The 72,089-nt window shown below is 37.9% G+C and overlaps 3 long non-coding RNA genes across 6 annotated transcripts; 1 reads left to right on the top strand and 2 right to left on the bottom strand.

Moving 5' to 3' along the window:
* Nucleotides 1-13,828: 13,828 nt before the first annotated feature.
* Nucleotides 13,829-24,709, bottom strand: LOC139127774 (uncharacterized). The gene is made up of 6 exons (XR_011551121.1): nucleotides 24,559-24,709; nucleotides 21,131-21,215; nucleotides 19,369-19,442; nucleotides 18,787-18,888; nucleotides 14,699-14,756; nucleotides 13,829-14,247 (listed from the first exon to the last, which is right to left on the bottom strand). It is a non-coding gene; the product is annotated as an uncharacterized lncRNA (long non-coding RNA).
* Nucleotides 24,710-35,068: 10,359 nt separating this feature from the next.
* On the top strand, nucleotides 35,069-57,816 carry LOC139127760 (uncharacterized). 4 transcript variants are annotated; one of them, XR_011551109.1, is made up of 7 exons: nucleotides 35,069-35,228; nucleotides 38,401-38,483; nucleotides 39,948-40,022; nucleotides 51,601-51,709; nucleotides 56,080-56,152; nucleotides 56,610-56,663; nucleotides 57,412-57,816. It is a non-coding gene; the product is annotated as an uncharacterized lncRNA (long non-coding RNA). The 4 variants fall into 4 exon arrangements; XR_011551108.1 differs by having other exon boundaries at nucleotides 51,529-51,709; XR_011551110.1 differs by having other exon boundaries at nucleotides 35,073-35,228; nucleotides 38,404-38,483; nucleotides 51,529-51,709.
* On the bottom strand, nucleotides 41,003-45,758 carry LOC139127761 (uncharacterized). The gene is made up of 3 exons (XR_011551112.1): nucleotides 45,371-45,758; nucleotides 44,615-44,701; nucleotides 41,003-42,723 (listed from the first exon to the last, which is right to left on the bottom strand). It is a non-coding gene; the product is annotated as an uncharacterized lncRNA (long non-coding RNA).
* Nucleotides 57,817-72,089: the final 14,273 nt, after the last annotated feature.

Here is a 72,089-nt window from a genome sequence, read left to right as displayed (position 1 = left end):
TGCAAGTATTCGACTAAGATATTTGTGATCAAGATTGGGAGACAGCTAATAAAGATATGAAAAAAAACTTTTGTAACTAAATCGCGGCGGTATGCATTCGCCCGTTCTCAAGTCGATTGAATGTTCTTTATTGGGGGTTTTTATATTGCATTGTGTAAATCGTAGGTGATCCGGTGTACACACACAGCAAATGTTGAATCATTAGCACATTCTGCGCGTCACTTTGTGATTGACAGCAGTTTGAATGGTCAATGGTTATGTTGTCGACGCCACTGACCATGTATCGAAACGAACTTTTCATCAATAATTCGCTTGAAACTGTTAAAAAGACAGTATTTAGCTCACAACGCTATGACTAAAGTATTCACAAAGGTAATGTAGATGATTCCTGTGTGTGTAGGCTAGATGAGGAGACTATTTGTTGTGAGGCGTGCGTGAATACCAGGAAGGTGTACAAAGCCATGACTTTTGATGAAAGAAAGCAATAGATAATGGCAAAATAATGAAGAATTGAAGTTCAATTGACGGAACTACGCGTAAAAACGTCATTGCAATATTGTTAATGTACGGCTTCTAATATAAGTCTTTTTGATGTCATATCCGCCATAGCTGCAACGCAAAGCCAGTCCAGATAGCTGGTACGTCGCGTCATGGCGAAGCGACGTTGATGGACGTCCGTTTTGTGGAGTGACCGTGCTTCACATAAGTCATTTCATCTGTCATAGAATGGTCGAAATGAATTATTTTAATCCAATTATTTCACTGGTGATTATAACGAATTTTAAAGGTCTTTGTTTACGAATGCTGCAAAGACGTACAATGGACAATGCAATGCGCATTGTTTTGTTTTGTTCGTAATTTTTTTGGTAAATGGCTACTATGAGTCAATTGCTTACGTTTCTAGTTTTTATTTATTATTTGATTTGTTACCTTAAATATCAGTATGCAACCTGTGTGTTTTGTTAATTTCTCATCACAATGAAAGCATACTCCTTGATTACTGTGCCTTTTTTGTTACAATAATATTGTCAAACGTTTTCGGTATATGCCTCATTCCATGCCGACATGATTTAGTTCTTATTGGTGAACAGCAATTTCAACATTGTTTCAATTTTTGAAGTACGAATCCACAGCATTGCATGCAGCTTCTAAAGGAGGTTACTAAATCGTACAATGCTATGACATTTTATGGTGTCCTTGTCATACAATCCCACTGCAATACCTCAAAATGTAGAAGAACAAATTATGCTAAGATGGCCGTGGTCAGTCCGCAAAATAGGTGACCCACCACTCATATGGCGTTCGACTTTATTCAAATAATTTTGCACGAAGACCGGTAACAGTGTATCATTATTTCAAAGTTGTATTTGTTCTGGTTGTTTGTGTAGCGATCTATTCCAAAACAATAACGTTCGCCTCGAAAAAATATAAAGGCAGAGAGACAGATATACAGAGAGAGAGAGAGAGAGAGACAGAGACAGAGACAGAGAGAGAGAGAGAGAGAGAGAGAGAAGAGAGAGAGAGAGAGATGTGTCTTTGAAAAACCTTTTATTCAAATTTGGAATATTTGAAAGCGGATTATTTAATGACTATGTCGTGCTCTTTAGACAGACATACTAAACAAAATGTGGTTTTGAAAAATTTACAAAAAGAGCTATTGTGTAGCAAAGTTTGAGAAAATTGAAATTAGTAGAAACTATCAATAATTAATAAATTACCCTCTCCTATTCCTAAAATGTTGGGCATATATGTCGCAATTTTGGTTAAAAAGTAAATATCGTGACTTTTTAGCTCAATTTTAATGTAAGTAAAATCTTCAAAGTAGTTTAAATTTATAATCTGTTTGTTCTTTTACAGTGTAAAAGTGAAAAATGCAATCATGATATAAATATGAAAATGATGACCTGTTTTATTGATTTTTAGTGATTTTGTGAAAAATCATGAATTTTTAATGTCATTTTGTAAAAAACAAGCGCGGTGACCCCATCTTTTCCCCCCAGTTTTGGACTACTCTCATGTGTAGGTATTCAAAAAACCCCATTTGAAAAAAATTACATTACTTTTCCTTTTTCCGATCGTACATCCTTAATTTCCCATCACAATGCAAGTATACTCCTTGATAACTGTGCTTTTTTGATTTCAATAATATTGTCAGACTTTTTCGGTATATGCCTCATACCATGCCGACATGATTTAGTTCTTATTGGTGAATAGCAATTTTAACATTGTTTACATTTTTGTAGTACAAATTCACAGCATTGCATGGAGCTTCTGGAGCAGGTCATGCAGACGTCGCTGAATTGCTGATTAAACATGGTGCAGATGTCAATGCTAAGAATCGGGTAAGTAAATGTGACTCGGTACTCGATATGGATATCGGAATCGTAATACTTCAACAACTTCATTTATCTCTCTTCCACTTTAACGTTACAGTCGACGTCACTAAATCTTATAATGCTATGCCTTTTCATGGTGTCTTAGTTATACAATCCCATTGCAATACTTCAAAATGTAGAAGAACAAATTATGCTAAGATGGCCGCGGTCAGTCTGCAAAGAGGGTGACCCACCACTCATATGGCGTTCGACTTTATTCAAATGATTTTGCACGAAGACGGTAACAGTGTATCATTTTTGCAAAGTTGTATTTGTTCTGGTTGTTTTTTAGCGATATATTCCACAACAATAGCGTTCGCCTCGAAAAAATATAACGGCAGAGAGACAGATATACAGACAGAGAGAGATAGAGAGATGTATGTGTTTGAAAAATCTATTATCCAAATTTGGAATCTTTGAAAGTGGATTATTTAATGCCTATGACGTGCTCTTTAGACAGACCTACTAAACAAAATGTGGTTTTGAAAAATTCACAAAAAGAGCTATTATTTAGCAAAGTTTGAGAAAATTGTTTTTGGTTACTTTTTTTCGGAGATTTGATCCGGCTCGCGGTTTTTTTTTTGAGCAAGCCCGCCAAGAAGACGAAGTCAACCTCTGGAATTATTTTAATGTAGCTCAAAACTACGTGTCACATAGTTAATTTATTTGAATCAATAACTTTAGGTAAAAAACTTTATAATTAGTTGTGGAGTTCGTAGGAGTATTCGATATCTACCACTAGGCATAATTCAGTTGAGGTATTGGGTATGTGCGGTGCGGGCGCTATGTGTCATTGTATTTACTTGGCACAAGCTTACGTGTAGGCCGTAGTACGGGCGCTTTTCATCTCGCTGTAACAGGTGTCGAATCTAGTACACATATACATGTATTTGAAATGAATATACTAAACCAGACATCCATGATAGCGTGATGCTAGCGACTGCTGACTCGGTCTACAGTAAGCGAGCATCAAGAACATAGTACGTCATATATGGAAATCGAGCCTGAACAGAATGCACATCCACTTAGAGGTATGAGAGTGGTCAATTGCAACCGGAAATGCATGATGACCGAAACAAATCGTGCTCCACCATGTTCCAATAACCGACAAGAACTGTTGACCTAGCATTCAAAGCTTAGAAAATCTCCATACAACAGCTAGCAAAGTTATCATAAATAAAATTTGGCCAACAATAGGCGATATTTGGCGACAAATAAGTTACTGTAAATTTACTAGTGTCAAATCCTGATTTATAGGAGCCGTACCTGACAAGGACAATCATCAAAGGTTGCAATTTTCGATGTACTAGTCATTTGTGTCGGTTGTCATGTCGACTGTACTGAACCATGTGCGTAATATCTATATCGAAAATTTACCGTGTGTTAAAAGTAAAGAATGTCTTTAGCCGAAAAGATCCGAAATCTTCGCAATCTACAAGCTTACATTTACACAATTCATTATTCATGAGGTTGGCGACTGACGTCCACTGATTAATCCATCCTACTATGCTGTAATTGAGACATAACCCGGACTGGTGCTCTCGTCACAGCTCCACTTTCCACTGGAGCGGAATTCGTTCTGATCTCATACCATGTGTGCCCTCAACGACGTAATTGGTCTCTTCTGATCAGCGCTTAAAATGCATGCTAAGATTATTTTTGTGTTCAGATTGAATTTGACAGGTGGATAGTTAAGTGATTCTGTAATGTAAACTGAGCTCAAACTTGGCTTTGTAAGTATGGCATGTGTCTTTTATTTTCTTGACGCTACTGTACATAATAATATTGCAGTAGACATCTCAAATTAGAAAAACTCAGGATATTGCTAATTTGTGCTAGAGTAATTAAACAAGAAAGTGTCTTTAAGCTTTAGTTATGAGACAGAAAAATATTTAAACGAAAAAGATAAAAATCGTAGCATTGTATCTCTTTGTACTCACATTAATATGCTTCCATTTTTTCGTGGCTGACAGAGATCAGTATTTACAATGACAAAAGATCAACAATACAATATTATCTATGGTCTGGTAGCACGCAGTAATTTACTAAATGTTACATGAGCATAGCCTTATGAACATTTTTGATTCTGTTACTGCTTCAATTCTTCATTCCATCCTTGCATCTGATAAAAGAAGAATACTCGTCTTTGAAAGTTTATGCTCCAGTAACTTTTAGTTGATCATAGCCTGCTACAAATACCTAGGTTATATTTACAATTAGTAATATCACATGACATGTTCTCGAAATGATGGTGTTCTTGCAATAAAGCGACCTGCGTTGCACTTTGTATGCTCTTGGTCAGAAGTGCGCCATTAGCGACACTCGTGCGAGAAAGGTTGGATACGAGGTCATGCTGAAACCAACATATTACAGTGCGTGTATGTGTACCGTCCGGAGTCCAATGTGACACTTCGATACTCGTTCTGCTCAAAGCGTAGGGCTAATAACTATTGAGGTACGTAGTTTGAGCAAATATAAATGGCTTTTTACTCAGCAAAATAACTGAGGCATCCAACTAAGGATGTTCATTCATTAGATTGCCGTATCTGATTTGAACCCACAACTCACAGCACCTATTCATCTAACGGAAATAGCAGTAGTCAAAAGTAATTGGCTAATTCCCAACCTAAAAGTGAGTTAAACGAACTAACTTGTAGCAATTCATTCTCAGCGCGACAATTCAAAACACTGTGAAGTTCATGAAGCATTTGAACTACATACAGAGTCGTGCATTACACGCAAACTTATGACAGCAATCTTACTAAGCAATGTATATATCGCTGAACAGGGTTTCAGGTTGTTGGCTGCAGCTTGAAATTCCACAGACATGGCCCTGGATCCATCGGCGGAATTCCCCGGTGGTGGCAGTCCCCGGGTTGGTGGGTACTCATGCGCGTTACCAAAATCACGGAAAAGGGTTTTTTTTCTTCAGTCATCTCGGAGATTCTAGGTCAGTGAAATCGAGAAAAAGGGTATTTTTCAGAGTAACCTCCGAGATTAGGGGTAGTCCTTTCATAATCTCCCAAGGACACTAAATCTGGTCTAGTCTCACTCACAAAGAAAATGAAAAACAGTACCGTACGTTTCTATGTTCATATGACGTATACATGCCCATCACATCTAAAATCTAAAATCACCTAAAATCAGGTGAGGACAAACATTTGTGATGTATGTACATGTATACAAAGTCAACCTCCAGGGCCAACCCTAGAAGTCAACATACTACCTCCTAGATTTCAAAAATAAGGGTATATTTTTTACAGCTAATTTCTCCCAGATTTGCCACAAATAGGGGGTGTTTTTCTCAGAAATATTCTAGGAAAGGGGTACTTTTCAAACTTGGGTAACAAGCATGGTTACCCACCAACCCGGGGACTGCCACCGCCGGGTGGAATTCGAACCTTATGCAAGTGTAAAAAACAGCCCGCCTTACGGTCCACCAATAGATCGATGGGAACAATTGAAATTTCCTTTATTGATTCACGGACTCGGAGAAATGCCTTCTCCTTCGCACTGGAGATTACTCGTTTGGCTTCTCAGAGGTACTTAGAATATATAGGGTATTGACTGCACGAGACATCCAGAGTTCTTTGGTACTACATTGTATTTATTTCAAAGAAGACAAGCTTACAGTAGCCATCACCCAAGTTTCTCCCATGTCTCGGCACAGAGCGACGACTGACATTGTTTTCGTCTCGCTCCTTATAGTAGTCATTCGTCTATCCATCGTATTGTCAGGACATGTTTAATGACTGAAAGGCGTCTGGCTTCGTTACTACAATACATTGGAATTTCCGAAAATAGATGCTCCCATTGAATAAACGTATTGCGTTTATTTGCATGATGCAAAGTAGTGACGTCATTCCATTTGAACTGTCAATTACACAAAACCCATGTATCTCGTAATGTGTCCCTAGTTATGAAATGTATCAATGACCAGCACATAGAAATTGTTTGATTTGTCATTCACAATTGTAACCAGCTCATTGACCTTTACGCAGACTAAAGAAGAAGAAAATAATATTCAAGGTGGAGGTCTCTGTATCACTACCTACACTGCACTTTGAGCAACTGTATGAATTCATTAAACGCGAAGTTACAGGATCGTGGGCGCACAATATGGGTATTACTGATGACGCAGCAGTTTGCATCGCTTTTACCTTATGATAAAATTAAATAATCATGATGGGCTCTTTTGTTACAAATGAAAAGAGGGGTCAAATGATCGTACAGGGAACACAATGTGAAACATATGCGCTCTCCTACAAAAACGGAACATTTTTTCAGTTTATTTTCGACTCAAGTTTAGTCGCTATATATTCACCGACATTATATGCAAGATCCAATGATAATGAACGCTTGAAACATGACAAAATTATGGGATTCTTGGACCAAACACGGCACGTCCGATCAGTAGCGTGTTTTTTTTTTACATTTGCATAGATTTACGATAATCCGGCTTTTATGGGGGAGTAGTCCCTTTTCACCCCAAGGACCCCGGTGTCTATATCAACTGTATACTTTGTCCCATTATGGATGTTATCCAAATATATCGTTATTAGGGAATATCCATAAACCATGTCATTCTGTATCGTGGTTCGACCGCCCAGAAATATAGTTCCCGTTTTCACGTTTCCTGACTATTAAGATTACGAGAATTCCAACAGTGTAGTGATGGAGTGTTTTTAAACACAAGTTAGAAAAATAAATGAGAATGTGTGAACACACGGGTTCAACACTGGTGTTGTTATACTCTTCGCATACAAGGGTCGGAATTGATGATTTTTTCTCGGTTAAGTTAAATACTGCAGGCTGCACCTGATCACCATAATGCTTTGAAAATGACACAATCTTCGGACCCTGTGCGTTGAAAGATTGTTACACAAGAATCTTTCAGTGCACAGGGTCCGAATTGTTTTGCCTGAACTAGTTATAAGGCGTCAATGGTCTCTTAGGGTAATAGAGACGCCTGTAAGACATGACATCAGAAACCATAGATCGCGATCGACCGCTGTATATCTAGTTCATTTCGTTTTGTGTGAACTAATATTCCGTAAAATCGTGTCATACGTAGAGGTCGACCCAACGATAATTCTAATCTGTCGAACGTGGCAATAGCGCTGATCGCAAATGACGTCACTTTTTCTATCATTAATATTCATAAATAAATATTTGTCAACTTTTTCCGCATAAACGACGACAATAAAACCTGCTACTGTTACCATGCCTACAATTTGTCCGCATCATTCAGGCGAGTTGTCTGAAGTCGAGCGCGTGCAGCTATTCTTTTTAGTAAGGCCAAAAAATAATAGGTTGTGTCTAGTCATTGACATGTGCAAAATTATGCGGCGAATAGATTTTTTTTCAGTTTTTTTATATTTTGGTGGAATTTGATACATTATCTTTTTTTCCGTGGGGAGAAAAGAAAACACACAATAAGACTTGACGCGCAACACTTCGAAGTGATGCGCGATGCGGGTGGTAAACAGAAACAAATCATTCTTTTTTGCCTAACAAACCTAAACGCGATCTACGCTATCAGAGGTTATTTGTGTACTGGAGATTTTTGATGACCGAATGATTCAAGGAATCTTCTATGAAAACTTAGCGGCAAATGGAAAAGACAAACAAACAACAAAAAACGGCAAACAAAAACAACAACTCTACATTTTCCCATCTATTACTTCGAGGAGGATTATTTTTTTTTTATGGTTATCCCGTTGTCACGATCACCTCAGCACTGCTGTCAGACAACCCTACACACAATATAATTTTGATATTGAATCGCTGATTAAACTACAGCATTAAATATCCTATGGAAAACGCATGTAAGGATATCACTTGCTGAGAATATGATACAACTAATCCTTTAATATCGTATTCTCAGCAAGTGATATCCTTATCTTACTCTACGATTATCTCAGCCAAGTTATATACTGAGCCGTTGATTGAAAACTGGCGTTGACATACACGACCAACACAATAACTGTCACCGACACCAGACAAACACTGCATAGACAATGCAATGGTTTTCGTCTTTATCATTTACATCAAACTGGTGAACAGAATTATTCTATAAAGCGTGCGTAAATTATGTCTTCTGGCGCCCTCTATTCCTGAAACTGAATTAGTGACACATGATGGCGTTGCAGTAAATAATAAATATAGATGCAGGGCTCCATGGGAGTGATAATGTTGCCAATATCCCTGTCAATCTACCTCAAGTATTAGCCAAGCCAATACAACGCTGAAATCCAGGACTACTTCATTGTCCTAACACGTTGAATTTTTACATGTAGAAGCAAACGTTGACTTCTACTTTTCTATTTGTATTGGACGTAATTAATTGATAAAGGAATGACAACCTTTGATACAAGATATGAAATTGCAATCATTTTTTTATCGTCATGTGCATTATTTTTGGTAGTACTATATCTTCTGAAACATGCGTTTTACAAAATAGTTAATTTGACATATTTGCATATGAATGCTAAATAGCTTGTATTGTTCTAAATGACTCATATACGCTTCGTTTCAAATACTCGGACTCTGAAATGTCACATTCTTTTGCTCGTTTCTGCTTATATTTTGAAACTTTTGCGTGAGTTGAACTTTTGCACACGTAAGATTATTTGATAGATTGAAGTTGTGCACGGGTCTTATTGACTTTGAAAAATCGATAATTTTGGTGATTTGTTTCTCTTTTGCTAAAATACATTCAGGTCAAAACAATGCGGACTGGCAATGAGAGATGCGGAAAATTGCCCGACAGTAATATTGACCTGCCTTTGGCATGTATCAGTCAAATTCAGTTACCAGAGTAAAACTTGAACTTTTGAAGGTATTTTTGACCGTTCGACGTTACATTTTTAGGACAGATGTTATATTTTGTTGATCTTAACGTGGTTTGGACTTTCCGCCAATTTGTTGTGTCATAACTTCTATTCTTAACACTACCACGGGTAGGCCTTCGGCCTTCGATCGATGTAATTATCCTAAGCGAATATATTATCCCTCTTTCGAACCGAACCGAACTGAACTGAACTTACTATTCAAGCAACACTGCATACACCTGTGAATGAAGGCACCGGTACACTCATCATAGCTCACAGTACCGGTGAGGTGGATTCCTCACACTACGAATGCAGCCCGGCATAAACCCTGAGTGAATAATCTAGCTGGGAGCTTCGGTCTGACAATCACTTTAGGAACTTTAAGAAAGCTGTTTGCGCATCGCGCCCAAGAGTTAATCGACTGACGCAAAATTGACAGATGACGTTTATTACAGTACTAATATGATAACAATAAAGACTAAGGAGACTAGGAAATTCGAACGACTTTGATTTCCATTGTGATAAACTTTACCTCAACACTTGTAATGTTAACAAAGTGACTATACGGCAATACTTGGCAGATGACAGGAAGGGACTGACACTCTTACAGTGTCCCGGTCCATAAAAAGATGTTATGTCATCTTGAATTGATTCATACCGGGTCTATACATTGATCACAGTGACAGCTCATATTATCGAAGTAGTTTCATTTTATAATACATGCGGTCAGGTGGCAACTGTGAAGACTTTTTGAAACAAGGCATTCGAAATGTTATTCGGAAATGGCTAAGTGTGTACACCTTTTAACAAACGGTACAAAGCGTGTGTAGTTGTCTATAATGGATAAGTTGACTTTTGTTTTATAAATGCATCGAAAAGGAGGTACAAATTTACAAGACTATAGGGTAATACGATCGCTTTTTCGAGCAATGTCAGACTGACAGGCGCCATTGAGTAAGATATTGTATCGTGACTATTTGTACAAATGCGCCATTTCTGCCTGGCGAAGATAGGTTTGAATATAGAATGCACTTATCTCATATTCAGTTTCAATGGATCATTGGCAAAAATAATGCTTTACCAACTCCACAACATGAAGAACACTTTGCAGTGGTGGTCACTTTTCTTAAGACTCAAAGTATACCCCGTTCAGTAGTGTAACCGTCATAATACTACATGTTGATGAAATACTTTTTCGGACACTTGCAATCGATTTTATCAAATTGTTGTATAGAAGATATACTTTCCCGAAATTCGGAAGTGTTACATCTAAAGACTATGCTACTCACTGCAAGCACACTGACTGATAGTTGTCATGAAGTGCTTAACCAAGGAAACGACCACAGCACAAACTGTTTACAAAATGTATGCTTAACAATATTTTCGGAAATTGTAAGGTTGCACCATTGTCAAGAGAGGAAAGTGAAAATCTGTATATTGAATGTACATCTATACGCAACCAGCATATGATAATCCAATGACATCAAAATTTTTTGAAACCTGATTATAACAATAAAAACTTGATATACAGTATATGAATATCATTCAGCCAAATTTCACACCACTTATCATGTTATTCCAGGCTTTATTTTATCTTTTCCTCGTAACGAATGTATAAATAATAGAAACCCATGGCGAGACAATACAAACAGTTTGTAGCGGAGCATTTGCGCTAGCTTTATATTAATTCTGCAGCCGTACGCACTTGCTAGACAGTCGTGCGAGGACGGCCGCATAGTTACGCAATAATTTATTCATTGGAAATAGTAACAGGCCATGTTGCGTCTGGTTGTAAACTTTCTGTTAACGGATAAGATTTGCAAAATTCCAATATTCCTAAGGAGCACCAATTGCAATGTGATGCTTTTGATATAAAATAGCTTTGACTGTAATTATAATAGAATAATGATGTATTTCCCCTTTCGTCTGTGTTTTAGCCTATTTTTATTGTACAGGCGTCATGTATATTAAATTTGCAAATAAATTTCAAGAATATGCGTCGAGAAAATGAATCAAGGTTGAGTTTTTGACGGGAAATCATTGGGACACTAAACGCTATAAAATTGTATGTTGCTAAAAGTACATATATTTATATTTGGGCTTTGTCATGTTGTAAAGTATTCCATGTTGTTTTATATTGGGGTTTTATCATGTTGTAATGTATTCCATGTTGTAATTTACTCCACGGTGCGTCTGGTTGTAAATGTCCTCGTCATGAAGAAAATTTGCGAAATGCAAGTTTCTCTGATGAGCACCAATGTGATGCTTTTGACAGAAAATAGCGTTGATTGTGTTTTTAATGGAATTTTGTAATTTCCCATTTCGTGCGTGTTTACGATTGTGTTTTTAACCTATTTTTGTATTTTACGGCATCTTGTAAAGAAATGTCAAAAATATATCAGATTTCAAAAATATGTCAAATTAAACATGGTATATTTTTCAAAGTACTCATTTAATGGAGTAAAATCACTTGTCACGTTTTTCCAGTTCATATTCTATGGTAGGGAAACCATGCAAGGGACTAAACAAGTCACACCTAGGAGAAGACTTCCAAATAACATTCTTGTTTTCGGCTAAGTCTCCTGAAATTGTTCATGTTCTTAATACGCTAAAATTTACGTCAAATTGTGATGCTACATACAAAATAATCTTTCATCGATTAATTTTTGAACTTTTAAGGTTACCTCACAACGATCTATTAAAGGGAAACAGTGCATTCCATTATCAGGAAAAAAATGTTTACTCCGAACCAAGCGCATCAACATAAAGAAACCCCAGGACGATGTTCATGTTTAAGTACATGACAATACACATATTACTTTTTATCCCTTTTCAAATGCATCGTAATGCTTATTACACGTTTTACATTTCCGAACAGGATGGATGGACACCATTATATCTTACGGTGTATATTGACCATGAAGTCACTTCAAGATTACTATTGCAATCTAAAGCAGATATTGATGCACAGACCAATGTAAGTAATCTCCACTGCAATGTCACATTGTAGCTAGCAAGTCACTCATAATTATATATATATATATATATATATATATATATATATATATATATATATATATATATATTTATGACATGGTGATGTGATATCGAATAGTTAAACGTTTTGTGAATAAATTAATCCTTTCATTAATTATGACGGCAAGCAGTATTATAAAAAATGTTTGCGTCATCTAGTGAAAACAAATATTAATGCACATACAAATTGAATGTAAAACATTGAAAAGTCTGCATATTAATTTTTGTCAAAGCTGAAATGAAGGTAAATGGAAGTATTATGCCCGATTCGTGTCAGTAACACACTGGAGTGCTTTCGAGAAAGTGAATTAAAAGTTGCATTACTGTCACGAAAGCATGGTGCACACTAAACGCTACACAATTGTATACACACATTAATGTGTGATATCATGTCATAAAGATATCAGCACGACTAAACATCAATATCTATATTTAACAGGTTCCGGATTAATTTCGGAATTTCTATTGCGTTTCGGAAAAGTACATTTCTCAGACTGTTTGAATGTACATACATTTTCTCCTCAATGTGGACATATCAAATCATGACATAAACTTTCTATAATCACTTTCAATTTTAAGAGTAGGGTAGGTTAAAAGCTGCTGTTTGGCAAATAAATTTTCCAATTTTATTTTATTTGCAAATGTATGTCACAATGTTTTTACATGTCCCAATAATTCAGGCAATATTTATAGGATCTGCAATATATTTGAAAACCTTCTCCTTGTTGACCAATATATTAGTCAATATTTTGAAACTATACTATATATTTGAAAATATTTTTTTAAGTTCAACAATATATTTGACAATATATTTTGACATAGCAAATAAACTGCCAAATTAACATCTTCCCATTCATCTGATTTCCTGTCTTCACCATTTGCATTTTTGCTTACAAATTTACACTTTGTTGCTTCAACTCCTTATTTCATTTATTACTAATTATTCTACCATTTGGTGTTTTTCACAAAAATATTAGCTGCTTTGCAACACTGCACATCATGCAGCCAAAGAAAGGTTACCGAAAGAAATTCAAGACCTGTAGCATAAACGTCCCTTTCACTTTCATAATATCCATACCATGTAAAAGTCTGCAAGCATGAGTGTGTTTTCAGTACATTTTACAAACTCTTTGGAACAAAGATTTGTGGGTAGAGAAGCTGGGAGGTCAAGGCCTATTAATCCACTGTTGGTTCTCTGTCAAGAATTTGCCAAACATTTGCCAAGGTGCGGACACAAAACAAAGAATTTCTGAATACTTTGGCCTTACTTTTATAAAATGTAGTGAAAATCATTAAATTCAAAAAGTCTTGTGTTTGTCTTGAATAGTTTACAAGTTGAAAGTACCGGTACACTGGAGACAGCTGAGAACTTAGATTTTCCCAATGACATTGAAGAGCTCACAAGGAGACAAATCACACGTAGAGTTTATACTATCAGAGTCTCTCTAAATTTGACGACTTTCCTGTGCTTTTGTCAGCAGCTTTCCAGAGTATATGTGGTCAAAATTCCATTTTGTATGAGTATGCAAAAATGGACCTTTCCAGAGGCATAGAAACCAATACACAAAAAAAAACACATGATGCTTAAACTTCATTAAATTTTATTTATTTAAACTTTATTCCTTCCTTACATGTAGTGCTTTCCAATGTATACAGTTCCCAACTTCTCTACTCCTTGCTATGATGAAGCAGCTACCTTTAACATCCTCCCCTCATTAATTTTACATCAACCCCCACAGGTGATATGTTGTTCCATTATTTTTGTTTATTATTTATACTGAGTCCGGTTGGATCGTCCCCATACAGTTGTATTCCAATAGGGTATAGTGATATTTTTGTTTCTAACTTCTACTCAGTCTAGTTTGATGAATTGCAGCTCCTTGCAAGATATGAACTATTACTGTTTCCCCTGAGATCTTCAAGATGTGGCTGACAGAGTTCATCGTAAAACATGACAATCCAGTCCCCCTCCTTAAAAGTTCATCAGTCATGACTTCTTTAACCTAAAAGAGAAGCAAAAAGGACCTTGCATTATTGGTACCGTTAAACTGAATTTACTTATAAACTGGATCACAATTCATGGAATGTCTATGGCAAGCTGCAGTCATCACAAAATAACACACATGTTAATAATGAAGTCCTGAGGTAGAGATCAAATCGTTATTTCAGACCTGTAAGATGCATCAGCTTAGTCCGCAAAGCTTCAGTTATAGAAGATAAAGTTCGTAGTAGGTCAGCGTAATAAAATACAACTGTTAGTCATATTCATATTTGTTGATCATGTTCCCTACAACCACCTCAATAAAATCAGAAACCACGAAATGAACTAAAACAAAGTCATGTCAGTACTCATTTATGTACCTTTTGTATTCTTTATACAATGCGCATTCCATACCAGGCGATAGGAATTGTCAGCCCTGTGCAATTGTATGCATTTACTGTAAAGACAATTACCTTGCTTAGGTCTCTCTTTCAATCTTAACTTGAGTTGTGAAGCTTCTTTGGCTCAAATCTGTGAAATGAAGAAAAATAGCGTCAATGACACTGTAGCTCCCATCCTGGACTATTTAGTGTTTGTTCTCTGGTCAGATATTTGAACATGTGTGAAAGGGATAAAGTGCATGAAGTGAAAATACTAAAATGTAATGTACTGGAGACAGTGAAATATGTTTAATGTATTTATTCAGAATATAAAATGGAAAAAATACAGAATTAGAAATATCGAATACTGTGATACAACCATTAAATCAACAAGTCATTGACAATGACATAGTCCCCACTTGTAATAGGAGTATTAGTTTTGATGGGGCAGGGAAATGTGGTCATTAAGAAGTATCACTGGAGTGTATATGTTGAGATCTATGGGCACATAGGTCTATGTTGTTGTTCCCAATTTGAAACACATGAGGCATGTCTAAGTTATGGTTCTAAATCGGGGAAAAAGATCAGACCTCTAGCAGTATTGGCCAGCCAAGAAATACATATGCGCATAATAAATGAGGTACAAGATGTGACATCTTAAGGTCTAATATCCTATCAAAATTGGAGGGTATAGAACTAGTGGTTACTGAGACAGGGCTTGACAATTTTTTTCCTGTTCACTTGTCCGTGGGACAAGTGGATTTTCAATTTCATTTGTCCTAACAAAAATTTTACTTGTCCTCCATTTGTAATAATCAGGACCAAAATGCGACGAATTCCGTAGCGGCTTTCAGGGCTTTCTTATTTTGGTAATTTTCGCCGATGTTGATGCCGATTTCTCTCAAAAGTTCACATTGAAATAGCCCTGCGTATGGTCTGTGTGTTCCTGGCGTTATACAGCCTCCACCACAAGAGGCCGTATAACGCCCGGAACACAGACCTGTACGCAGAGCTAACATTGAAGTTACATATCATACATCGGCTTCCCGTGTTTGGCAAGCATAAATGCCATCGTAAAAAGATATGTCAGTTTCTGTCTCTGGTCGTCGTCATTCGGTTTACGCATTGCGAGTGCATGCGATCGGGGTGTTGGCAAGTGAAAACTAATCGGGCTCAGCGGGACCCGAAAATTTCCACAATAATTGTCCAAGTCACGATCTCATCTGTGATGCGCCAAACAGTCCAAATGCGGTTGACTAAACTTGTGAGACCTTATCGATTCAACGCGAAACATGTAGCATCCGTCAAGAAAAGCATTTCGCTTCCCCAGTGGCTTGGCAATGGTGGGGTACTTGAGACACGACGTACAGAACATTGTGGAACCGTCATATTTCAACCAAGGCCACTGTGCTTTACATTTCGGGAGTAACATCTACGGCGACTTTCCTCATCATAACGCTTATGTTTAGATCTTTTGTCAGAAACATTGTTCTAATTATCACATCGAGTCGTCGATTCTCAGATGATCCCACTCACGCTGGCCCTCGTGGTGCCGTCGTAAATCATCACAACGTCGTTTTTCAGAGTTACACAGAGCCCATCGTCGTAAACCACGCGCCTCTTTGCGGCAACAGCTTTGCTTGATTTTTGCGTAGGTCTGCAGAGCGGAAATTACGCTCTGGCTCGCAAAAATGCACAATGCCTTGTTTGCGTTTAAGTGGAAATATTACTGTAAAATACTCATATTTACAGTGATCACTCCACAAACTATCTGCCAACAATGTTTGTCTACCTCGCAAGGCCGCTTAAAATGATTTTGAATTACAGCATGGTCGATCGCCTTTAAGTAATATGATTGGGTTTTTACCTAATTTGTTGGGGCGGAGCAGTCAGCATACAACAAAGAAATGCTGTTTACGCCAAATTTTGAGCGACTTATTAAATAGGAAGATGAAACAATTTCATGACGATCATCGAAAAATTGCAACATTGTGTGAGTCGGCAAGGGAATCTCAGAAAAACATCACAGTTGTATCTAAAAAAAGTCAGTGATTGACATTTATTTTGTGTGAACGACAACGCAAATCGGGCAATATGTGCACAAACCCCAACTTATGTTCGCGTTGATTGCGCCAGAAGTTGTATAAACAACTTGTCCGGCGGGAGACCACATTTTATTTTTGACTTGCCTGAACGTAAATTTCACTTGTCCCGGGCGTCGGGTGATAGGAATTGTCAAGCCCTGTGAGATATGCATATATATGTATAATCAAGGTCAAAGGTCAACGAGGAAAAAAAAATTATATTGCTAATTAATCCCTATATGCCAAAAAATAGCTCTATTTGCTTGCCCAGAATTAGATGTGTGCATTATTGATGAGGTAAAGCATGTGTTGTCATAAGGTCTCCCATCCTACTAAATACAAAGGACATAGCACTTGTGGTTACTTATTTATTGACATAAACATATATTTTAGGTAAAAGGTCATCGAGGTCACATGACATTTGTTCAAAAAATTTCTATCCTATAGTTATCCCTATATACCAAAAATCAGACATCCAGCTCTATTGGCTTGCTCAGAATGAGATATGTGGATAATTAATGAGGTACAGTATGTGGTGTCATAAGGTGTCCAATCATACCAAATATGAAGGGTGTAGCACTTGTGGTTACTGAGTTATGGACAAATATGTATATTTGAAGTCAAAGGTCACGGAGGTCACGTGAAATTTTGTCAAAAAAATTTTATTGCTAAGTTATCCCTATATACCAAAAATCAGACCTCTAGCTCTATTGGCTCGCTCAAAATTAGATATGTGCATAATTAATGAGGTACAGTATGTGGCGTCATAAGGTGTCCAATCATACCATATATGAAGGTGGTAGCACTTGTGGTTACTGAGTTATGGACAAATATGCACATTTGAGGTCAAAGGTCATTGAGGTCACATGACATTTTGTCAAAATATATCTGCGTGAACGGATGGACTCATGGCTGGACGAACAGATGGACATGACCCAATCTATAAGCCCACTGGACTTCATCCGTGGGGACTAAAAATTGTGTCACTGCATCCTTTTTGCAATATGAATATGATGAGAAACTAAATTTTTATTTTTCGTGGCCTTATACATGGGAGTCTATGGAGATCTGCCTTAGACATGGGAGTCTATGGACGTGTAAACTAAAAATATTCAAATTTTACCACGATTTGCCCAAATCTGGGAAAGGTCACTCCTATGCACTTCCACACCAAGTTTCAAATCAATCGGACTTGTGGTTTCAGAGAAGATTTTTTGACCAAAAATGGGAGAAAATTACAAAAAAATTCATGAAAAATAGCAAGTCAAACATACTGACCCAAGATGCGCACAATCATTTCAGGTCAGCCCAAAGTACTTACATGCTAATTTTTCATGTAATCTGCTCAGTGGTTATTGAGTTTTTCAATTTTGAATGTTTTTACATTTTTTCACTTAATTTGCATATTTTTGGCGATGACAACTTCATTTGAACAAAATCTCATCTAAAGCCCATCATCCATGTACACACCAAATATCAAGATAAAATGTGCAGCGCTTTTGGAGTTTTTGATGTTGACGGACAGACATACAGACAGTTCCCTAGCCTATAAGAATAGCTTCCATTGCCATATATACATATGGCTATGGGAGCTAAAAATTACATTAATATTACTCATAAATACCATACAGCTCATTGTGTATGGAAAATGTCAGGATTTAGCAATGTAGCATCTGCAGAACACAAACAATGCCTAAAAGATATCATGAAGTCTTGAGTTTAACTTCAAAAATTTCATAAAAGACCTGGAACTGTCCACTGTTATATTCCCATTTCACAACAAACAGTGTGTGTGTGCGCTATAGCGTATGAGCAGGAAATAAATTGACTATGTCACTGTAGTCATGACTTTTGGAAACATTTCGGCTTTCTGTCATTCATTTAGAATAAACAAATGTGAATGATCTAAGAGGGTGACAGGCTTTGAAGTGCATATGCATCCAAAACACATTCTGCGTAATTTTGATAATTCAACAAAAGAATTGTGATGTGACTTTGATACCTATTTAATTTGACACCAAATCTTGACAATCAGGTGAACACTTACATCGAACCACTATCACAAATCCCCTGATAACAGATTAAACTATGTCTTACCCTTGTCTTTGCAGTTCCTCTGATGCCACTTGTATGTGGTGTACTCTGTGACTCCTCTGTAGTCATTTGGCTATAGGGTATACTCCGTGACTCTTTGTTGCTCTTAGGTGTATGGAAAATGGAAGATGCATAAAGATTTTTCAGAATGAAATGTTTTGCACTTCATGTCAAAATATAGAGTACCAAATTTTAAGGGAAGCATACAAATTGATGATGAATAAAGTCATTTTTGTTCTGCATTTTTGTTCTAATGATAGCAACATATCGTAAGTGCATGTGACACTGGATTACACATTCAAGTGGAAAACATGCTTTAAATAAACATTTACCTTGTTCCAAAGTGATTCTGTATAGTGCAAGTGAAACACCAACAATTATCTCCATGATCACAGGCACTGTTGTGAAGATTAATGTACATTTGCAGGATTCTAAACTCGGCTTGTACGTGCAACTTTGAAATACAGTAAATTTTCCATCAGGTTCAAACTCATATTGGATGGTATCCAGTCACCTGGCGAAGATGCCACAGCCAAAATAAATGTCAAAAGCTATGTGTTTTCACATGTTCCTAGATTTACTTACAGTCAGATTTTCCATGTTGTGTACACTACATCTGCAGAATTCTTGAAAGGTGTTTAGAGCCCCAAAGTTAGTGTCTGAAAAGGGAATACATTTTTGTCAAAAATCAAACAACATTCGTGAAAGATTACTATTCACATGTGACACAACACTATGCAACATGTTTTATGGTATGGTATACCACTGTAGCATAATTTTATTAATTACCAGAACTGAAGGCAACACATCTTTGTATAATTCATTGCTTTCATTCATTCATTCATCAGAACTCTGATTCTTTAATCATTTAATCACTTTAATTATATAATTTTCTGTATAAATATTATCATGTAGGTCTGTTGCTGCTAAATATACCAAGAGAATGGATCTGAATAACTTGCCATGCTTGAACGTATTTTGTAACCTTGGTCAATGCCAGGCTAGCATAAGGATGACCAATTAAGGTTAAAATCTGCAAATTCTGGGATTGCACTACACCTGTCATTTCATCTGCATTTGCTTGAGCGTTTGGATGACATAAACATTTGCATATTTCAAAGCAATTACATTCACAAAGAGATGCTAAAACCCAGGGTTCTCCAATGAATTTTTGACGGAGTAGCAAACAATTTGTACTAAATTTGCTTAATCGTTTACACATATTTGCACAAAATTACATCAGGAGATGTTGCATCTAGGCAGAGTCACTTGTTGTAGAGGGAATGTGATCTAGGGTCAAGGTTAACTTTTTGCTTGGTACTTTACATTTACTTGGGGGCTGTGCATAATTAAAGTATGCGTACAGTAAACCAAATTTCGGTTTTTAGGCGGGTGGGGGAAGGGAGTTTGACTGTATTGTAATTACTGTGCGCAAAAATTACACGACATGATTTTATATCTCTACATCTCGCTACATGTTCTTATAATCGCAATATACCACGCTATTCTGTTCCTCCTGTACCAGGCTAGTGCATTGTGGCACCAGTGCTACATCAGCATTTCTCAGACAAACATGTGGTTCAGTGCACATGTATAACTTTAAAATCATACACTGTTTCAATTTATTTCATTCTGATGGTTGCGTCATTGTTGAGTTGGCAGAAAATGAGTCAAAAAAGGAAAGATTTGCAGGTGATTCATCATATTACAAAGATTCGGTGCAAAACTACATTGTTACACATTTGTTGCAATGTCATATTGACATGATTACCAGTTGTAGGTATGCTGATACTGGATGTGTCTTGGTTGGATTTTCACAATTCCAAACTTTCATTTGAGGTCAAAGGTCACCGAGGTCACGTGACATTTTGTCAAAATGTCCGAGATATCTGCGTGAACAGATGGACTCACGGCTGGACATGACCCAATCTACCGGTATAAGCCCCCTGGACTTACTCTGTCACTGCATCCTTTTTGCAATATGAATACGATGAGAAACTAAATTTTTATTTTTCTTGGCCTTATACATTGGAGTCTATGGAGAACTGACTTATAGATGGGAGTCTATGGAGAACTGCCTTATACATGGGAGTCTATGGAGGTGTAAACTAAAAAAAGTCCTCTAACACAGCCGAATTTGATCACATGGTGAAACAAATCGACGTGCATCTGTACGGGGTAGGGCACTATCCTTGTGCAAAGTTTGAAAGAAATTGACCACGGCAAGTCTGAGATATCTGCGTGCACAGACGGATACATGGACGCATGCACAGACATGACCAAACCTATAAGTCCCCTCGGACGGTGTCCGTGGGGACTAAAAACAAGTAAACGTTTCCACACTTACATGTACATGGGATTTTCCTTCTGCATCAGACCGCCGATGCTTCTCTGCAAGCTCCTCATATTTTCTTATTTCTTCAAACATCCTCCTGCGAATTAAATTGAGAAATACCACAATATTACAGCTTAGGATATCAAAAATTTAGGAACATGGTACTTAAGCTGATATTTATACTAACAATATAGCTGCATGTTTCATGATGGTTATCTGGTTATTTGGGGTGCACCTACAAAAACCTCTATGCTCTGTGTTAAAAGCAGTAAAATTTGTACTTTGCATGCAAAATAAAAAAACATAAGAGGTTGAGGAGAATTACAGTATTCCTAGCATGCCAGACATATGCACAATATATACAGTGCCATCATCTTGTTAAACGTCGTACCAAATATAACTGTTCATCTTCGAAATAAACTAGAATTCAAATCCAATACTTTGATGATGTAGTAACTTAAAAATTGATTGCATGGAAATTGAACAGAAAATCATCAGGAACATTTGCTCAACACATAAACAAATGCTGTCGATCACTACGTAACTGGTCAACTGGACTCAATGTCAACTGGACCCTGCATCTGAGTCAACAGGAGTGGATCCTAACACATTTTGCCGAAGCACCCTGGCCCTAATCAATTTCACTCAAAAGATGAATTTTTTCATGTTATGATCTACTACTTGCAGTGACATTCTGGAACGTGATGAACACAAATCAAAAACTAACCCCTTAGAACTTGACTGTCATCGTACAGATGAATAGGTATAAATACATGTGAACATCAGAATTCAGTGAAACTTGTGTTGGTAAATCTTACAATAAGAATAGAAGAATTATGATTGAAACTCTTTTTTTCTGATCCCCTCTAAACTTTAAAAAAATGTGTAATCCCCCTATACAGTTTATATGATCATGAATTGTCAAGTCAAATACTAGCAAGATATACGTGCCGAAGCAAATAAACATGAAATGTGAAGTTCTGCTTGCATATGTTCAACGTTCCCTTTTATTGTCACTCACATTATTATTGTGTAGTCCAGTGTGCACTTAAACCAACATGTATTTCAAGACACTCTGTGTCATTTTTATGTATTGCTGAAATTTCTGTGTGAAAGCCCTATATCTACAAGTGAAACAGAAATTTTCTTGCATCACCAACTACCTGTTTGCTTTTTGGCACATTATATTGGCAAACTGCTGTTATAGAAATTTGGCAGCTATTTGTAGAGCTACATGTACACAGGCAAGTTCTTAGACTGATTCTTTTTTAGATTCATCGATGGACATTTATATTTACATGTATCAAACTAAGCTAACTTGAGTGAATCAAATCTGGAAAGGTCACACATTGTAGCCCACTGAAGAGAACCCAAATAAAGCTTTGCCGAACTGTGAAAAACTGCTGACAGTGACCTACAAGGGTATTGTTTTTTACAAAAAGTTAGATATACATGTATATACTACCAAGATGCTCCTTATAATAGTTTTATAAAGTTGACAATACTGGAAGGTTAAAATATTCAATCAAATAATTTTTTTCTATTTTTTAAATTTTGAATGGAATACTAGGAAATTTGGTGAAAACCAAAAACATCAATTTATTCACAAGTGATTTCATTTCAATTAGTTTCTCTACTTTCCAAATTTTACTGAAAAAGTGGTGTGTCATTGTACATTTATAGAAAAATCAAGCACAGTGGCTCCATCTTTTGTATTTCACATATTATTATAATTCCCCAGAATTCATAAAATATATGCAAAAGTATAATAACTACAATTTTTCTGATCATACACTCTGATGCGAACAATATTACAACAACAAAATATACCGCAATTATACAGTGTCGCTCAAATTTGATCAGATTTGGTACATACCAAAGATCAACAATAAGTGTTATTATACGTTGATGTTATGACAATTTCTGAACAGTACAACCAGAAAAACAACAAGAAATATTAAACCAGAAAATGAAGAATGACAAAAGTAAATAAGGTCTGAAACTTTAGGTACTGAAGGTCAACTTTAGCAACATGCATAGCAGAGAATCTTTCTACCATGGATGTACAAAAATAGACATCCATGGTTTCAGCAGATCTGTTAATATGTCTCAGTTCATAAACAATGACAGGAAATGACCAATTAGCTGTTTCAACTGCTACCACTCCCAAACATAATGTAGGTATCCTGCATACAAATAGGTTAAAGGTCAAAATCCTCTTATCAGATGTGTGGGCTGATTCAGTTCACTGCCACCACTCCTGCACACTTGCAGTATTTCCCTTTTTCTTACCTCATTTGCACATTTTTGACACTGATGTGTACATTTGAACAAATTCACATCTCAACCCTTACATCTACCTGTACACCAAATACAGAGATGGTAGCTTTGGCGGTATGGGAGCCTTTGTGTGTGACGGACATACATCCGCACATACATACCCACAAATATACAGACATACAGATGCCACTCAGACTCATCATATAAGCTCTTTTTGGTATTTATATATAAAACCAAATATGAGCTAAAAAATGACATTTTCATTGTTTGGCTTTTTTTGTATTAGGCCTATTATGTATGTTCATCCTCTATTTTTGAAATTACTAGTGACGTCGCGGTGACCTCTCAACTTATAAAAACAAACTGAGTACATGTAATTCGTCCTGTGATATCGATGACCATCGTTTATCATATGGACATTGCCAGTCTCACATTGAACTGAAATCAAACTTTAACTTGGGGAAAAAATCAGTCCTGGGATCTGTGATTGTTCATGGGGAGCGGATGCCGGCCACAATATCTCAGTTTGTGTTTAGAAGGTGAGAGGTCATCCTCCGTTACTGTAGTGACGTTCTGCAGAGAGCCTCGACACTGTTTTACGTTGGTTAGCAAAATGGCGGCCTCCGGGTAGTCATGTCGATTAAAGCTAGAAAAAGGTGGTATTTCAGTGAATTTTAAGCGGATTTCTGGTCGCGGTGAGTCCCTAATAACCAAGCTGTCGATGAGTGTTGGTAGTTGGTATTTTGATGGAAACCTTTCGAAATATCGCCATTCTACGCAGTTTCCCATAGCTGTGGTGGCGGGGTTAAAATCGTAAATCAAAACCAGCCCGTAAAAGGTAGGAATCCCCTCTGAAAACACCACTGCTATGGACCCACAGCTAGGCGTAAACAATGGTTGTCGGTCTCGAGATGCGAATAATAGTTACGCCCGATAAATAATGCCACTCAGGTCCAACCCCGTGATAATATACCAAATACGGAACACAAACTATGAGCGGGTTCAGAAAATTACAGTACATACTACTAGGTTCGCGTAACGTAAACAATAGCGAATCGTTTCTGGAAGCGTTACTGCTGAGAGGTGGACCGCGGGCACACTACAAATCAAGTGCATAGCGAAAGGATGAAACAAGATTTGAATGAATAAAGAATACATACCTTTTGATGTGTGCCAAGAGCGGAATGCAACAGAACAAAATCGCAATACGCGAAGCGACGCGACATCGACAGTTCAAAAATGGCGGCTTGGCTTGACTCGACTCGACTGGGCTTTGTTCGTGACGTAGGGGTAGGGTCACGTGACACTTGGCTTGCTAACTCCTTAGGTAGCCCGCCGGCCGTCCGTCAAGATCCAGGTAACTTCGCAGAGAAGAAGCGATTATATGCCCGACTTTCATCTAAAAGATGAACTCATACAGGAAACCGGCATTTGAAATTATTAAATTTACAAAAGTAACAGCATCTTCAAGAAATAAAGGCATTCTATTTCGACCGTTGTAGGAATCGCTCCCAATCTGATTCAAATCAGATGTAGAGTACGGCGACGTATTTTCTAGCTGTCGCCTCTAGGCAAGAGAATACCGCGCAAGTACAGGCGTCGCCGTGTTCTACATTTTAATCAGATTGGAATCCGCTCCTCACTAAGTCTTGTCCATGGTATAATGAGTTTCATGCCACAATTGAAAGCCTAGCCACTTAGTGTTGCTATGGCGGTATTTGCATTTCGGGCACATAAAATCACAGTAAAACAATTTTAAGAAGGACGAGGTATCGCTACCGTCAACGCAATAGATTACAAAATTAATATGCTAAGGTCAAGCATTCAACACTCAATACTTCCATACTACACATAATTGAATGCAGATGACACTCAACAAATTGAGGATGAAGAGAGCACACCAACTAACTCAATGTATGGAAATAACAAAGAATTGACTATGGCACAATTGATTTCTATCCCCCAAAACAAACAACAAAAAAACAATCCAAACTCCACAATGTTGTAAAATTCATAAACCGCGACCAAACGATTCAACCACAGACAAAGAAAAATACTGTATGCGATTCAACATTCGCCGGACAAACAATCAGAGAATGTTCAAACCCCACGAACAGAATCTCGGAATACATAATTTTCTTCATAAAACAACCTGTTACTCGAACAAACTAAAGTCCCCCTACACGCAACCTTGCGAGCGCTTGGTGTTCTCTCAGTCTATGTACGCTAATTCACTGCATCATGAAGCGATCTGCCTGGAACACAAGAATGCTAGACTCGGAAACTCCGAAAACAAACCAAAAAAGTTAACCAACCAAATCAAATGCCAAATAGCTGTGCTATCGCTCACTCTCAGTAATGACAGGTTCGAATTGAACGACAATTTAAAAAAAAAAGAAACATGTGGTAGTAGCATACGAGCTTGAAAACGTCACCAGATATCATCGAAATTACTTTTCATTGAATTGAAAAGAAAATCATCTCAAATAATGACACAGAAATCTACTTTTGGAAAGAATCAAAAACCGACATATTTGCAATATCACGGTTACTCTACCCCACCGTGACAATATATATCATAATAAAAACCGATCTACCGACTTTCATCTCCAATGAACCTACATTAAATTGTCTTTTGAAAACTCACAAGAAATAAAATAGCTTGAAATTGAATATCTTATATAATGGCAAAAATTCCCAAAACACAAATTGTCTTTGCACAAGACCAACACACATTACACTGACAGATTCATTCGGGAATACGCATGCATAAAGTCCGGCCATATCTCAACAAGGTACAATGGAGAAATGAAAACAGAAACAAACAAATCTGTACAAGACGATCCAAATTAATGTTGACATCGTATCTCTTTTTTATGAGAAGAACGACAATGCTGACCCTTAAAAAGAAAAAAAAGATATCACAAGCAGTTGTTCAACTCCCACCCCCACCCCCACCCCAAAACCCCACAGATTTCGAAAGGTAATCGTCAAAGGATCAAACAATTAACATTTTCTACACTCAAGATCCGTTACATCTCGCCTGGCTTTCCCTTCAAAAGCACTCAAATTCACTACACTAAAATTCAGCTATGCAGACCTTGAACGTAACAACACAAAATTAACAGATACAGCGTAACAGAACAGGCCGCTTTCAATTTTAACATACCATTTGTATTTTCCTAAGGAGATGCAAGGCGGTGAGATAGAACACGTTACACCTTTGTAAACCGAAGTTTAAAATACTTTCAGCAACGTGAGGAATATTGCACTGTTAACTGTCTCATTCCCACCAATATAAGACTTTGGGAATACTGCTACACGAAACATGATCTGCTTCCGGGGCTAACTCCCATAGCAAGGCGTAGATGTCTCCCCCGGCGAACGAGTAACTTTTTCACCACAAAAAAAACAACAAAACTTGAGCATGGGTATATTTGATAACACAGCTCTCTATGGTTCAGTAACAAATATAATGTACCCAAGCTCTATAAAAACCTTCAAATGCTTCTACCCTCACAGAATAACTGTATTTAAAATTCGTGCATTTTTTAAAATTAAAACTCTGACAATTGAATGGGTCATTTATATACTTTGCAAGATATTGTCAACTTGCGTGGCCCATTTTTCGTGAAGTTGGATATGAATAATGGAAATACGGTTGACAAGTAACTGAACAAATATTTCTGAAATTCTGCTGAGATTAAATAACACAGCTAATATTTAAAAAGAATAAAAAGTATTAAGCTTGAATAGAGATACATATATTAATGCAGGCATGAATATAGATACATAAGAACATCCTGCCTCCGAATGAAAGATAACGCGAAAGATTATCATTGCGTAAGGAGCGGTCAAATTGCTGGTACTGGGCACAGCTCGAGATGGGGGGTTCTGTATTAGAATGCGTAGGTACCTACCCAGGATTTCAAATTTGTTCATGGCATGGATATCACTAAACTTTGGCTTTGGCTTTACCAAAATCAAAACAAATGCACATGACAAGCTCACAGCAAACCGGCATTGTTAAGCCCTACATAAAACGCAAGTCATCTGCATGACGATTTGCATATTCAACAGTGATAGTGACAATACAGGCTGACGACATCTTGTCTCATCTGCCAGTTACGATTTACGTAATTCATTTATATGAACGATGCATTTTCCTTCCTCAAACCTTGGAGCAAGAAATGTTTTACGTTTCTAGCTCCATGCTCAAATCATGGACCTAGCTAAAAATAGTTACGTGTATGCTCAAATTACAGGTACGGTTTATAGGAAAATGAGAGCTTGTGTTGGATCATTTGTGTCAGGAGCCAAGTCATTGGTTGATCTTTTTGGTCTTTACACGACATTATTACAAGACATGGTTTAGAGACAATTTTCTACGCAGATGACTCCAAGCTTTATGTTACCTGTTCTCATGCTTCTGCCCCCATTTCACAAATCGAAAATTGAATCGAGGAGATACGGCAGTGGATGAGTAACAACATGTTGGCAGTGAATGACAATAAGACAGAGGTTATAAGGTTTTCCTCAAAGTTTAGCAATGGGGGTGGGGCGACCACGAACTTGTAATGTACAGGTTGGCGAAATCAGCATTAACTCCTCTCCTGTAGTTCGTAGCCTTGGTGTAATTCTAGATATACCAACATCTATGTCAGCTCATGTTAGAAATATTTGTACGCAAACGTCTCTATATTAGTATCTCAACCGAAAAATAAGTTCATGCATTCATTACATCCTGGCTCGGAGGACACCGTGACATTTCACATTTCTCTGATATCCGATATTTACGGCTACTAGACTATACAATATCGAAGTTACATTGGCCTAGAAAGATCTAGAAGGAGCTGAAATCTCCAATATATAACGGATATTTATGCGCGATTTGACAGAATAAGTATCGTCTAGTATAGGAAATAGAGTCAGTCCTTGGAAGTCGGGTTTGACAAAACCCGTAAGGTGCACCTGCGATTTGACAGAATCTAGTATCGTCTACAGTATCAAAGCTAGAATCAGTCCTTGGAAATCGGGGTTGACAAGACCTACAAGGTGGTGAAATTTCCGATATATATCGGATATTTACCCGCGATTAGCATGAATCTAGTATCGTCTAGTATTGAAGCTAGAGTCAGTCCTTGGAAGTTGGGTTTGACCAGACACAGTCCCTCTAGAGGGACTAGTTACCTGCGATTTGACAAAATCTAGTATCGTCTAGTATCGAAGCTGGAGTCAGTCCTTGGAAGTCGGGTTTGACAAGACCCTTAAAAACTCCAGTATATATCGGATATTTACCCGCGGCTTGACAGAATCTAGTATCGTCTATTATCGAAGCTAGAGTCAGTCCTTGGAAGTCGGGGTTGACAAGAACCCTAAGGTGGTGAAATCTCCGATATATATCGGATATTTACCCGCGGTTTGACAGAATCTATTATCGTCCAGTATCAAAGCTAGAGTCAGTCCTTGAAAGTCGGGTTTGACCAGACCTGTAAGGTGATGAAATCTCCGATATATATCGGATATTACCTGCGATTTGACAAAATCTAGTATCGTCTATAGTATCGAAGCTAGAGTCAGTCATTGGAAGTCGGGTTTGACAAAATGTTTATGTCGCGATAAATAATCTCACAAACATTACACAAATTACCACGAAACCCCTCGACAAGGGCCGTGGCATCGTCATTGTCAACACAAAAGATTACATACACAAGAATGCGAAAAATAATTACGCAACATTCATAAATATGCAGATCGCTAAACGCATTGACAACGCGATCCAAACATTTATGTACTGGCTTCGCTACTTGAAGAACGGTAACATTGAATTCACTAAACATTCACGAACACAAACTGAGGAAAGAATGTACACAGGGACTGATGAGAAACCACACTCGGGTTTCGAAACGCAAGCGTCAAAGGGCCACTTTATCAACTTTTGTAACACCATAGGTCCAGCTGCGTCTCGCCATAAGCTTCCCCTCACAAACAAAACATTACCGTATACACACTAATCCAAACTTCCCTACATATCCTAAGCGAAACAAACATTATATTATCACAAACAATCAGATAAGAATCTAGAAACACATATCAGAAATGAATCAAACACTAAATCGGCACAAATCATTTTGTATAGTAAGGTGGGGAACCTCTTTCACATTTTTTACATTCACAGATCCGGCGTGCCGAGGCACAGGGCAAGTCATTTTAGTATCGTCTGGTATCGATATTAGAGACCCCAAATCCCCGAAAAACATCGGGTAAATATCGGCGATTTCACAGATCCGACGTGCCAAGAAACACAAGGCAAGTCATTCTAGTATCGTCTGGTCACAGTCCCTCCACGAGGGACTGTGGTCTGGTATCGATATTAGAGTCCCCAAATCGTCGAAAAATATCGGATAAATATCGGAGATGTCACAGATCCGGCGTGCCTAGGCACAGGGCAAGTCATTCTAGTATCGTCTAGTATCGATATTAGAGTCCCCAAATCGTCGAAAAATATCGGATAAATATCGGAGATTTCACAGATCCGGCGTGCCTAGGCACAGGGCAAGTCATTCTAGTATCGTCTAATATCGATGTAAGTGTCCCTAAATCGCCGAAAAATATTGGATAAATATCGGAGATTTCACAGATCCGGCGTGCCTAGGCACAGGGCTAGTATCGTCTAGTATCGATATTAGAGTTCCCAAATCGCCGAAAAATATCGGCGATTTTATTCACGCGGCTTCCATGGGACAACCGCAGTTCATTCTAGTATCCTCTAGTATCGATATTAATTCCGAAATCGTCGATATGTCAAACTTCGATACTAGATTGTAAATATGAGATATTTAAAAAGTGTGCAAGGTCGCGCCTTCATGTTTGCTCGATTATTGTAACAGTTAACTTTTTGGCTCACCAAATTATCAACTCAAGAAATTACAACTTGTTCAAAATTCTGCTGCACGTTTGGTCTCATTGACAACCAAAGCAGATCATATTCAACCTGTACTGTAGTTTGCACTGGTTTCCTGTTCATAAGCGTGTTGAGTTTAAACTTTTACAAAGTTTTACATTACATTGCTCCTCTATATTTGAAAGAACTTTTAAATATCCGCGTTCCTGGTCGCACCCTTCGGTCGACTGCTGAAGGTGCACTAAATTTGCATCAGCCAATCGGTAAAACCACTTTTTATGGCTATAGATCATTTGCTATTTCAGCTCCACGGTTGTGGAATAAGCTTCCTCCCGAGTTCCGCTGTTTTAACGACCATGTTGTTTTTAATTCTCATGTGAAAAAATTTAATTTGTAACTTACTTTTTACTTTACCTTGGTATGTTCTCCGCCTTGACACGTTGTTTTTACACGGAAGGCGTTTTTTTAAAGAAATAAATATTAATAGAATAACGAGCAACGCGCTGACCATTAACGTTTATATATGGGCAAGGGCGACAGGCTTTCCTCGAGCCTGCGCCCATAAATAAAATGTTAATAGTCAGAGCGGAGTCTGTTATTTCCATTATATTATCAACGAACCCAAGAAAACCGTCAAAATTTGCGATTATTTCCGGAGCGAATTACAACTGGGCCCTAGAACTGAACAATACGCGACGCACTGTCACGCGCGTTGTAAAAAAAGACAAATCCGGAGATCATTTCAGAAAAAAGTATCTCAACTTGGCCCACAAGTGTTCCATTTTATTTTGTAGTTGATTATAATTTACGTTTGAGCTGTAAAGTTACGATACTTTGAGTCGTTAATCTTATTATTCATATTCACGGGCATGTAAATAAACCATTACTGTGTATTTGTGGTCAGTCACGTGGTTCAGCTCGACCAATCAAAATGCGACGGGCAGTGCATGATAGTATTATTGTATGAAAACTGACACTAGTTTGTAACGCTGCATGCTGACAACACAGAGACCATACAGGCAATGCAGAGATCAACTACTGGTACATTTACTCCCATGCGACGAATTATCTTTCCAAACCGAAAAATGTATTTGCATTACAAATAAATGCGGCACACATAGCTTGTATCCAAGGGAAACTTGATCAATGCACGGTTACTCTATATGAAGTAACAAACAATTTGACTATAACGGTATGAGTTGAAATCAAAGAGATGGGTCCATACCAGAACAATGCATTGAGGTAATAGACATACCAGGGAGATATGGAGAGCATGCCCCATGTCGATATTGTCTATATTGAACGGTTATCACACACCTGTCAATAAATGTCGACCAAATAAATATGGCAAAGAGCACTAGTTTTGACAAGAAAGGGAGAGAGATCTTTTCGCAAGCGGGAGTCAAAGTCAAACAGGGGTTGCATTTCCATTTGCGATGTTGGCCTTGAGAGCTTGCGAAAGTTGGAATTTATTTTCGCAAAAATGTTTGCAAAAGGAATCTTCAAAACCGCATTTTTATCTTTTATTTTTGTGCACGTATTTGCGTTGAAGGTCTTTTGAATGCCACATGCCTGGCACAAGGTTACTATTTATTTCCAAGCTGCCACACGATGCCAGCATTTTCGAAGTTCAGCGAGTGGTTCGGTCGCGACGTGTGACTCACACTTATAATCGCAGCCACTGACTTGAATTAAGCATGACCGAAAAGTCCGACTTTTCGCATATTGGATTTGTACCTTAAGAAATTACACCTTTCATGCTCATAGTGTTCATGAAGTAGCCAAGCTTTGAGTCAGTCTCCACACATTAAACATAATGATCGCATGCATTGTGTTGTTGTAAATCGCTGACTGCATCACGGTTACTCTGTGGGGTAGACAAACCGTGACGTCGGGGATATGCTAATTGGGTAGAGTCCAGCTCATGAGTCCAGCTCCTGGCCATGAATGAATCACGTGGTGACGCTTGTGACGTAATTGTCCTAATAGCTGGGGCTGTTTTCACTGTCAAATAAGCAGTTTTATAGTATTGTTTGTCTTCTCTCTTTTACCGTAATAGTAGGACGTAAGACTTGCTCAAAGTCTGTATAGGCATATAAACAGAATGACCTGAAAGAGTAAACTTTTAAGAGTCGACTGTCGCGCTTGTAGCAAGCTGTTGCTTGGATCATGGAGCTACCAAAAGATTTGGTGGCTTCATGCTTGGATTGTGGGATAAATGTGTTGGCCAGCCAGTAATGCTGTAACTGCTGCCGAGAAAAAACCAAGCTGGGACCAGTCAAAGGTTTCAGGTGAATCGTTGCGTCAGTCTGAGGTTGCGTATACCGTACACACAGTGACCGAGGAGAGATCCTTGAGACTTGCTCAAAATTTCGAATTCTCCATTGGGCATGGAAACTTCACAGACAAGAATTTAACCTGACTTCTAAAATTTTCATTAGAGAATTAGCCAACCTTAGTACAGGCAATAGAGAGTTCTACTACCGGGGATCAAGTACAGAACAGGATCTTTTGCCATAGAAAAGCAGTCTTTCTGACTTGCTGATGTAAAATAATTACACCTTGAACATTGTCCCATATATGGAACAAACACTACTCTTGTCTTCACTGTCTGCGATCAGCCTGAGCTCGCAAATGCCACGGTTAAAAAAACTTTCAGGGTAAACAGCACGGACATCAAGATGTATTTGAAAGACGCCCAAACTATATTTAGAGTACGATATGAAGACGCAGACTAGGATAGGAAAGGCGGCGAAAAGTTAGCTTTATTACTCATTCTGTTGACCACGCTAGGCAAGCAATAATCACAGCGATACAGAATATCGGCACAAACAAATAAAGTGACTACACTAATGCTTCACAAAGTCCTGCTTCTGATTTCGAAATCAACTCGAAGTTTGAGGGCCATAGATATGCTTCTGTTGTCTCCAACGCCCATCTACATCATAATTACCGCTAAACCTTCATAACGCCGGGAACACAAAGACCTGTACGCAATGTGGTGAAGGCCGTATAACGCCGGGAACACACAAACCTGTACGAAGGGCTACATGCTCTGTTGCTGCTCTAGAGATATTAACGCCAGTATCTGACTAGTTGGCCCTGCTAGAGAAATAAATTTGGCTGAGCTTTGGTTGGTTATCTTTCTGCCGTCTCGAAACATCGGTTAAACAAGCAGCATTTCGGTGAAATTCCAAAGTCATTTTTTTCCATAACTCAATACAAACCTTTGTAAAATTAGACCCCCCCTTTAATCATTGATTGTAAAATTTGACCCACTAAATATGATTTTTGAAAAATTCAACCCCCTCCCTGATTTCAACCGACCCCCTCCATGTACAAAAGGAATGCTCCCTTAGTGTACATAGACTGAGACAACACCAACCCTAACAAGGTTGCGCGCAGGGGGACTTTAGTTTGTTAGATTTTCATGTGTCAAGTCCACTCATTTTTTATGTATGTATAAAGTTAGTTTTTTTTTATGAAGAAATCTATATATTCCGAGATTCTGTTTGTGGGGTTTCAACAATCTCTGATTATTGGTCTGCCGGCAAACGTTTCATCACAGACAGTATTTTTCTTTGTCTGTTGTTGAATATTTTGGTGGCGGTTTATGAATTGTACACCATGTGGATTTTGTTTTGTTGGGGTCTAGAAATCCATTATTTCATAGTCAATGTTTTTATTTTCATACATTGAGTTAGTTGATGTATCCTACTCACTTTATCCTCAATTTGTTGAGTGTCACTGGTCTGCGCGAATTCAATTTTGTGTACCTGGTATGGAATTATCGAGTGTTGAATGATTGACCTTGGCATATTAGTTTTGTAATCTCTTGCGTTGACGGTGGCGATACCTCGTCTCCCGTCAAATTGTCATTGTGATTTGTCCATTCCAGATAAATGTGCCCGAAATGCAAATACCGCCATAGCAACACTGGCTAGTTTTTTGTGGCATGAAACACGTTATACCATGTAAAAGAATTAGTGGGTGCGATTCCTACAACGGACGAAATAGCTTGCCCCTGTTTCTTGCAAAGCTGTTAACTTTTTGAATTTCCTATGCCGCTCTCCTGTAGTAGTCGTATACAAGTATTTTCCTCGTGTGGATGAAAATTAGGCATATGACATTACTGGTGCCAATTTGAAAACAGATCCTCAACTAACACTTTCTCATGGAATTTGACAAATAAAGGCTGAATTGAATGCGTCTTTGAGGTCTCAAGATTGTTAAGTTTTCTAATTTGTAGTCTGCAGGAAAGAACATCATTGTTTGCATTCTAACGTGTATGTATGTACGGAAAAAATTGCTGTGGAGGTCTTCTGAATGTGAAAACCAAACCAAACAAAATAAAACAACAAACACAAACTGCTGGGCTAGTACAGTTTGGAGAAAAAAGTAGCTGCCGCGGTAAAAGTAAAAAACCCAAACAACCCCCCAAACATTTTAATGACTTTTTTTCTTCATTCCTACTCCAACGATATCCTACAAGCTTATAACCCCTGTCGTGCGATCATCGTATCGGGGGGGGGGGGGGGGTGAGCGCCCCAAGAGGCTGTTGCGCGACAGTTTAGCATGTACACGTAGCTCGTAGCTTGCCTCTGTCGCCCAAGACCTGAAGAAAAGAGGGACGTGCAACTCCGGGCGTGCAACCGCGGTTGACATAGGTAATCGTTTCTTCTCTGTAAAACACGGTCCCTCATAGTGGCGAACGGCAACGTCATGAGTTCGCTGATCACTGAGGCGGGGACCAGCCAACGTCATGAGTCAACTGGGCAAGTGTCACGTGACCGGACCCTTTAAGTCACGATCAAAGCGCTGGTCAAGCAGAGCCGCCATTTTTTCATTGTCGATGTGGCGTCGCTGTGATTTTGTTCTGTTGCATTCCGCTCTTGGCAATATACAGAAGACTGGCTCATCAATAAGGTATGTATTGTTTATCCGTTCAAGTGTGTGTTCATCCTTTCTATGCAATTGATGCGTAGTTTATGTGGGGCAATCGAGTATTTTATGACCGCTCAGAGGTAACGCTTCTGGAAACAGCTATTGTTTACGTTTCGCGAACGTACGACGTTACTGTAATTTTCTGAACTCTCTCGTAGTTTTGTGTTCCGTATTTAAAAAGTAGACTCTTTTTAGTCGGGACATTATCCAGGGGTAGGACTAAATTGTCATTATTTGTGGAAGTCGGACGCAAATTTGGATCAATTGAACAAATGTACGCATCTCGTGATCGACGACCACATAGGCATTGTTAGGGACACGTCGACGAGAGGCCCTCCTAGTATTCCCTACAAGTACAAAGAGGCTGACACAAGTTTTCTGAGATTGAATGCTCGAAATCGAAGGCTTTAAGGGGGACCCAGGTAGTGATAAATTGTACAAATTCATCTTAAGTATGCAACCGTTGTGCACATTTATGTCTGTGAACAAGGTAATGACATGAAAATCTTGAAGTTTATGAACATAATGTCAATGATAAACACTTCTGTCCTTTGTCACATAATTTATTCATTGTTCACTGTCCTGTATAGTCAAATCCCCATTCACCTCACTCGCGTGCGTGAGGTGAAAGAGATGTCACTCCGCGGTCAAGAATAAAGATATTTTCCTACTTGTTTTGTGCTCTAAAAAGGCTCAGCTAGCAGCGCAAATTAGGGGCCACGGTTTTTCCAAAGCAGGAAGTAAAGTTCGCAATAGTGCCGTACTTGAACAACTTGCTTTTTCACCGTCCCGTGAGCACCTGTCTCTGATCAGAAACAATGGCTTGTATCCATGATAATGGAAACACAAAGGTCAGCGTGGGGACAATCCTCCATTTTGTTTCACTGGACTTATCAACCCATACAATATTCTCACAGAAATAATTTGGAAACTATCAATGCACCTTTCACCGGACTCATTATTGTACAGTTAGTTATCTTTGAGCCATTTTAACAATATTTGATCCGATTTACATTACAATATTCTACGGGAAAGAATTTGGAAACTTTCGAGTGGCTGCCAAATTGTGATTATGCTAATTATCCAAGTATTTTTTTCAGAATTGGACTTTGTACCAACACTTTCAACAGGTGCCATCAAGATTTTGGCAAAAAATTTCAGTTTTCAAAATCGTCCGGTCACCCTACCATTGTTTTAATATGCCTTGCAAATGTTGCCGGTGTTTCATTCCAACGTGTTGAACTTAAAACGTAATTTTCCGAACCCTGTCATGATTTAAATTGCATTTGAAATGTCTAGTATTGTTTTGGGATATCGAGCCTACATTTGGAACTGAGATAACGCATCTCATGATCGGTTTCTAGCTGCAAAATTGTAGCCCTATGGTGAAGCAGTCGGTGAGTTTTGGTTTTTTCGACCTCGCTCACCAGTAGAGCGACAATGCTGAAGGCCCTGTAGCGTTCAAAATAAGCGCGTCGCACATGACGCGGCATTTTGATGTGAAATCCCACATATTTACGGCATTTGGTCGTACCAATTTGTCACTATTGAAGACTAAACACTTTACACTAACCTTGTCGTTTATGGGGTTTTGTATTTGTTCAAACACATTGATGGTGTTCCAAAAATATTTCAGGGGCCGCCATTACCAGCTTCTGCAAGTTCTGGTGATGGCGGCTCACAGAAACACGCTTAATGAATTTACATTGAATGGCCTTTCCCGATTTTAATGCACTCAATGTAGTTTAGAGTGTTAAATATGAATGTCCACTGACGCATTTAACATTTCAATCTAAGAACATGCCTATATAGCTCTACAAACTGCTGTCAACATTTCTATAACAGCACTTTGCCAATATAAGATGCCACGAAGCAAACATATAGTTGGTGACGCAATAAAATTTTCATTTCATATGTCAAGATCTAGGGCTTGCACACAGAAATTGCAACAATACCTCAAAATGACACAGAGAATCTTGAAATAAATGTTTGTTAAAGTGCACAGTGGACTTCAGGATAATAATGTGAGTGACAAAAAAACGTTTGTTGAGCATTTGCAAGCAGAACTTCACATTGTCTTCAGTGCGTACATCTCTGACAAATATTTGGCTATGATAATTAGGGGACTTTAAAATTCTTGTTCATGTAGAGGTGGATTGCAAATTTTTTAACAGTTAAGAGGGGGATCAGAAAAAAAAATCAGTCATGATTCTTCCAGCTGCCCCACCCCTTTCACTGTTATTTGTGAACGCATCCTAACTATCATGCTTGTTGTGGTACAAAATGCATTCTATCCTTTTTGTAGGATTTATTTGTACCTACACAAATTTCACAGAATTTTCATGTTTGCATACATATATTTAGACCTGTTTACATGTACCTGTACAGTGAAAGTCAAGGGGTTGGTTTTCTATGTGCATTCATCACGTTCCAGAATGTCACTGCAAGTAGTAGAGCATATTATCAAAAAATTACCCTTTTGAGTGAAATTGATTAGGGCCAGGGTGCTTTGTCAAAACATGATAGGGTCCAGTTTACTTAGGTGCAGAGTCCAGTTGACAAAGAGACAAGTTGACCAGTGTACCTAGTGATCGACTGCCATGATTAGCGTGTTGAGCAAATGTTACTGATGATTTCCTCGGTGTTGATTTTCATTGTAATTTTCTGATTTCCCCAGATATTTATATTCATCTATAATGTTCAATTTTTTCTTTTCTTTTGTTACTACATCATCAAAGTATTTGATGTGGATTCCAGTTTATTTGGAGGATGAACAGTTATAGTTGGTAAATGGTATGAAATTGACAGTTCTCGAGATGATGGCACTGTTTACATTGCGCCAATGTCTGACATGCTAGGAATACAGCAATTCTCCTTATCATGTAATGTTTTTTTATTTTGAATGCAAGTTTATGTTTTCTCAGTAGGGCAGTAACCAACGTACAAATCGTCATATTTTCTATTAGCACAAAGCATCGAGGTTTTTGTAGGTGCACCCCAAATAATCAGATTACCGTCATGAAACATGCAGCCATACTGTTAGAAGCTAATATTAATATCAGCTAAGAAGCTAATATTAATCAGCTAAGGTACCATGTTCCTAAATTTTTGATATCATATGCTGTAATATTGTGGTATTTCTCAATTTAATTAGCAGGATGATGTTTGAAGAAATAAAGAAAATCATGAGATCTTGCAGAGAAGCCTAGGGGATGTAAGGCAGAAGAAAAAGACCATGTAAGTGTGGCAAGGTTTACTTTTTTTTCAGAAATTTGTGACTATCAGAGCGATATTTTACATGGTGCTTGCAAATAAAGGTGTGCTGAAACTCAAGATTCTCAATTGACATAAAGCTGAACATAAAATTTGTTTAGTATTTTTTGTACGAAGATATCAATGTGGTAGGGTATGTAAGTGTGAAAAGATAATGGTGAGTGGGATTTGTTCACAGCTTGGACGCTATTGATCGCACCAAGATATTATGATTATTACCCGCAACCCTATCAAGTGCGCTGGCAAAATGTTCTAACTTGTCAACTTTTATACAAAAATTCATACCATATGAGCAAGAGTGATTTAAGGCCAATGAGTTGCCAAAATTTGTCGAATCTCAAGGTACCTCCAATTTCCTCAGATATTCATTGCAATCTGCGAATTGAATGATATAGTCATTAACTATGCCTCAAGTTCTCTACAACATTTGCTTGTAGCAAAATAGGCATGAAATTGAAAGGGTTTTTGTTTTAATTTCCGACCATTTTCAAAAACATGGCATGTACTGTAAAAAACAGAATTTTTTCTCAAAGTGGAGTGAATCCCTTTCCTGTCCTTTCAGTGGGTTGTAGCATATTGGAACTTTGTAAAGATTAAAATGTGTACATGCACCATTTATGCTGTTTATGATGCAGTTGTATGGAAGTGGCCATATTTGGGTGCAGCACCCGTATTTTATGTGCGTACAGGCACCTTCCCATGCAGTCATATTCAGTGGATAATTATACTATAGTAAACATCTCTGAGTAAGAACATTTCTATGAACTAATTCTAAATATAAAATCACGAAAAATAATGCCAAAAGTTGCAGCTCATGTGCCTTTAACACATACATGTCACTTGCAGCTTTTTTGATTACAATATCACAAGGTATTTATCCTTTCAATTTGTATGAATACAGACTGATTTCACACATCCCACCCTTGACCTTTTACTGGTGGCTTTTAATTCCACTGACCCAGTCAATGAGAATATTCAATTGTTGATGTCATTCAAACGGTCAAGCAATTGCAGAGGAAATGACAGGTGTAGTGCAATCCCGGAGATTGCAGATTTCAACCTTAATTGGTGATCTTTAAACTAGCCTGGCATTGACCCACGCTACAATATGTGTTCAAGCATGGCAAGTTATTCAGATCCATTTTCTTGGAATATCAAACAGCAACAGGCTGACATGATAATTTTTTATGCAGAAAATTAAATAATAGTTGTGATTAAATGATGAAAGAATCAGAGTTCTGATAAAATGAATGAATGAAAGCTATGAAATATACAAAGATGTGTTGCCTTCGATTCTGGTAATTAACAAAATTATGCTACAGTGCTATACCATACCATAAAACATATTAAATAATGTTGTGACACATGTGAATAGTCTATCACAAATTTTGGTGTTTGATTTTTGACAAAAATGTATTCCTTTTTCAGACTCTAACTGTGGGGCTCTCAATACCCTTCAAGAATTCTTTAGGTGTAGTGTATACAACATGGAAAAAACTGACAGTAAGTAAATCTAGGAACAAGTGAAAACACATAGCTTTTGACATTTGTATCGGCTGTGGCATCTTCGTAAGGTAATGGGTTGCCATCCGATGTGAGTTTGAATCTGATGGAAAATTTACTGTTTTTCAAAGTTGCACCTACAGGCCAAGTTTAGAATTAACAGCCCGAAAAGTATTTTCCAATTCCGAAAAGTAGCTTTTCTTCTTCTTTTCCTTGATAAATATTTATATTTTTCAAAACAGTATTCTTTTTAATTTTTTTATAGTTAATTCCTTAGATTCGTGCACCATTTCTATCAGCTTCCGTCAGAATTCACAATTTATGGGGAAATAATTGGGGTATAAGTTCAGAAATGTTAATTTCATATATTTCCAAAAAAATGAAGCAAATTAAAAAAAATATATAAAAATTTGGCTTGTGCTTGGAAAAAGTTTGAAAAAATACCAACATTCTAACTGGGACTAAAATAACTGCAACTGTACTGATGAAGGGGGTGTGAGGTGTTAGTTGTAGGACATGTCTTGCAACTGAGGTGGGTGTGTCAGTTGCAGGACATGTCTTGCAACTGATACACCCACCGCAGTATCAAGACATGTCTTGCAACTGAGGTGGGTGTGTCAGTTGCAAGACATGTCTTGCAACTGAGGTGGGTGTGTCAGTTGCAGGACATGTCTTGCAACTGAGGTGGGTGTGTCAGTTGCAGGACATGTCTTGCAACTGAGGTGGGTGTGTCAGTTGCAGGACATGTCTTGCAACTGAGGTGGGTGTGTCAGTTGCAGGACATGTCTTGCAACTGAGGTGGGTGTGTCAGTTGCAGGACATGTCTTGCAACTGAGGTGGGTATGTCAGTTGCAGGCCACGTCTTGCAACTGAGGTGAGTGTGTCAGTTGCAGGCTATGTCTTGTACCTGAGGTGGGTGTGTCAGTTGCAAACGATGTCTTGTAACTGAGGTTTTAATCACAAAACCAGCTGAAGATATATAAGTTTAAACAGGACTTTTATTCACTGTTGAAATGATTGTATTGTTAACAAGATAACTAATTACAACCAAACTTTGTCATGTCAAATCACATCTTGAAACATAAAAAGAACACCTACTTAGGGCCTTTCAAGGAAATCAGTTTGAAAAAAATATAAGGAAATAATAAAGTTTCCATAAGTTATAATGTCATCTGAAAAATTACATCACATAAGGGTACCAAACTGAGTTCCATTATATTTCATACGGCACTCTTAAACTGTGTAAAAAGATCAAGTTTTGATGTAAAGGACTGTAAAAACATATTTCACAAATACTGAGTCACATTTCATTACAATACAAGAACATCATCAATACTTCAACTCATAACCTTTTGTTAATGCTGTTTATTCAAGTATTTACATTCCTCTGCATGTCCACTGCAATGAAATCATCAGTCTAGAATAAACCTGAACTCATGTGTCCTTGCCATTAGACACATACTGACACATATGCATTCATGCCTACATTTAGGTTTCTTAAGCCTTCACAAAGAAGCTTGAATCTAACTCTGAAATTTGATGGTGAAGAAATCAAAATGTGATTTTAAACTGCCTCCTAATAAAGCCATGTGAGATAAGAAGCTATATCCATCAACATAGTTGAAAATAACCTAAATTAAAATTTCACTCAAGATTAATAATTGAACAGCTTTAACAGTTCAATCACTGATTACTTTTAAGTGAATGTATGTAAAATTAAAGACATATTTTCTCCTTAACAATTAAAGAAAAATACCGCAATAATACGGTGTCGCTCAAATTTGATCAGAATTGGTATATACCAGTATGGGTTACCAATGATCAACAATAAATGTTGTTTCTATCTATTCAGTGGAGGAAAATTCTACGTTGATGTTATGACAATGATTTCTGCACAGTACAACCAGAAAAACAACAAGAAATATTTAAACCAGAAAAACAAGAATGACAAAAGTAATTAAGGTCTGAAACTTTAGGTACTGGAGGTCAACTCTAGCAACATGCACAGCAGAAACAAGCCCTCTTAGTTTGAGTATAGATGGTTCTCCCCTTCTACTGTCTATGGTTTCAGCAGGTCTGTTAATATGTAAAAGTTCATAAACAATGACAGGCAATGACTCAAGATCAGTGGAGTTGGCCTTTTTCTTACTGGCATGCTATCACTCCTGCACATTTGCAGGATTTCACTTTTTCTTACCTCATTTGTACATTTTTGACACTGATGTGTTCATTTGAACAATCCACATCTCAACCCTGCATCTACCTGTACACCAAATACTGAGATGGACCACCCAGATGAGTCCTTGAAACTTTCAGGAACCATCAAGATGTGACCCTAAATCTCTCAAGGACTATCCTAATGTGACCTTGAAACTGTTTGATCTATAAAGCTCATTTCCACATTTAACACTGACATACAGAAAGAAAGAAGAAAATTATTCAAAACAGCTTAAACACTGTTATACCAATTCAGTGGACAGATGAATGAACAGTAAAATTATGGACAGCAGAATTCATCTAATTAGTAAAATCACCCTTCGCTATACACCTCAGATAACAGGTTAACAAGATGGTCTTCATTCATCAGATTCAATGTCCATCACTGCACCTACAATGTCGCAGACAATGTGTAGCCTCTCAAGATTCCTGTTCATGTAGATACAGTGTCTTCCAACATTTACTGCTGCTAAAATTCCAGTTCCTGTCAAGTTAAAATGAGGATTTGCGTTACTGTCCAAATTCCAGGTATTATTTTACACAAGTTCAGATGATTGTCACTTGTTTAATGATGTAAAAATATTTTGAGCTATAAAAAATAACACAAAACAAATCTGTTGCCTTGGCTGAAGAAACCTGATGCCATGAATATTACTTAAGCCTTTGCACACTCTAAAGCACCACAAAACCACTGAAATTTAAAGAGGTTAACAGTGGCCAACCTAAAACCTCTGACCTGAGGTTTTTCTACACAGTGTAGGCAAAATTGGATGGAAGTTGTCAATGGTCGACCATTTTTAGACATCTTTCAATAAATCAAACAACATCAACAACTGCTCGTTTGCAACAATATTGGTGAAAAAAGATCAAAAAATAGTGACAATGTCCCTTAAATATAGGCCTACAGGCACTCAGGGTGAATATGTTACATCAATTTGATTAGTTTCTTTTCCTTTTCTTTTTTAAGACAATCAATCTGCAAGGCAGTTTATGTATTGACAAATATGTTATCTTTACAACCACACAGCAAAATGTTCTTTAATTTTTATGAACAATATTTGACAAAGACTGAATACATAACATGCAACCAATGTTCACATTTTGCCCATACACCAGATACATGGAGAGACTTCAACATACAATGATTAACTCAGAAATCTTACAGGGAAAAGTAAATATTGTTTTCTTCCAGTACAAATGGTGCATCCACATTTGGAGCAACTTACAAACTTAACCAATTACACAAGGATGATGACACAAGAGATATAAAGTTAAGAAATTTAACTGTGGTGAACTTGACTATTCCTTTCAAATCCTTTCCTAACTTGACATCTGATATACACTGCATGGTTAATTGAGTGCAAAAAGACATCAGGGATGGACCATTTGATAAGGGGGTGGGGATGGGATGTCTGGAAAATTGATGAGGTACATTATCTTTTTTATCCGATCCATTGTACATAATTTTTTCCCACCTTTTCTTTTTGTCAAACATTTTCTGGCTGATTTTCTTTATTGACATTGTTTGGAATTTTTTTCAAAATCTGCCAGGACCCCCTCCCAGGTGATAAAATGGTCCGCCTCTGTGTATTGACCATCTTTGCATGAGATATACTGTACAATGACCAGATGGTAGGAAGTGTGTCAATTTTTTACAACCTTGGTACTCTTAAACATTGAAAACATTTTGGAATATATATAGTATAATTTGTTGGAAACCAAACCTGATAATTTTTTTATCGCATTTCAACACCAATTTCACTGTACCATGTCAAATATCAAATATCAAATGCTTACTTAATCACAGCCATCCACATTGGAAACATATCAGTGAAAAACAGTGCAGTCTCAAAACATTGAGCAGCTTTCATTTGAAACTCAGCCTTCATTTAGGCATGTTCAACATTATTATGAAAAATGGTTACACAATTTCAGCTGGCTCCACTACAATGTAAATAAGAACTCAATGACTTGCAAAGTATGCATGAAGCATAATAATAAACAGAATACGATGACCTGAGCCAACATGAATTTCAGAACGAGTACACTTGCTCGCCATGTCGACTGTGTAGGACAATAAAACTGCAGTAGTCGCAGAAACTTTGAGTGTGAGTTTGAACTTCCAAACAACAACACGGGTATGGCATGTAATAAAGTGTATAATTGTCTGCGAATGACCCCCTTTTTTTCAACAGTGACCGCTTTTTGAGCTTCCATTGGCCCTCAGACTCAACTGATGCAAAAGTTTGGCAGAACACTGCCCCCCCCCCCCCCCCATCCCCTTCAGAAGTGTTTGTGAACATACATGTAGCCTTATTCCTGGCAAGAAAGAGGACTTTGGGCAAATTTTATCTTTGTCAAAAGATCACACTTACGTTTTAAGGATTACTGAAGGGCTGGTGTACTGGTGACCCTCTCTTACAGGTAATAAGTCTCTGATGCATCATCTCTGAGTAGAAATCCTGGAAAAGAAAATTTTACAGGAGTCATATATTGGAAGAGTGATCTAAATCACAGTCCCTCTCTGAACACTCAAATGATATAGTTTACACCTTATTACATCACAGAAAGTGGAGTTGGATTGTTGTCTATAAAATTAATAATTACAGTATACAAGTATATGTATGGTATGAGAATGGCAAAGTTCTGCTCAAATTTATGGAATATTTATGGAATGTGATACTCAGCACCCAGAATGAAAAGATGGGCTTCTTTTGTGAATTTTGCCTAGGGAAGGTTTTTGCTAAATCATGATAATAACTGGGCAGTTTGTCTCTCCTGGGATCATTTAAGCTTAAACCTGACAGTTTGTATGGCAAAAATAAATACAGTAAATAAAGAGTTGATAATGTAATGATTACTTCTCTATCTCAAACTCTACTGTTCCTGTCACACAAGTAATAACTTACAAATCATCATTACAGCTCAGAAAAGCAATCAAGTGATCTTACTACAATGTAATAAAAGTATGGATCACATTTCAAAGTTCTGTTTGGTCACAAAAATGGTTTGCTAATGGTCAATATATTGACATACCCCCCCCCATATTGTATACAGGCTGTGGCCTTCTTTCCACAATCAGAGGGGCTTGGATTTGTAAACAATGGTTTGTAAACAAATATAACATTTACCTTGATTCACGGTTCGATCGTCAGTTGTGCATTCACAAGCATTACTTGGTAAAGCTGACAGACAGAGGAATCACTGAAAAGATTTAGTCAAACTTCCTGCACATACAGCGTATTCATGACGGTCGAGGTTTAGATTATGTAATGGCGTCCCCATCGCATCGCTCCGATGTGTGACTGGTCGGCCGGCGCCGAAACCCGTATTTATCACGCGACGAGATCTACAAGGCATGTTCTCCCTGGCATGAATGTTATGAACTGGGCAGCGGTTGAACCTTCAGTCGATTTAGACGAGAAGTCTGGACAATTCATCGTTGAGGTACATGTAAGCTGCTAGCTGTGGTCCAGTTACTGACGCGCCGCTTAGTATTAATAGTAACGAATTCGCAAACAACCGTTTCATGATGGCATATTCCATTTTAATCTACAGGGACACCTAGGGCGAATCGCGCGATTGTGTAAGGTACATGTTGCTCTATTATGCCGTAAAGTTTTCCTACCGTTTAAAATACTGTGTTAGTATATTACAGTCTTCATGATTAACTTGGAGATTTAGTCAATGATCTTATTTTTCGTTAAGCGAGACACCGAATCGTACACCAACTAATATGGTCCTTGCTAAATTAACATAGTAAAGGTCACGGGTCACATTGTTGTGAGACTCTGTATCGTTTCAAGTCGAGTGTATAAACGGCGCGACGTTTGAATGAGTTTTATCCACTGAACTAATTCTTCTTCGGGAAAGGTTACCGATTCTGAATGTAGGACGTCCATTACTCCGATGATTTAGTGACAGGACTACATGGAATGCAACTTAATACTGGATATCGCCGATGAATTCGATGTCTGTTTACCACGGTCCTTTGTGGAATGGCAGCAATGATGTCGGCAACTGTGATCGCAGCGTGAACATGCATGATTCATGAAGAGGTGAAAGCGCTGCCAAACGGACCCTTTGCTTTGGAGATTACGTTTTATTGGATGGTACGTACAAAGCTATATTTTCAGTGTTATCCGAGGTTAGGACATGTTAATTGAAATGATTTGTCATTACAGTCACCAACGATAAGGGACTCATCCTTATTTTCAGGAGGGGTGGCATGCAAATATTCACACTTCTACAAGTGGGGTCGAGGCTAAATACCTCACATGTTAAGATACATGTGGTTGACACCTGGTAGTAAACAAAATACTTATGCTTACATTTTCAAAGCAAACTTTCAACCATTTTCTTTCAAAATCAAGGTCAGAAATTAAGGTCACCAATCCAGATACACTGTACATGTACATTGTATCATCATCATGTTGTAAAGTTCATCTTGACACAACATACACATGTACCTAAATGCATTGCTTGGGAAATTTCAGGTGTAGTCCTTTGCCTCAAATTTGTTTTTGTCTTCTAAATTACCAATTGCTCAGAAACAATGCTGCAAAAATGTTTTATCATCGTAAAAAAATTTGCTCATAGAGGTCAATGGATGTTAAACGGAAGGTGTGGTGCAGGTATGTTTAATCACAAATATTTCTGAGCAAATGAATCACATACCTTACATATCAAATAAATATTTAAGACTATGTCTCAACCCCTTATACATTGTAATCTGAGATTTAAAATTATTTGATAATTGGGCTCATGCAGGCAGTAGTCAAACCTGTATCACAAGTAACCATGCTGACAACTAGTATAACCCACAAATGGACAATGGAAGTCTCCCCATTACTGAAAGAGTTGTAGGGTATTTCTGACATTGCAACACATGATGAAAAATTAAACTTCCAAGAGTCAGTATTTCCCAAAAAATAATTCCTAGGACCTCTACTTTTCCCTTGTCTAACTTTCTGTCATTTCTTTCCTTTCTTTTACAGGAAGTGGCCTGGTGTTTGGATTGAGAAATGGTCTCAATGTTGTTGGCATCGACGATTGGGAGAGATGTGTGAACTTTTGCAAAGTATGGTGTGAAGTGATATCAGGTACTGTCCCTTGTGAAGATACAGACTCAGATGAACAGTAATTCAACAGAAATCCTTGGCAAGCTTCATTACAAGGACAGATTTGGGTGTGTTGTACTATGTACTGTTACAGTGCTTATGATAAATAATTTGATGCTGAGATTCCAGTTTACATAAGTCAGTTACTAGATTACATGTAAGTTTGGTTTTTAGTTCCTAGATTCACCCTGTTAGTGTACAACTTTGTCAGCAACACAGAGCTTATCACATCAAAATTTTCAGCAAGAAGCATACATGTATTTGTCTGCTACTTCTTGTTCAATTGCTGTAAAATTTGAAATTCCAAGGGGTGACCCGTATCAGTTTGATAAAGATAGATTTAATAACAGAAGGTGTGAGAAACAGTTTTGATATCTTAAAGGTAATTGTGAAGACAGAACTTTTGAGTGAAGTTACATTCTTGACTCTGGATTCCAAGTCTTCGAAAATGATTTGAAGAACGAAAATGTTTTGAAGAAACTATGAACAAAGTACTGAGTAATGGGATTTTGTGTGGTATAGTTTGAATAATTGAGCTAAATGTGTGAGAAAAGGTCAAAGAATTACATGTAATAGTTTTGTTTAATCTTTAAAAATTTGTTTGAACCATACGCAGTGCTACTGTACATCTTTGTGCTGATTTTACTATTTTTTTTCATAAATTTCTTGCAATGACCTCAGTTTTGGGTAATTTATATGCTCTCAAAAACTTTGATCGCCTTAATTTGGATAGCAGAAATCTTCAGAAGGTAGTGGGAAAGGCTAGAGCGTCAGTTGGTGTCCAAGTTTATGGGTGAATAAGGGATTCAGCTCTGGAACTACACAAAGAAACCAACTGATGAAGTCACCTTTATGTTTCAATTTGAATGTAACACAAACCTTGACAGTGTTTGTGGTATTGACTAGCTTTAAACAATTTTCTCTTGTACAGCTTGTGGTGTACATGGTGTAGGTATATCTCTTTTTCTGTGAATCATGGTGTATTTTCAGCTAACAGTTTTTAGACAGAGAAAAGGGAAGACTGGCCATGCTTAGATAGGAGTGTGAATCAAGTAATATTCCTGCTTTTAAAGTGTAGACTATTTTGAGCAAGCATTGCAAGATGATCACCTAATGTTAGACAGTAGTTTACTACCCACTGTTAGTATTGTTATACAACCTCTTTGAATTTTACCACAACGTCAACAACTCAGTACACCAGCTGAAGTAAAATTAGGATAAATTTTTGAAACCAATTGCAGTATTGTGATAACATTTAGATCAACAATATTGTTCTTAGTTGCTTGGGAAAGACTGTAATAACCCCAACTCCCTGCCAAAATGTTTGTATAGGAAAAAGCAAATCTGTGAAAGTTTAGGAAGTCATTGCTTGCATATACATGTAACATGGAGGACAGCTGTAAATGTAATCTTTTTCAATTCATAATGTTGCTGAGATTTCAAAAGAGCTGAGTTTTGAGAAAATATAGCTTAATGACCTCTAGAGACATGCCTGAAAATAGCCTAAATTAAGAAATTTCAACATTTTGGCCTTTTTTATGTTTTTTTTTAGATTGGAGTTTTCTTGCAAACCAAACAACACACACTACTGATCTTTTTCCAATGCATTTTAAAGGGTTATTTAAATAAATGCACAGCAGTTTTTCTCCTGTTGAGTGTGGTTGGTATGCAACCAGTTGTTACTTTTTGATAACTGTTACACAATATCAATATTTTACAGATGGATATTATCATAATGGGGTCATCCAAACTACAAATATGCCATAAACAGTCTTGATTATACTCATACTTTGGTAATTTTAATTTAAAATCAAGGAAAGAATCTGAGATAAAAATTTAAATTTGAAAAAAAGCTGAGTATTTTTCAAAGGTATCAAATTTCAGTGATTATACACCTATGCATTTGTCTAATGACAGTTAATATGTACCAAAGCTACACTGAGAGTTTGAAGTCTGTATTATGGTAACTTGCTTAAAAAATGTATGTTTTTTATTTAAAATAGCCTTTCTTGCTACCTGAAATAGATTAACAGATAATATTGATGTTGGTATGTAGACTACTGATAAGGTTGACAATAATGTTCTCTGCTATCATTATTGTTTTATATTGTTTATATATGTATGTACATAGCTTTTTTCATGATGACCATTGCAATGTAGCCTGTCTGGGAGTTTTCTGGAAATGCTCTGTCAACCTTTTTTTATTTGAAATTTCTCATTGAAAAGTACAAATGTTATTCATTGACACGTTGCATGAGTGCAATAGTTCTTGCACAGTCAATACTTGTAATACAGTTAAGATTTATAATGTATTTTCATAATAAGTATTAAACACAAGGTATTAAACATGACTTTTTTTTTTCAAAGAAAAAACTCTATGTTCCTAATTCATGTAATTTTTCCCATGGTAAACATCATTGAGTTTTCATTCACCTCGCTTGAACCAACACTTGCTGTACCAAATCTTGCACCTCAGTTGCAAGACATGTCCTGCAACTGACACACCCACCTCAGTTGCAAGACATGTCCTGCAACTGACACACCCACCTCAGTTGCAAGACATGTCCTGCAACTGACACACCCACCTCAGTTGCAAGACATGTCCTGCAACTGACACACCCACCTCAGTTACAAGACATGTCCTGCAACTGACACACCCACATCAGTTGTAAGACATGTCCTGCAACTGACACACCCATCTCAGTTGTAAGACATGTCCTGCAACTGACACACCCATCTCAGTTGCAAGACATGTCCTGCAACTGACACACCCACCTCAGTTGCAAGACATGTCCTGCAACTGACACACCCACCTCAGTTGCAAGACATGTCCTGCAACTGACACACCCATCTCAGTTGCAAGACATGACCTGCAACTGACACACCCATCTCAGTTGTAAGACATGTCCTGCAACTGACACACCCACCTCAGTTGCAAGACATGTCCTGCAACTGACACACCCACCTCAGTTGCAAGACATGTCCTGCAACTGACACACCCACCTCAGTTGCAAGACATGTCCTGCAACTGACACACCCACCTCAGTTGTAAGACATGTCCTGCAACTGACACACCCACCTCAGTTGCAAGACATGTCCTGCAACTGACATATCCACCTCAGTTGCAAGACATGTCCTGCAACTGACACACCCACCTCAGTTGCAAGACATGTCCTGCAACTGACATACCCACCTCAGTTGTAAGACATGTCCTGCAACTGACACACCCACCTCAGTTGCAAGACATGTCCTGCAACTGACATCCATCTCAGTTGCAAGACATGTCCTGCAACTACTTCATCAAAATTCCAAAATGTTTAACAATTTATTAATTTCTAAAGCAATTTGTCAATTTCTTTCTAGACTTGGGATTGAACTGGTTGAATGCAATTATTTCTTTAAATATTACTGCATTACATGGCAAAAAGACATAGAAGGGAAAATACTTTGAAAAAATGAAGGTTTGACAATGCAACTTTGGCAGTTTCATTTTTTCAGCTGTAAATTCTTGATCATTTATCGCATTCTGAAATATTCCGTAGAATTATAACCTGGATTAGAGAGACAGAAAAATAATCTGAATTTCAAAGTGAAAGGTACTGCTGTGTAAATGAGTAAGATAAAATCTCGATTATTTCCATGGTACAAATTTACTACATTTTGCAACCAGAAAATGATGTAAATCATTTTTCTTGTGGTACAAATAGAAGGAAGTGATTTGCAAATGCCTCATGCTGTTATTTTCTCAGAAATTTATGAATTTAAAGAGAAATTAGTACCCTTTTATAATTTTTCTGTAAAAATATCATGAAATCTGACTTTTTCGGAAATTTGAAAATGTTTTTCGTCGTGTTAATTGTGCAAATGTACATTAATCTTCGTAATGGTGCCAGTGAGCATAGATATAATTGTTGGTGCTTCACTTTCATTGTAGAGAATCAGTTTGGAACGTGGTAAATGTTTTATTATTTGAAGCATCTTTTCCTCTTGAATGTGTTATCCAGTGTCACATGCACTTGCGATATGTTGCTTGCATCAGAGCAGAACAAAAATGACTTTATTCATCATCAATTTGTATGCTTCCCTAAAAATATGGTACTTTATATTTTGACATGATGTGCAAGACATTTCATACTGAAAATCTTTATTCATACCCATTTTCCACACAGCCAAAGAACAACAGAGGAGTGTGCAAGACATTTCATTCTGAAAATCTTTATTCATACCCATTTACCACACAGCCAAAGAACAACAGAGGAGTCACAGAGAAAACCCCATAGCCGAATGACTACACAGGAGTCACAGAGTACACCACATAAGAGTGGTAGCAGAGGAGCTACAAAGACAATGGTAAGACATGGCTTAAATTGTGATAAGGGAATTGAAGATATTTGTTTGATGTAAGTGTTCATCTGATTGTCAAGATTCGGTGTCAAAGTAAATAGGTATCCAAGTCACATCAGCAATTCTTTTGTTGAATTTTCAAAATTACGTAGAACTTGTTCTGGAAGCATATGCACTTCACAGCCTGCACCTTCTAAGAGCATTCACATTTGTTTATTCTAATTGAATATCAGAAAGCCAAAATGTTTCAAAAGGTCATGACTACAATGACGTAGTCAATCTATTTCCTGCACATACGTTGTAGCTCACACACACTATATTTGTTTTGAAATGAAAATATACAGTGCGTTTCACCTAGGTACCGCAACTAAGCGTATGAGATGAAGTAAATGATTAGCTCGGGTATCATGACACATTTCAAAGCTACAATCTCATTGATTATTTACAGCAAAACCTTCATGGAGCAGCCCCTCTGTCCAGACTGAGATATATACTTTATATACTATGTAACTGTTTTTACAATTGCTGCTGAGAGTTCAAGAGCTAAAGCTTTTCTCAACAGAAACGTCTGCACTCGAAATAAACCTTTCTTGCATTGACAACTGACATTTAAGATTCATGTCAGATCTCGAAGTCAACATCATGTTCGGGCCCTGCATATTTCATTTCTTGCAAGGTCAAAGTTTCAGCTCTTCAACTCTTAGCTGCAATTGTAAAAACAGTTGCATTGTCAGACCTTATGTTTTGAGGCGAGCGATTGCTCCGCTAGCCTACAAATCTCATGCAAATCAAATTCTGCAAGAGCAATTAGCCACTCGCGCCACTGGGCTGGGACCCAATTTTTGAGACCAAAGGCACACGTACCCAAAATGTAACATACTCTACTCTCCTCCGATCATACGCAGGGAGCACAGTGTAGCTAATAAAATTATGCTTTCAATGTTCAGTTCACTTCATTTCAGTATGAATTACGTTCTTGGCAAGCAGATTCTAGCAATGGAATGGATTGATTTAAGTGCAACAATGTAATACAGTATTACTACTGCACCACTACAGTTTAAACTTTACATGTACACAAATTTACAAAGTACAGCCGTTCATTCTCACATATTCAAACAAATTCCATTTTCTTGGCTGCTAGATTCTTTTGTAGTGTTCAAAACACAAATGGTTATCCTGCCGCAGCAAGATTTCATCGGAAAAATATGTGTGACGAACAAGGATCAAATTGCTAATGCTATTGAGATGGAGATCGAGCGTGGAGAAAATGTCTACGACATGATTAATGGCACTACACATCACAACTCGTGGAAACAAATGCATAATCTCTGATTAAACAGTTTAGTCTGAGCGACTGCTAGGTCTCCTGGTCCTGTGAAACCTTAATTAAATTCACTCTAAAAAGTTGGACAGATACCTGATAGTTCTGAAAAAAAGATTGCGAAACAATCATGAGTTTGTGCTACCGTAAAACTTTGAAAGACGTGAATTTTTGCAACATTGTGGCGTACAGCACAGGAGTGATCACTTCGATATATCACGGTAACAATCAGCCAAGTTAACTTTGATTGAAAACCAAGGATGTTTCTGCGGGCCGCAAACAAATGAAACAAACTTGACTGTGGACTGCTGGTAGCACGATTCAATGTAAAATCTAGTTTTGTACTTGGCATAGCTCAAACCATGGAGGTAAAAAATACCTCCATTTTCAAAACCAAACATGTTTGATGACAGCACTGTTGTCTTGGTAGGTTTTTGTCTTAATGCCAATATATCTAATGTGCATACCGTATAGTTTTTTTGAAAGGCTTGTATGAAAAAAATCATGAAAATTTACATGTCCTTTTAAAAGTATAACTTCATCTATTTGTTCATGAATACTACAGAGGCCACATTTCTGCATATTTATTGTTCGAAAAATGTTGAAAGTGAGCCAATATGTTATGAACATTTGGATGGGAGAACACTGCGTATCCTGTTCCATCTATCAAAATACATAACCTGTACATTTTCTCCCTTCTCTATTACATAACAATAAGGACAGCTAGTGCATATTGTTTTCGTAATACATTTAATTAATGCCCTCTCCATACTGTTTTCAGGGGACCTGTTCAGTCGCTCTCCTAATTTCAGCAGTGCCATATTCAAATCACTAGAGATGACACAATTTTTTTTTCACTGGCCCCACTATTTTCAGGGGAGCTGCTAAATCACCCACCTACCACTCGCCTGGATAGTTTCAGGAGAGTGAATTTCAGCTCTCCTGCCATTTTCAAAACAATAAACCCTGCATTGTAGATCAAGTGTATCTCTCAGTCTGGACAGAGGGGCTGCTCCATGGTGTAATTTATTAAAGGTCTGGTGAAATGGTCCCGGTCGTGTGACAGAATATCTTCCAGGAGGTCAATACTATTACACTCGCAACAAAATTGCAACCTAAAAGTACGCGCAAGTGTTAATTTTTTTGATATTTCTATGCGCGGCTTTCATGGGGTCATTTTGCGACACTCAGGTCACGCCCTCAGCGGGAGTCAAGGTTGGCCGTCTGTGACGTCACAGGTGTGTTCATTTACATCGAATAGCGGTCCAACGCCGCCTTATCTCTGCCCGGTATCCGCTAACAAAACAGGCTTCGCGCTGCCCATTCGCCACGTTCGCCAATGCGAATCGAAATCCGAAGTGGCGAAAAAAAATCGATCCTAATTCGCCACAAGTGCGAAACTGATTTTTGTTTAAAAAATATGGTAAATAAAGAAAAAACGTGGGTTTTTTAGTCTTTTGTTTAATCTGCGCTTCTCTCTCGGCGATTCGCAAAAACTGTGTCTACTTCCGTATTATTGCGTTCTTTCCGTCGCGTCGTACGTATTTGCAATCGAGCCAAGTCTCGCGAGAGATTTGACGTCATCTAGTCTAGTGCACAGCATGCATAAATGGCTCTCGCGAGAATTGAAACTTACACACACTCAATCGAGCCCTTGTGATAAATTTGACGTCATTTTGTCCAGTGTACAGCGGGCATAGGAATGCTCGCTCGCGAGAATTGAAACTTTTGATATACATAGCAGACATACGCATTTTAATCGAGGCAACAAGGTTCGGTGTTATAGTTGATTTACACTGATTGCGGTCTAGATGTTCTGTGTTGTGCATTTTAATCACGGTCTTAAACATTCCATGTTGTGGTCGAGTTGCATCGCGTTCCTCGTGGTCCGGTATTCCCCGTTGTTCTTCAATTTAGCCTCAGTAATTGCCGTCCCAACGACGCGTTCCGTGTTGCTGTCGATTTGTATAATGGAGGACTCTACCTCCATGATTTGTATCATGATCTCTACGTTCCGTGTTGTTGTTCGTTTTTAATGGTAGTCTCAACGTTCAGTGTTGCTGTTCATGCAGCTGATTTGCATCGTGGTTCCAACCTTCCGTGTCGTAGTTGTAGTGCATTTTAATCACGGTCCCATTACGTTTTTTACTGTCGATTTGCATTGCGGTCACGACGTTCCGTGTTGTAGACTAGTGCATTTTAATGGCAGTCACAACGTTCAGTGTTGGTGTTCATGCAGTTGACTTGCATTGCGGTCCCAACCTTCTGTGTAGCGAGTAGCGAGGCAGGCTCAGCCGAGGGACCGTGGCCGATCGTACGAACCAGCCGAGACAAGCACATTATGGTTCAAACACTCCACACTTGACGGGAACTTGAAAAAGTTTACAGTTGAGCCGTTCATGTTCTTGCCGCTGTCACAGCCACCAAAAGAACAACGTCTTCCCAAAGTGAAGGAGGACACTGTCCTGATCATGTAAGCGGAAACCCTAGAAGTTACCCCCCGTGGGGAGCTTATGGAGGTGTGAAATACTTCACTTCCCGTTATGAGATACGACGTCGGGCAAACTTCGGAAAGCCGAAAAAAGTCGACTGGAGAGGCTCGGGGGACACGCCCACATTGCATTTTTCTTTTGCCATATTTCATAATCACGCGCGCTAAACGAAAAAAGGAATGAATGCAACTGTTTTATAGACCATCAACTGTATTTTTGTGATTTTGCAACATGGGCATTTCACCAGACCTTTAAGGAGTCGGTGACTTTGAAATGTGTTGTGATACCCAAGGTAATCATTTGTGTTGTAGGTGAAATGTGTCTGTCTCATACACTGAGTTGCAGTACCTAGATGAAACGCACTTTGATAGTAGATGGTTCCAGGCATTTATGAAATTTTTGAAGTTAAAACTCAAGACTTCATGATATTATTTAGGCATTGTTTTGTATTCTGCTGATGTTAAGTTGTTAAATCAAGAAATTATCCATGCACACAATGAGCTGTATGTCCACGACACTGGTTTTTATAAGTAACATTAATATAATCGTTCTTCATTTCACAGATTTGAGCCAAAGAAGCTTCACAACTCAAGTTAATATTGAAAGAGGGACCTAAGCAAGAGGGACCTAAGCAAGGTAATTGTCTTTATAGTAAATGCATACAGTTATTTCAAGGAATTTGGTTGTGAAAGGCCCGGCCTGTTATTCCGTCCCTCTGCAGATTAACATTATACCATATTGTAATACAACTGTATCATTCATTTTGAAGTTTTCTGGTCATTGTTGCTGTTCCTCAGCGTTATCATGATGATTTGACATTCAGATTTTGTTGTTTTGCTGTTAACACTGCCATACTATGCAGTATGAGACAGTGAGGGACTTCAAAAATTTCAAATAGGCTTTTTTATACTGATTTGGCTATTTTTGAAATAAGAATCCTACACTACAGAATGTAAAATGGTTTCGCAAACTACAGAATGTAAAATGGTTTCGCAAATTATTTTCTAATGGAGATCCAAAAACATGTTGAGTTTACAGTCAGAATATTCCTCTATTTTAATTATTAATTCTGTAAATTCCACTTTTTAAACAGGAACCTGCTTAGAAAAACGACTCTACAGATGCTTAAAGAAGAAAGAAATTCCCGGTTAGTTGCTTTAAACAACTCATTACTCCTTGTAGACTTCAGTTTTTATTTCATAACCAAAATTTTGTATCATGTGAAAAAGAATACTGTATTTGCTTTCTCTGTGTTGGCATTATTTATGGAAAATGAAGAAAAGAAAAACAATGCCCATGGTATAAAGAATATAAAAGGTACCATAAATGAGTACTAAAATGAGTTGGTGTTAGTTCATTTTGTGGTTTCTGATTTTATTGCGGTGGTTGTAGCAAAATCAACAAATATGAATATGACAAACAGTTGCATATAATTATGCTGACCTACTACATACTTTATCTTCTATAACTGAAGCTTTGCAGACTAAGCTGATGCATCTCACAGGTTTGAAATAACAATTTGATCTCTACCTCAGGACTTCATTATTAACATGTGTGTTATTTTGTGATGACTGCAGCTTGCCATAGACATTCCGTAAATTTTTATGTACTTAATCCTTTGAGTGGCGAAGTTTATTTTTGTCCCCTTAATAACAGAAACCCCAGTCAATTTTTGTCAGATGTTTGCCAAAATTTTGAGGAAAAAGCTGTAGCAAATGAAATGTGATTTCCATTTTGGTCCAAAATTATCAAAATGTTGCAGAAAAATGTCGTAAAATGGGTAAAATTTTGCACTAAATTATGGCGGGAGAAAATTACAGCGCTCAAAGGGTTAATAAGAAAATTCAGTTTAACAGTACCAATAATGCACTGTTCCTATTTTGCTTCCTTTTTAGGTTAAAGCACTGATGAACTTAAAAGGGGGGAGACTGGATTGTCATGTTGTATGATGAACTCTGTTGGCCACATCTTGAAGATCTCAGGGAAAACAGTACATTTCTTGCAAGGAGCTGCAATTCATCCAACGAGACTCAGTAGAAGTGATACACAAAACCATCGCTCGTGGGGGTTCATAAATGATCTATGGGGAACAGCTAACCGAATTCAGTAGAAATAATAAACAAAAAATAAAGGAACAACATATCACCTGTGGTGGTTGATGTAAAATCAATGAAGAGACGATGTTAAAGATAGCAGCTTCATCATAGGAATGAGCAGAGAAGTTATGAACTGTAAACATTGAAAAGTGCTACATGGAAGAAAGGAATGAAGTTTAAATAAATAAATTTTATGAAATTTAAGCATCATGTGTTTTTTGTGTATTGGTTTGTATGCCTCTGGAAATTCCTCCATTGTTAAAGCAGTCCTTGGAAATTGCAGTTAATTCCTTTGAATTTAATCGTATGAACACATAGATTGGTTACCTAAAATAATTTGTTTGAACCAACACGTTGTCATGCAAATACTAATACAAAATGGAATTCTGACCACAAATACTCTTGGAAAGCTGCAGAAAAAAGTACAGGAAAGTCATCAAATTTAGAGAGACTTTGACTGTATAAAGTGTATGGTGATTTGTCTCATTGTGAGCTCTTCAATGTCACCAGGAAAACTTAAAGTTCTCAATGATGTAAACTATTCGAGAGTAAGTAAACTATTCAAGAGTAAGCAAGACTTTTTGAATTTAATGAGTTTTACTGCTTTTTATAAAAGTGAGGCCAAAGTTTTCAGAAATTCTTTGTCTTGTGTCCTCACTTCAGCAGGTTCTTGGCAATATTCTTGAAAGAAAACCCACAGTGGATTTTATTGGCCTTGACCTCCAAGCTTTTCTAGGTACACATCTTTGTAAATGTACTGAAAACACACTCATGCTTGCAATTTTACATTCTTGTGGAAATCATGAAAGTGAAAGGGACGTTTATGCCACAGGTCATGAATTGATTTGGGTAACTTTTTTCCAGCTGCATCATGTGCAAGTAGGTAATTTTTTGTTGAACAAAACGTATGGCACAATAATTAGAAAGTAGTGAAATAAACAAAGTGTAAATTAGTAAGGCAATGCTGAAGACAAGGAAATTAGAGAAATGGGGATGAAATTAATTTGGCAGTTTATTTGCTACAACAAAATATATTGTCAATTGTATTGTTTAACTTACAGAATATTTTCAAATATATAGTCTAGTTATACAACTATTGTCTAATATATTGGTTAACAACCACAATATTTGCAAATATATTGTTGACTCCATTGATATTGTCCAATTTATTGGGGCATGTTAAAAAATTGACAAATTGATTTGCCAAACAGCGTTTTTTAACCTACTCTACGACTAAAATTGAAAGTGATTATAGAAAGTTCAGGTCATGTTTTAACATGTCCACAGTGAGGAGAAAATGTATGTACACTCAAACAGTCAGAAAAATGTACTTTTCCGAAATGCAATAGAAATTCCGAAATTAATCTGGAACCTGTTTTTACATTTATTGTGTCGCTATCAATAAAATTAAAGAATGCTCTTTTATGGAGGTATTTAGAAACTGCTGCTTTCATTGTTGATTTTACTTCTGTTAACGATCACTTCCGCTTCACTCTATCCTTCATCTAATAATACAAGGGTAACTGAACAATAGTCTTAGTTTTGTCTAAGGATGTATAAGCCAAGTTTACAATGCTCGGAATATTTGACTTAAAGGGAAAATTCAGCAAGGATGATTTTACATAATTATGTGCCAGCTTTGTGGTCATTTACCCCGGAAAAAATATTTTCGCCATTTATAACTCGCGTGATTTTTTACAAAAACCAATTGGTACAGGAAGTTACCCATGTAATTTCAATCTTTGGATAAAAGCTCCAGGCTAGGAGCTTGCATCATGTGATATGGAAGGGACCATCTTCCCATTTGTATTGCATGACAAGTTTACTTGGCGATATTTCCACAGTGCTTTATACAGTTGTACGTGGTACCACTTTCTTTCAAAGAATATCCTAAGCATACCTAGCAACAATCCTTGGTTGCACTTGAATCTTTTTCGTCGATGAGCTTTTCAAGTCCTATGCTGTTGGAATGTTGGAAAATGTTGGAAAATCTGATTTAGAGAGACCTAGTCGCTCATCCCGGACTCACATCACGTTCTAGTCACCTGCCATTGTTGCAAAGTTGCAGACAACACTATGGTCACGTGACCGGGCACTTTTCCAAATTTGATCTGAACTATTTCCCTAGGGAAATAGCTTTTCAAAAATACCCTCTGACGTCACTTTTGTCGATTCAATGGGTACTAGACGTATCTATTTCTCATCACGTGACGTATTCTGGCAAATAGCAACACGGAATGAGCATGTGTTGTGTTATAAATGTCACTATTGTCACTACTGTTTAAAGTCTCAATAAAAAATATTAAATGAATAATTTCTTGTACATCTCCTTTGTTATATCACTTTTTTCTACTATGTGCTTCGCTCTGAATGTTTGCTTCGGCTGCACATGCATTTGTTCTCACCAAATAACCAGAAGTCGGAAGTCTACGGGCTTTTATACGCGATCACACCAAGCTACGAGGTCGCACGACTCGAACTGTATTGTGGAAATGCATTTCTTCAGGTGATCCATGTTCCATTCCTACGGAGGGAATTACCACTTTCGCTGAATCAGAGTGTACGCCTTGACGTAGTGCAATGCACCAACCATGTACTGCTGGATTTGACTGCCAATCTGACGAATAGTCCCGCTTGACAAGCCAGGCGTTCGTCATGCTTGGTAACATATTCAAGCTCGTTCAACCAATGCGAGAACATTGATTTGATATTTACGAAAGGAAAACATATAAGATTTTATTTTACTACAGCTAGTACTAAATAGGTTTGTAAGGAGGCGTAGCAGATTTAATCCGTACTGGAATCCGAAATTTTGAACATAAATGTAGATTATAAATATTCAATCGAACGAGCCTGTTATGGGTCACCCTCGCTAACCGGTACGCCTCTACGGACATGCGCGTTTCAGGCTATACTGTAGACGAAAATGTTAAATGTTACAGGTTTCAAATTCTTCTCCTAAAAAAGCTAGTCACGCTTGTGGTTTTCACATTTTTTAGAAGAGAAATTTTATTTGCAGTGTTTCGAGTTGACATGCTCAGTATCCTGTTTTATGTGCGGAACTGTAAATGTCATGTTACGGATGTACGGGACGGGGTTTAGTGCTGAGACTAGCTGATTTTCTCCTGCCGTGGTGTCGCTTGATGGAGGATATATATATATATATATATATATATATATATATATATAGATATATATATATAGATATATATATATATATATATATATATATATATATATATATATATATATATATATATATATATACATCGGTGTTTTGACATAAACTATGAATTGAATCCATCTAAATCTAAAATGAGTCAAACCTTTTTTAATAAAAAGCCTTTTGTGCCCAATTTTCTGGCAATGAAGTCGTAAGACTTCGTCACATTTTTTGTCAGGGGTCGCTTTACCATTTCACGCATGAAGTCGAAGGACTGAAACTTCTCCTCCCATTTGTAAATACGTATGGAAACCACACTTAACTCAAGAGCAAATAGTGATATTTGCACAGCAATCGTCGGTTGACAGTCAGTTCACACCTCAAGTAAGTATCTATCTTTTCATATGGAAATGATTTCGAACCTGCAGCGCTTGTGCCGGGCAATCTTGGCATGTCAGAAAATGAGCCCGGGTTATCGTGTATTACATTATTTGCCAATTGGTGTTGCAAAACTTCTTTGGATTTGAAGCAAAAAGTACAAATTCAGATGCATTTCCAAAACTCGGACAGGAAATTACGTAAATTTGTCAGACGTAGTGAAGTTTGACCTATATGCAGATCGGAATTGCATCGCGTCGGTTATCGTCATAATCGATAGTACATGCACACATGGATACGTCGTACGCTCTATTTTAGTGACGATAGAACAAAACAGAGAAGTCAAATAAATTGGATTTTTTTTTAGACTCATTGAGGTACAAACGACACTCCATTGGAAGCTATATATGGATACCGTACCGCTTCACACCTCTGTGCCGGGGTATTGAACATTTGTTGATTTGTCATTCTGAGTTTAGCATCAAAAGTTTGGCAGTGGCAACGCACAGTAAGTGAGGCTACCCACAATTCCCCTTGATTTGTTCACTCAGACATTGTTTGCTAAAGGCTTTTTCAATTTCATCAGTTTCTTAACATTTTAACTAACAATTTAAGTTCAGATTATTTGTTAAAACTATATTCCAAAATTATTGATTATGTTTAAAAATCAAGAGTAAAATGTTGATGTTTGGAGGTGCTAAAAATTTCACATTTGTCAAGATAAAGTTATCAGCAACTAAGATGGTCTTATCATACCACCTGTCAGACATAAAAATTTCCTTTGTTACAAAAATTAAATAAAAATCATTACCCTTTCTTTAGCCAACACAGATGCAACTTATTCCCTTAGTTTCCTTGAAAATATTGTGTATGGCTGTCAAAAATCTATGTCAACAAAATTACAAAATTGTTATCTCCTCCACGGAAAAGGGGTTGATCTTCTCATTATTCAGTGTGAGAAATCAGAAAATTATGATTATCAGAACTATGTTGCCAGAATTTTGAAATATGGACCGGGTTGTTCTGTGCACAGAAGAAATTTGCTTCAATTCAGAGAGTGATCTCCGTGTGTACAGATCATGGAGAACTGTTGGTAGCCTCACTTGCTGTGCAACGCGGCACCATTTTACAAGTGGTATAGCCACAAACTGATGACGTCAAAGATGTGCGTACTTATGAAAATGAGGTCCAAGGTTACCTTCTAAAAGAGGCGATAAATTATTTTGGGGGTAAAAGTTAGGAATGGGGCTTGGAAACTTAGGGGAAAATGAATCAAAAGAAGGGTCCCAATTTTTTAAAACCGCCACTCATTTCCCTCTTTATATAGTATCCTAATACTATATCCACGTCTTCTTCAGCCACCCTGATACCTATTTGGAAGCATAGACCCTCGAGGGTCTATGATGGAAGCAACGGTTGATTAATGACAGGAAGAGAAGTGTAGTTTTTAGTTACACATTTTTCCACACAAAATTAAAACACCGCTAGCTGGGCTCGAACCCAGCGCCTCACAGCATGTGAAGCACTACCTATAACCTGTACTCCACGAGAACAATTTGCGAGAATGGGATGCAATGTTCCATATAGACGTTGGAATGATAACGCTAAGCAGGAACTGATTAATGTATAATGTTCAATTGTAAAGATTTGAAAACCTGTACGCATTTTTCTTCTTTTGTTTAATATATGCCAATGCATTGATTGCTTAATGGCTATCTTTAGTTTTTTTCTTTGCATTGTCGTGTTTGTTATGCAGATTTGTTACTGTTTGAATATTTTTTTTAAGATTCTTTTTTGTATCTGCAAAGTTAACTCATAGTAGTGTCGCTTGTTTAGGATGTTTATATGTTGAAAACTTTGTGTTTGATATTTATTCTTGAATTTTGCCATTTGCTGCCTTTTTACAATACGAAAGGTGTGTGTTCCGTTTTGATACGAAGCACTTTGTATAAAAGTGGTTCATCACTCAACATGAAATGCAATATTCTATTGCTATTGTAGATGAAAACGTGAACAACAATTCGTTGAATATGCCACGAAGATGACATTATAAAAATTCCACCGATCGACGAAGTGTATAAAGTACAGAAGCAAACGAAATTCGTTGCAAATATAATGATATAGTGTCCCCATCACTGTACTGTCACTAGCACGAACTCATCTTTTCGTTTGGTTTGTGTATTCCCAGTGTCACACATCAGCGGCAGTGGCCTCCTGGGCAGTAAACTTCGGCGTGACATTAGTTTTTAGACCGTCCAAAAACATTTTGCACAGTATGCTGTTATGTGCAGTGTTGAATCGATGAAGGGGGCTGTTAACTCAAAGGATAAAGAATTGAAATAGGTTGATCAAGAGACATGGCACGCCTTAGCTTTATTGGCGAAACGCCTCCTCCACATGAACCCGTAAAGATAAGTTGGAAATAAGTCTGAAGCTGTTAAGCCCACCCAAGTTCGCTAGGCATTCATTTCCACTTGCCTTCCAAGGTGTTGCTGTAGGCGAAGGTTTGAGGATCCACAGAATGAAGACAATGATTAGCGGTGAAAGGAGAGAACTGAAGAGACTTGGACAACGATGAATAAGCCCCCAACCCCCACCCACGCCATTCATCAGAACATGACTACTACCTCCATGATCAGAATAATACTGGAACCTGTAGGAACAAATCAATAAAGCATTTGCAAAACGCCAGGTCAACAGAAATTAAAAAGCAAGCACAAATATCGCGACCAATGACTTCAAACACCAAGTCTGTCACTGTGTCGATCCAAGCTGTATTTGGACTTCCTGAATTTGAATTCATTACAGGTGAATTTACATCCGTGGATTCATAAATTTCCCTAATACAGCCAGGCCAAAAATCTATTTGGAGGCATGGTCGCTAAGAAAAGGAAAAAAATTCTGGACAAAATTAAACGAATCAATAGCAGAGTTTGAATTAATGTACAGGTGTGACTTTTTGTCCGCAGAAGAAGTAATGCAAATGAAACAGACAAGTTTTTTGGTCGTCATATTAATTACTATTTGCATATGAATGAACTCTGAATTATGTTACGTAACAGCGTGCTGTCTTTGACAACTGTTGTATTTAAAGCCATTCCTTGGGTTCATTGTTTCTAATGACTGACATATGGAAGCAACGCTAGCAGCTATTCCAGAAAACTGGCATAAATCTTTTCCACGTAGATTAATATAGCTCCGTGCCACCACAGTACCTTTCGTGAATACTTTGGACATAGCGTTGTGAGCTAAATACTGTCTATTTTACAGTTTCAAGTGCGTTATTGATGGAAATTTCGTTTCTGTACACGGTCAGTGGCATCGACAACATAGCCGTTGACCATTTCAAACTGCTGCCAATCACAAAGTGTGGCGTAGAAGGTGCTAATGATCAAACATTTGCTGTGTACACCGGATCACCTACGATATACACAATGCAACAAAATCCTCAAATAAAGAACATTCAATCGATACAAACCCGAAAACAGGCAATGCATACTGCCGCGATTGCATAGTTACGAAAGTTTGTATTCATATTTTTTATGGGAGTATGCTTGTGACAATGCGCATGAGGTATAAGGTATGTGTGTGTACTTAGGCCCAAAAGCAGGTGTACTGTTTACGGCAGTTCTCTTTTGGGCAATGTGGTGGCCCTGAAAAGGGCCGTTTGGTTTGTGTCAAAGACACTACTTCCTGTCAATGATGGCCTATGTACGAGCGATGTGGAGGATTTGGGTACATGGACCGTAAGAGCTGCAGCACACTTATATACATGTATTTGTGAAAACATCCCTGCGACCCGCACAAGACGTGACTTGCGTTCAATTTACCTGCCATCCTTCTAGGCACCTCTCCCAAACAGTGAAGCGTCCAGTATTTTCTGTGCAAGTTTCCTCTGATGCCAGCGTTCAGGTCACAACCCCCTGCCCAGTAATTCCAGTCTTGATAACAGTAAAAACTCCCCAACTTAAATTAGTTTTCTTTTCACAAGTTGTATGCACTACGAGATAAATAAGGTTTTCCAAAAGTATCCTAAATTATCTCATGTGCATTCTTTTAGAATATGTCGAATTTTTAATTTTTTTACTGAATACAAAAAACGTTGATCTACCTGGTTCAGGAGACAATCAATTCTAAACAATAAACCAAGAATTTTACAACTGACCTTCCACCCTCCTTCCTCATGCAAAGGAGATGATGCAAAGCCTACCTCCGTCCTCTATTTTTCGTGAAAATTGACAACGAAGGTAGTAACCTACGCATGTTTCACCTCCATACCGACACTACATCATGAGCTCTCTGAATCCGGTAGTGTGCGGGATCACTGGAACTCAACAATATCGCCCATTTCATCAGTGAAATGCCGCCGTCCGAAAGAAGCAGAGCCCTACCTTCGTTGGTATACTTATTCTTTTGATCCAAGTAATATTATGGTGGCTCATCCAAGGTCCGCTGAACGATTCCCACCCGTGATCGCCTTCAATATAACATACACGAAGCTCGATCGTGACCGGCGGAACGAAACTGACCGTACTGTTCATCTCATTCACAGCACAGTCGTGACTGTGACCCACAGGCTCTAATACGAACGTTTCAAGGCAACAGTCCTAAACAGCAGTGTTTTACATCATTATTTTCGAGTCCGTTATTGGCTAAATTTGAAGTACTGCTGGGACTGAAACCGAATTTTTTGTAGTACAAATCCACAGCATTGCATGAAGCTTCTGGAGCAGGTCATGCAGACGTCGCTGAAATGCTGATTAAACATGGTGCAGATGTCAATGCTAAGAATGACGTAAGTAAATATGACTCGGTACTCGATATGGATATCGGAATCGTAATACTTCAACAATTTCATTTATCTCTCTTCCACTTTAACGTTCACAGTCGACGTCACTAAATAATGCTATGACATTTTATGGTGTCCTAGTCATATAATCTCATTGCAATACTTCAAAATGTAGAAGAACAGATTATGCTAAGATGGCCGCGGTCAGTCCGCAAAATGGGTGACCCACCACTCATATGGCGTTCGATTTTATTCAAATAATTTTGCACGAAGACCGGTAACAGTGTATCATTTTTTCAAAGTTGTATTTGTTCTGGTTGTTTGTTTAGCGATATATTCCACAACAATAGCGTTCGCCTCGAAAAAATATAACGGCACAGAGACAGATATACAGACAGAGAGAGACAGAGAGAGACAGAGTGATGTATGTCTTTGAAAAATCTATTGTCCAAATTTTGAATGTTTGATAGCGGATTATTTAATGCCTATGACTTGAATTGCTCTTTATATTAACCATACATTGGCAAATCGATTTTTGCTTACAGCTGATTGTATTGCAACTTTCAAATATTTCTGTTAGACACAACTGCATGGTATTATTGTCGATTGTTAGGCCTCGCTGATGAACGCACCCATGCAGTACACCACCCTGGTTTATTTCTCTGTACAGCATAGTACAAAAGAACCAATCAGTAACGTATAATAATGTAATTGAGGTTAAAAGTTACGTGTGTTGAAATGTTTCTTCAACTGGGCGTATATTTGTTGATTTTTTTTATTCTGAGATCACGATCGGACCTGACAAATCCATCGATCGAGCTCGACTGTTGGGTACCCGGAGGTATGTCTGCATTGATAAAGTTGTCTACTTTTTCCCTCTCTACTATGTTTGACAATGAGAAATCGGACGTTTTCCTTCCGCTTTCTCCTGTTTTTGGTTACCTTTTCGGAGATTTGATCCGGCTCGAGTTTTTGTTTTTTTTGAGCAAGCCCGCCAAGAAGACGAAGTCAACCTCTGGCATTAATTTAATGTAGCTCAAAACTATGTGTCACATAGTTAATTAATTTGAATCAATAACTATAAGTAAAAAACTTAATATTAGTTGTGGAGTTCGTAGGAGTATTCGATATCTACCACTACCAGGCAAAATTCAGTTGAGGTGTTGGGTATGTCCGGTGCGGGCTCTATGTGTCATTGTATTTACTTGGCAAAAGCATAGAGAAACATAGAGTGGCAACGGGTATTGTTTAAGGCGTGAAGCGGTTACGTACCCCATCCATGTTCGCCTCGCCTCAGGTTGCTCTCGCCTCTCTTTTCCGAAGAGTGCCGACCATGAATCCTTCGGTAATTTTCGGATTTTCGCCAATTGTTAAGCGAAAGTATGTTCGGCAAAGTTTGTGTTGTTGTTGTCGTGTGGTGCTGAGCAGAATTGACGTGCTGGCGAAAACGGGAGTGTTTTGAGCTTCAGGAAAATGAGTTTTACCGTTTTAAAAATTCCTCTCATATTTTTATGAATATATAATGAGTGTGTTTGAACCAAATTTGAAAGTCTTTTATCGATACTTTCTGGTTTTACTCAATGGTTTACGGTCAGTCATACCCTCTTTTACACGTGCGTCAAGGAAGGACATGTTTATGAAACTGCTGGCGTGTTATGTTTTGATTGGCGTGAAGCAGTGTTTCTGGCCTGAGAGCTCACAAAGTAACTATGGTTGCTACGCGACTTGCAGTACGATGCCATCTCGTCGTATTTTTCGCATAATCTCGTGTAATTATCAACCACAAACAAAGCCTCCAAAAGTTTAACACCTTTGGAGCTCATTTTAATATGAAAAGCCAATAGTCTACCGAGACGACCATGGAACAAAAGGCATGCAAGCGTTGCGACTCTGTCTATGTTACTCTGTGGCAAAAGCTAACGTGTAGGCCGTAGTACGGGCGCTTTTCATCTTGCTGTAACAGGTGTCGAATCTAGTACTGATATACATGTATTTGAAATGAATATACTAAACCAGACATCCATGATAGCGTGATGCTAGCGCCTGTGACTCGGGCTACAGTAAGCGAGCACCAAGAACCTAGTACGGCACAAATGAAAAGCCAGCCCGAACAGAATGCACATCCACTTAGGTATGAGAGTGGTCAATTGTAACGGAAAATGCATGATGACCGAAACAAATCATGCTCCACCATGCTCCAATAACCGACAAGAACTGTTGACCTAGCACTCAAAGCTTAGAAAATCTCCATACAACAGCTAGCAAAGTTATCATAAATAAAATTTGGCCAACAATAGGCGATATTTGGCGACAAATAAGTTACTGTAAATTTACTAGTGTCAAATCCTGATTTCTAGGAGCCGTACCTGACAAGGACAATCATCAAAGGTTGCAATTTTCGATGTAATAGTCATTTGTGTCGGTTGTCATGTCGACTGTACTGAAACATGTACGTAATATCTATATCGAAAATTTACCGTGTGTAAAAAAAAAGAATGTCTTTAGCCGAAAAGATCCGAAATCTTCGCAATCTACAAGCTTACATTTACACAATTCATTATTCATGAGGTTGGCGACTGACGTCCACTGATTAATCCATCCTACTATGCTGTAATTGAGACATAACCCGGACTGGTGCTCTCGTCACAGCTCCTCTTTCCACTGGAGCGGAATTCGTTCTGATCTCATGGATGTGTGCCCTCAACGACGTAATTGGTCTCTTCTGATCAGCGCTTAAAATGCATGCTAAGATTATTTTTGTGTTTAGATTGAATTTGACAGGGTGATAGTAAAGTGTTTTCGTAATGTAAACTGAGCCCAATATTGGCTTTGTAAATATGACATATGTCTTTTCTTTTCTTAACGCTACTGAACATAATAATATTGCAGTAGACGTCCCAAATTAGAAAAACTCAGGATATTGCTAATTTGTGTTAGAGTAATTTAAACAAAGAAAGTGTCTTTAAGCTTTAGTTATGAGACAGAAAAATGTTTTAAACGAAAAAGATACAAATCGTAGCATTGTATCTCTTTGTACTCACATAAAGGTAAATTGTCACCTGTTCCAATTTTACTACAGTTACCATTGAAAGAGAAAATCTAAACCAATCACAGATTTTAAGCGGTGGCCGCTTTTTAAAAACAGCGCCCTCACTGGCATTTGAATACCAAGGAACGCCCCTTTGACCATATATGGGCATATTTAGATTACAGGTGACTGTATACCTTTAATATGCTACCATTTTTTTCATGGCTGACAGAGATCAGTATTTACAATGACAAAAGATCAACAATACAATATTATCTATGGTCTGGTAGTACGCAGTAATTTACTAAATGTTACATGAGCATAGCCTTATGAACATTTTTGATTCTGTTACTGCTTCAATTCTTCATTCCATCCTTGCATCTGATAAAAGAAGAATACTCGTCTTTGAAAGTTTATGCTCCAGTAACTTTTAGTTGATCATAGCCTGCTACAAATACCTAGGTTATATTTGCAATTAGTAATATCACATGACATGTTCTCGAAATGATGGTGTTCTTGCATAAAGCGACCTGCGTTTGCACTTTGTATGCTCTTGGTCAGAAGTGCGCCATTAGCGACACTCGTGCGAGAAAGGTTGGGATGCGAGATCATGCTGAAACCAACATATTACAGTGCGTGTATGTATACCGTCCGGAGTCCAATGTGACACTTCTATACTCGTTCTGCTCAAAGCGTAGAGCTATTAATTATTGAGGTACGTATAGGTGGAGCAAACATAAACGGCCTTTTATACACAGAAAAAATGACTGTGGCATCAAACTAAAGATGTTCATTCATTAGATTGCCGTATCTGATTTGAACCCACAACTCACAGCACCTATTCATCTAACGTAAATACTAGTAGTCAAAAGTAATTGGGTAACTTGTAGCAATTCATTCTCAGCGCGACAATTCAAAACACTGTGAAGTTCATGAAGCATTTGAACTACATACAGAGTCGTGCATTACACGCAAACTTATGACAGCAATCTTACTAAGCAATGTACATATCGCTGAACAGGGTTTCAGGTTGTTGGCTTCTGCCTGGGGGTGACTCTTTCTCTTGTCGTATGGGGTGTGCAGCCCGATTTGGAAACATCTACCACGAATATTCCAAAATACTACTCATTGTTACGGATTTTCCTTGACAATGTCTTGAAATAATCATCTTTATTTTGCTGCATGTGAAGGTTGTCCTAATGAACGGGACCTTTTCTTTGTTATCTGTTTAAGGTTTTGACGATGAAAAATCAATGCATGTTTAGGTTTTTTGTGAAAATTGACCATTCGGGGGGCATGTCCGTACTCCTTTTCTATGGGAGTACCCCCAGGGGCTTGGCTGCTGTATGTTTCGTCTGCTACTGTTCAATAAACTGCATCTTCTCTGGAAGCGACGTTCATCAATTTCTGGATGCTCTCTTCTCGCCATACAGCAAGCAAAAGCGCTACATTTTCTTTGGACCAATTATTACCACGTTCGGCCGCGTACTAGTAGGACATATTTGTCATGGTTAAAATCAACGACCTCAGAACAAAGGCAATAGGTTACAACGAAATATGCCCAAAACTCTCCACATCGGGGCGATTTTACGACGTCGGTATTTTCCGATGCGTTCACACGCACTGCGCACGTTAAGTCCCAGCTCGAACTTAGGTCCAACCCGACTCCTTCCTAAATTAACGCTGGCCATGGGGCGTAGGGAACTGTTCTCACGTTTTTTAAAGTCAGACTCGGATCAGGGGCGGCGATGCCCATGGGCCACCGAAAACGTTTCAGTGAGAAAGCCAAAGCAGGGGTTACACGTGTATTTTTTGAAACCTGAGGGGATCCGATTAGTCGCTCTCTAAATATTACTTATCAGCGATCTAAGCGATGTCACATTTACACGTCAATCAATAAGGTATAAATTTAGTTCGGAGCAAGGGCCCTCAACGGTAATCACTTGGCGAGAGAACAATAGCTAGCTTGCAATGACGGACACAAACATCTGACAGCTGCTGTCTACGCTCTTTTTATTTTCAATTAACCGTGACCAATCGAAACGCCTTCGGCGAAGACATTTACAACCAGAAGAGAATTTTGAAGGCCTCACCCCACCTAATGTTGAAATCCATTTCATTTAGTAAAGTTTTAAAATCAAGTAAGAAATAAGGCTATTGTTGAAATACTGATATGTCGATATGTACCTATTCCTACGAAATCTTTTGGCCGCGAATTGTCACTGATCCTATTGATTTTAAATTTAACAGAATATTTGCTTTTCACGTGTGCATGTCACATCACAATAAGAAAGCACTATGAGTCCAAACTATTTACCATGTCAGACAAATCACCAGGATATAAAGCCTTTGTATTGTTATTATATAATAGCTTTGAATTTTATGACGTCATACATCCTGATTATTACTGATTATGTATCCGATTATCCAGCATTGAGCCCCCACAGCAAGCATAACAATGCAAAGTTTTTGTCTGTAAACGAATAAAGAAGTAAGCGTTTGAAAGGGAGAGAAATTATGGTGTAAACCATGTAAAACATACAACGAAATATTGATAACGGTGCAAAATATCGATAAAAATGCATTTCTTTACGATTTATCAAAATTGGTGAGTCCTCCCGAATGCACCTGTCGTCTCCTCTGTCTGGCTGTTGCTCAGCGATCTCGCCCGATGCGCTGCAGTGTCAACGGTGCAGTATAACGTAAGTGAAGCAGAACTCAGTACGCTTGCAAACTCCTAGATGATGCTGGGTTTGACACACAGCATATTATGTATGTTACAAAAGTGACCATGTAAACTAGGCAATCGTTAAAAGCTACTCAAACCAGCCATCCACGGACCAACAACGGCAGTTGATGTCATTAACATTGTCAGATAGCATCTACAGAAAGGATTCCGGAGCTAATAAAAATATCGGTCTAAGTGCAACTACAACCAACAATCATAACGACCGTGGGATCTCCGTTGATCTAATGTCTTGCCGGGCTACCTATTTTTCTGATGCATCGGTAAATCGGCAACAGCTTTCATGATCGGTTTCGACTATTTCCCGACAAAGCCTCGCCAGTATGTTTGTCAAATGTACCTTCCAAACACCTGTTTACATCGTTCCCCCGGT

The sequence above is a fragment of the Ptychodera flava genome, unplaced genomic scaffold, assembly GCF_041260155.1.
Source record: "Ptychodera flava strain L36383 unplaced genomic scaffold, AS_Pfla_20210202 Scaffold_36__1_contigs__length_1797346_pilon, whole genome shotgun sequence".
Taxonomy (NCBI): Eukaryota; Metazoa; Hemichordata; class Enteropneusta; family Ptychoderidae; genus Ptychodera; species Ptychodera flava.
The sequence above is the reverse complement of the archived record's forward strand: the minus strand, read 5'-3'. Positions and strand labels throughout refer to the sequence as shown.